Genomic DNA, 72,089 nt, shown 5'->3' on the forward strand with positions numbered 1-72,089 from the left:
CTGGGCCATGTGACATTTTGTCCGATGCTTTGGAAACTAAAGAGCCCCCTAGCCAAGCAAGGGGTATAGGTGTTAATGTCCCGCACAAGAGGGCTTTCACACTCAGCAAATGAGAGAGGCTCAGCATGGAAAAAGCAAGGAGTGAAATGAAGCGGAATGAATTGTATGAAAGGTTGAGGAAGGACATGTATCTGGTTGTTTGAAAGGATATTGAGGAGTCAATGATGATGCAAAAGACTATAACACTCACAGATAGCTAGCAGATGGGAGGGGAGGCGGGCATGGAGGATGCTGCTTATTGCGCGACAACATCGCACATGAGTAGTTGTGCATCAGCTAACCCCAGCAACACTGAGACTGCAGCTGCTCATGATGATGCTATATCTGATCTATATCGAATGAAAGACGGACTGAAGGGCGTGCTTACACATTATGAAGGTGCATTAAAATGTGCAACAGCCTGGGTTTGCCCACCCTTCTTGGAAGAGGGCCTCTTGTTGGACAATGTGCCATTGAAGCCGGGCTGTGCGAAGTGCTACGTGACTGAAGTAAAGCCTGGATTCAATGAATTTACCCTAAAGAATGTCGTGGTGACTTTGATGAGCAAATGACCTTAGGATAAAACCTGTTACATCACATCCAGTGGCCACGAAAGGAAATAGAGTTCACCGATGAGATCCCTGAAGCCCCACCAAGAGCAACCAGTGATGCTCTCCTTGCCACAGCAGCTCTCGCGTGCTTCCCCCAAAGAACCTAATACTCGTAAGCCGACAACTGATGTATCAACATGTGATCAGCCGGCCCGACTTTGTGCCATACAGGCCTTCTCCGCCCTAGAGCAGCCAGTGGCAAGGCTGAAAGTGCTAGTTATCGACTAGAGGGGGGGTGAATAGGCGATTGTTATGACAGTCTTCAAAACATGGGAGTTTCAAAGACAAACAGGAGAAACAACACTATTCGTATGCAGCGGAAGGTAGACTACACTAGACAAGCCATAGTCAAGTATTCAATGAAGTGAAAGCACGAAGACTATTAGCAGCTAGGTAGTAAGGATCAGGGTGGAAGATAGTATGAAGCCAATCAGGACAAGTAGTCAAACTGTGAAGTCAAATAGATTATGCAATCAGGCAAAGACTTCATGAAGACAAACGATAAGTAAAGAGAAGTGAGAGATAGAACCAGTAGCTTCAGGGAGACAGTGGTTTGTTCAACCAGTTCCAGTTGCTGTGACAACTGTACGTCTGGTTAGGGAGGCTGAGATTCAACTCAGAAGACCGCGTCTTCACCTTATTCCCCTTGAGCTAAGGACACCTAGTCCCTGCCCAATCACTCAGATAAGTCCTTAAGGTAGACTTTCAAACCTTCACAGACTTTGTTCATCGGCAATCCACAATGACTCTTGGATGCACAGAACATGACGCCTGACCGGCTGGAGTATTCATGGTCCTCAAGTGTAATAAGTCTTCAGATCACACGGATAGAAAGACTTCAGTGATGCCAAACACACTCTGGGTTGTGGGTGGTTTGGGCTTTATCCTCGCAAGGATTCTCTCTCAAAATCTTCGGAGGTGGGTTGCTCTCAAACGACAAAAGCTGTATCTAACTCTGAGCAGCCACCAATTTATGGTGTAGGGGGTGGGCTATTTATATCCACAGGGCAACCCGACCTGATTTGTCAGAAATGACCCTGGGTCACTAAGGAACTGACACGTGTCGCAACGGTCAGATTTCAAATACACGCGACAGCTTGACTTGGGCTACAAGTAAAGCTGACTTATCTGACTCTGGATAAAGTTTTCTCTCATTGTCTTTGTTCGAAGACATAGGATTTGTTTGAGCATCACTTTAGTCACTCTGACTTTGTTCACTGGGACCCCACTTAACAGTGCGGTGGTTCCTATGACTCAACAAAGAAGAAAATGAAACAATGAAAGAACTAAGTCTTCGCGTTCCATAGTCTTCACTCAATGTCTTCTCATGTCATAGTCTTCAATGTGAATATCTTCACAGACCACCATTGTATTCAATGTCTTCACATTTTTAGGGGTCATCTCCGGTAGGTAAACCAAATCAATGAGTGACTACTACCTGTGTTATCCTGCAATTCTCACAAACACATTAGTCCCTCAACCAGGTTTGTCGTCAATACTCCAAAACCAACTAGGGGTGGCACTAGATGCACTTACAATCTCCCCCTTTTTGGTGATTGATGACAAACTGGTTGAAGTTTTCAACGGGGATAAAAGTATGTGAAATTGTAGGGGATTAAGGCATTGTCTTCATATATGGCAAGAGGCTCCCCCTGAAGATGTGCATATAAATGTTTTGCGTTGGAATGCAAATGCACATGGCAGGTTGTACTTGTGGAGATCCATCTCACCATATGAAGACAATGCATCATGCATGAGAAGATATACAAGGATAATGACATGCATAATGAAAGATGGATGTCTGCGACATGACTTCATGCGGGATTTATCATCGCATATGCGAAATTTATCGTTGCATCACAGAATAGTAGCAAAAAGTAGCAGACAATCATCGAGTTTAGGTGTTACAACTCAAAGAACCAAATGTATCAAAAACGAGAGTTGTAAACACCAGGCAAAAGTATAGCAACCACCCATATGGACCCGCTTGAAGACTATCAACATATGCTTCTCCCCCTTTTGTCAGTAAGGACCAAAATGGTTTGAAGACATAGTCGCTACTCATTCCCATGAGGAGTAGGTGAAGTAGTAGGGTCGTCGTTGAGGTTAGGTGGTGCAGAAGTACTTGGTGCAGTGTCGACACACGCTGAGGTTGGAGGTGGTGAGGTAGCATCATCAGCTTCATCAATAACTCTAGCGTGAAAAGTGGCAGCGGAGGAAGAGCATTCTGAGTCTTCAAGAGATGGGGTTCAACATAGCATAGCATTCTGTGGAGGAGTGGAGTCGAACTTGAATCTCTCAGTGAAGCCATCATCTTGAAGATCAGCTTCAGCACTTAGTAATGTCAGACTCTTCCAGGACCTCCGACAGGTTTCATGAGTGACAAAAGCATTCTTGGTAGCAAGATTGTGAATGCCATTAACATCCACCAAGAGGCTTTGCATCTGTCGTTTCAGCCAGAAGTGATGCTTGTCTTGTTTCTAATGCATGGCCACAAGAAGCTCACGGTCATTGAGTACACGGGAGCACTTGCGAGACCTTGGCGCAATGGTGCTTTCAGTGGCTTCTGTACGTGCACGGCGAGTGTTGCCGGCCAATGGATAGACACGCGAAATAGCTTGAACACCTTCAACATCCTGAGTGAAACTCTGACGATCTGCATTGTGAAGATATAGCGCTTCCTTGGCAGGCTCTGGGTAAATGGCTTCGACTGACATATCAACCTCTGGCAGGAAGATAATATGGTTGCGTGCAGAGGGCTGATAGTCAATGGCAGAGTGGATCTTGATCAGACGCATAATCCAAGGAGCATAGAATTTCAGACCAAAAATGTCAGACCCAGATGCAGCAAACTGTCTTATGAAGAAGTCCTGAGCATTGAAGCTTTTGCCATTCAGAATGAAGAAGACCAATGTCTTCATTGCACCTTCAAGCTTCACTGAGGAGGAATGCCCTTTGATGGGCCATAGAGTTTGCCTAATAATGTGATAGATAGTGCGGGGCATATACTCTAGGTCTTCAACAAGAAATTCCTTGGGGTACTCAGCATCCTGGGGCAGTGGCTTCATCATACTAAGCATCTGGCTCATGTTGGGCTCTGCCTTCTGAAAAATGCTTTCCAACGCATCGCGATGAAGCTGACAACCAGGTTCATACAGTTCACCTGGAGTGGAGAGGCCAGTAAGCTCAATGAGATCAAGGGCTTTGGCTTCATGATGAACGTTGCCCGTCATCCACTCAAGGACCCATGTAGTTGTATCCCTGTTGTAGCTGCGAATGTGGAGGGTTGCATAAAATTGCAGGAGAAGCTCTTCATTCCAATGTTCCTTGTCGGTGACAAACTGCAGAAGGCCAGCATCACGAAAGCAGTCTAGGGCTTCTTCAAGGCAGGGCAGACTAGCAATGGCTTCAGTGTCTAGACGCATATGAGGAAATATGCGCTCCTGATTGTATAGAATGCAGGAGTAGTAGTTGCGCTGCTGGTAGCTCCAGAACCGATCTGATGAGATTCTTGGCTTTGAATATGGGTTCTTGCCAGAATCGAAGAAGGTGTTGTGTGCAATGAAGCCGTTGACATTGAAGGAGCCCGGTGCAGATGCAGAACCTGGGAATCTAGGCAGTCTTAGTTTTGGCTTCTGAACCTGAGGCCTATGCTCCACATGGTAGTCAAATTGTGGTCCAGGAGCAGGTGGAGGAACCAGAATTGGACATCGTACAGGAACAAGCTCGCCTTGATAGAATGCATGCTCAATTGTGTGTGGCCTTGGAGGTGGAACAGGAGCAGTGGCATCTGCATTAGCTTCAGGCTGCACATTGGATGCAGGTGCAGCATTTGCTTCATTCACTGTATTCACTTGAGGCGCCACATTGGCTTCAGTGGCGTTGTTGGTGGTCTCCTCAGTATTCTCAACCTCCACTTGTGTAGCTGGAGGGTCGGGCACAGATACGTTCTCCTCGAGAACAACTTCTTGATTTGTGGGGTGTGTGGCAACAGGTTCTTCTTGTCTGTCATCGGCTGCCGTAGCCGGAATCTCTTCAGAAGCATTAGCTTCAGGCACAGGAACCATCACAGAAGGATTGTCTTCAGGAAATACTTGACGTGCCATTGAGTTGGATTGGTGTGAATCCTCTTCCGTGATAGTCGTCATGGAGACCGAAGGCCTCAGGCCTTTGCGAAGCCATTGAAACATGGGCGACATCTTCGGTGATGGTGTGGTCTCCATGTAATTTTCATCATTGACAATTGGACTGGTACCTTGTGTTGGGGTAGGATGCGGTGTACTTGGGGAGTCTTGAACTGGGGTATCTGGTTGGGGGCGATCAGCCCATAAAGCATCATGTGTGATTGGCGTCAAAGGACGACCAGTACTGATGAGTTCGTTGTTCGTGAGAACAGGCGATGATACTGTGGGGTTCTGAATTTGAGGAAGGACTTCATCATCTTCTACATTGTCTTGGGGACTAATGTCTTCAGTCGCAATAGGATCGACGACTGGAACTTCTTGTTCTTCAGGAGCCTCTGTGGAAGCAGGCTCATGAACAATCAACTGACGCTCTTGATTGTCGGATGGAGGGGGAGCACAAGCAATGGGTTCAACAACTAGGGGCTCTCTGGAAGTAGCCCGATCTTTCTTCTTGGTCTTTCTCTTCTTTGGGGGTGGTGCATCATCAGTAGTGCGCTTGATTTTGCACTTTCTGGCTTCGGCTTCAGCGTCCTTGGTCTTCTGCTGATCTCAAGCCACTGTGGAGACCTTAGGCTTCGAGCCTGTCATGCTGGCAGGGAAGACAATGCGAGGTTCTTCCCGCCTTGGAGTTTCAGTGGGGGCCATAGTGGACTTCTTCTTTTCCTTGGCAGCCATCTTGGGGTCAATACCAGGACGCCTGAGTGCCTTGCGCTTTTCAGCTTTGTTGTAAGCATGAACACATTTCGCAGCAAGAATCTTCATGCGTTCTCTTGAGCCTTTGGCTTCTTCACGCTTCTTGCGAAAGGCTTCTTTAAGGTCATTCAACATCACCTTGAACTTTTGAACATTAGCCACACTCAGCTTGGCCACATGCTTCTTGAACTGTTCCTTCTCGAAATCAATCTTGTGTTTCAGTTAAACAATTCGCTGGGCCAGAGCCAGCTCAGGAGCAATTGCGCCTTGGAAGGCGACGCTGATGCCAATGGGGAGTTGAAGATCATCAAAGCTGAGATTTTGATTGTCGAACCATTCATCAATGAAATTGTGCAAGATGTTCACATCAAAGAGGGGAAGATCATTGAAGATCTCCGCCTCTTGCTTGCTCTTGATCAGCTACTCCAGAGCATCCTCACCAAATTCTTCATCTGAAGACAAATTAATGGCATCAGATTCGTTCCTCAGAATGGCAGCTGGTGTCAGTGCTGGACTGAGTCTCTGAACAAGTTTCTTCTGTGGCTTCTCACGCTTCTTGGAGACGCGAGAGAGATCTTCAGAGGCATTGTTTGGAGCAGGAGGGGCAGTTGCGAACAGCTTCACTCGAGAAGCCTTTGGTACAGCAGAGGGGTTTGAAGCTTTAGCCTTCTTTTGCTTCTGCGGCTTTGGAGTAGGAGCAGGAGCTACATCTATGTCAGCATCATCATCAGAATAATCCACCTTGGCACCTTGTACAACTATGTGAGCGAGGAGGCCTTCAAAGTTGTAGAAGGGACCGATCCTATTCTCATTGGCTTCGCGGGTGCCATCATCCCGAGGTGAGGAAGGACCAGGGTTGAAGTCGAGCCCTAGAGCCTTCTTGTTCTTCGCAGCTGAGTCTTTGGCGAACTGGTAATTGTGCTTAAAGAGATGGTCTTCGCGACACCATAGCAGAGAAGAAGGGTCAGCATTCTCTGGCTCTGGTCCGTGAACCATGCAAGGATAGAATTCTCATTGGATGGCTTCGGAAAGAGACTGGGGTTGAAGATTTTTGTACACAATATCTCCCCAGGGTGCCTTGATGGCATTTTTCTCTGTATATTCTTCAGTGACGAAGCGATATTTGAACCATTCTTCAGCCCAATATCTTCGAATCCATTGGATTCGATTCTTGCGGCCGGTATAGGTTTCCTCAGGATCAGTTTTGTACAGCTCATGCAGATCAGGAGGCAAATCCTTTGAAGTGTTACCACGGCGCTATCTGCCTCCCTTTTGTGTTGACTTTTCAGTTGTCATGAAGTTTAAGCTGAAGGGTTTCAGAACGTGCAATGGCTTCTTGCGGCTAGTCAGACAATAACTTGCTTCAGGTGAATTGATGTGACTCTGCAGGAATTCTGCAAATGAATGCAGACTATGAGAACCAAGGGATTCTCCCACAGACATGTACCTGTGACAGCATTAGAGATGTGAGGGAAGGGGAAGAGGTCATATGCATTCTCAGATGATTCTGAAGATAAATCAGTTTGAAGACATTGACCTCATAACGTGAAGATATTCACTTAGTTGATGTGAGTTGGTTCCAGAGTTCTACAAATCCAGAAATAAGTACAAGTGAGGAATCTAACTTGTAATGAAGCATAAGTGAACATTCTAGGCACATTATGAGATGCAGAGTGTGATAGATTCAACTTTGGAGTTGTAGAAACTACTTTTGGTAAGGAAGGATGAATCTATCGGATCAAAAAGACAGTAAAAAGAGAGTTTTAGTTACCATAGGAAGAACTGCTAGACGGAGGGAAAGTTGAGGCCGAGCAGTTCAATCTCTCGTGCTCTAACTTGGCGACGAGAGACAGCTACAGCAGCGGCGGAGAAGATGAGGTCCCCAGCCGGCGTGAGGACAGCGTCGGAGAAGTCGCGGCAGCTAAGCGCTTCGTCGCCGGCGTCGTCGAGTGCTAGCGGTGATGCTAGGGTTTTCGGGAGGTGGTGAGGTGGAAGAAAAATTTTGACCGCGATGGGATGTGCATTTATAAGGAAAGGGACAGCACAGCGTAATTACGCGGGTGCCCCTGGCGATTCGCATTTGAATGACACGTGGCGTGCATGCAACTCCTAGGTAGTTGTTCCATGTTCCCATGCACGCCTGGATTGTCGGGGCGGTTTTCTGAATTCTTTGGATTGCCGGTAATAAAGATAGCACATTTAAAACAAACATGAATGTTTGTCAGATTGGCTTCAGCTGACAAGGTTCAATGAAGACAATCGACAGTTTTCAATAGAATGCATATGATTTGGACAGATGGAGTTGAGGTAGAAGCATAGTTAGGTTAGGGTCCGATCACATTCACTTAGATCAAAAGATTCAACACGAAGTTATAACTATAAATGAATGCTGTGGAGGACAGAACACAAATACTCCCTCCAGTCTAGAATATAAGGTGTATTAGTTTCCATGCAAGTCAACCATTCTAAAGTTTGACCAAGATTATAGAATAAAATAGCAACATTTGCAATACCTAATAGATAAAATATGAAACTACTTCTCATTATGGATCAAATGATATAGATTTTGTGTTGTGGATATTGATATATTTTTCTAAAAACTCGGTCAAACATGCACTCGTTTGACTTTTGAAAAAACAAATACACCTTATATAAAGGAACGGAGGGAGTAGTATGCAACTAGTTTAAGGCCAAATCAATCATATGAAGATAAATTCGAATATAAGTCAGAAATAAAGACAACTCAGTTATGAAAACTATGCAAACATAACGCCAAGAGAAACACCTCAAACAAAAGTTTGGTGGTGGCGTTACCCACCGTATAGGAAGTATTAGACCCAGACACGGCGCACAATTATCGTGGCACTCCGAAGTCAAATTCCGCATTAATGTATTCACACTTGGAGTGTATGTCTTCATTGATTGAAGATATACGTTACTTCGTGTGTTGCACATCTAAGTCATCAAAATGCATAAGTGTTAGGATGTGTGTCCCATTCACAGGACATTTGAGGATTCCAAGATATTTAGCTCACACCGCAACTTGCAAAACCTTTTCTCATCCAAGGGCTTTGTGAAGATATCAGCCAGTTGCTCCTCAGGGTTGACATGGATGATATCAATGTCTTCCTTCATAACATGATCTCTGAGGAAGTGATGACGAATCTCAATATGCTTTGTCTTCGAGTGTTGAACTGGATTGTTGGCAACCTTGATGGCACTCTCATTGTCACAGTAAAGAGGCACATTCTTCAGGTGTATACCATAGTCCTTGAGAGTTTGCTTCATCGAGAGAAGCTAAGCACAGTAAGATCCAGCAGCAATGTATTCAGATTCAGCAGTGGAGAGAGATACACAGTTCTGCTTCTTTGAAGACCAACAGACAAGAGATCGTCCCATAAAGTGACATGTGCCTCATGTGGACTTGCGATCAACCTTGTCACCAGCATAATCAGCATCTGAGAATCCAACTAGATCAAACTCTAAGCCCTTTGGATACCATAATCCTAGTGTTGGGGTGTAAGCCAAACATCGAAGTATTCGCTTCACAGCTAAGTGATGCGATTCCTTTGGTACCGCTTGGAATCGGGCACACATGCAAACACTAAGCATTATATCTGGCCTAGATGCACATAAATAAAGCAAAGAACCAATCATGGAGCGGTATACCTTTTGGTCGAATTCTTTACCATTGTCGTCGGGACCCAGATGACTTTTGGTTGGCATTGGCGTCGTGTATCCTTTGCAGTCTTGCATTCCAAACTTCTTCAGGCAATCTTTGAGATATTTTTCTTGACAAATGAAGATGTCGTTGTGTTGCTGACGGATTTGGAGACCCAGAAAGAACTCTAGTTCACCCATCATGGACATCCGATATTGCTCTTGCATCATATGACCAAACTCATCACTGTATTTCTTGTTGGTGCAGCCGAAGATAATGTCACCCACATATATTTGGCACACAAACAGTTCACTGTCATAAGTCTTCGTGAAGAGGGTAGGATCGAGTGAACCAGGTTTGAAGCCTTTGCTCTTCAGGAAGTATTTGAGCATATCATACCAAGCACGAGGGGCTTGTTTGAGGCCATACAGTGCCTTGTTGAGCTTGTACACCATATCAGGATGTTTTGGATCTTCAAAGCCAGGAGGTTGTGCAACATATACTTCTTCTTCTATCTTTCCATTGAGAAAAGCACTCTGCACATCCATTTGATAAAGGAGAATGTTGTGATGATTTGCATAGGCTAGCAGTATGCGAATGGCTTCAAGCCTTGCCACAGGAGCAAAAGTTTCATCAAAGTCAATCCCTTCCACTTGAGTGTAGCCTTGAGCAACTAGACGAGCTTTGTTTCTGACCACTTGACCATGTTCATCTTGCTTGTTGCGATATATCCATTTGGTGCCAATGATATTGTGCTTCCGAGGATCAGGACGCTCGACCAGTTCCCACACATTGTTCAACTCAAACTGTTGAAGCTCTTCTTTCATTGCTTGAATCCATTCAGGTTCCATAAAGGCTTCGATGACTTTCTTGGGTTCTGAGATTGAGATCAATGCAAAGTGTCCACAGAAATTGGTGAATTGTGTTGCTCTTTGTGTGGCTCTTGAACGAGTGAGTGGACCAGGTGCATTGAGGCTATCGATCATCTTCTCAATTTGTACTTCATTTGCAACATGAGGGTGAGCAGGACGAAGATTCTGTTCATTCTGATCAATGTCATCATTTGGAGGATTATCTTCAGACTGAGCATTGTCTTCAGGTTGATCAGGTGCAGAAATGATCAGTTCTTCTTCTTCAGCCTGATTCTCAGAGGGTATGATTTTGCCAGTTCCCATTTTCTTGATTGACCCGCTAGGGGATAACTCATCTAGCACATTTGGCAGGTGCTCTCTTTGCGAGCCGTTAGTCTCATCGAACCACACATCCACAGTTTCAACCACTTTATAGTGAAAGAGGTTGAAGACTCTGTAGGAGTGTGAATCCTTTCCGTAACCAAGCATAAAACCTTCATGTGCTTTCGGTGCAAATTTTGAAGTGTGATGAGGATCCTTGATCCAGCACCTAGCACCAAATACTCTGAAGTAGATTACATTGGGTTTCTTACCAGTTAGGAGCTCATAGGATGTTTTCTTCAAAAGCTTGTGAAGATAAACGCGGTTGATGGTGTGACAAGCAGTATCAATGGCTTCAGGCCATAACTTCCGTGGAGTCTTGTACTCTTCAAGCATCGTTCGGGCCATCTCAATAAGAGTTCTGTTCTTGCGCTCGGCGATGCCATTCTGCTGAGGTGTGTATGGAGCAGAGAACTCATGAGTGATACCCATGGTATCCAGGTAGAGGTCGAGGCTAATGTTCTTGAACTCAGTGTCATTGTCGCTTCTGATGTGCTTGATCTTGACACCGTAGTTCGTCATGGCACGGTTGGCAAAGCGTTAGAAGACATCCTGCACTTCAGTCTTGTAGAGGATTATATGCACCCAAGTGTATCGAGAGTAATCATCAATAATGACGAAGCCATAGAGGCAATCAGTAGCATTGAGAGTGGAATAGTGAGTAGGGCCAAATAAGTCCATGTGCAGCAGCTCGAAGGGTTGAGACGTGGTCATGATTGTCTTCGAGGGATGCTTGGCTCTTGTCATCTTCCCGGCTTCGCAAGCGCCACACAAATGATCCTTCTTGAACTTGACACCTTCGATGCCCGCAACATGCTTCTTCTTCGCGAGAGTGTGCAAGTTCCTCATGCCAGCATGTCCTAGCCTTCGATGCCAAAGCCAGCATTCTGAAGCTTTTGCTAGAAGACATACGGCCATCTGTGGACCTGCTGAGAAATCTACCATATACAGATCACCTTTTCGATATCCTTCAAAGACTAGAGACTTGTTAGATTCCATTAGTACAAGGCAACGATATTTTCCAAATAGCACAATCATGTTTAAGTCACAAAGCATTGAGACAGACATTAAGTTGAAACCAAGGGATTCAACAAGCATCACTTTATCCATGTGCTGATCCCTTGATATAGCAACTCTACCTAGACCCAATACCTTGCTTTTACCAGTGTCAGCAAATGTGATGTGGCTTTTGTCTGATGGACACAGCGTTGAATTCATCAAAAGACTTCGATCGCCAGTCATGTGATTAGTGCATCCACTGTCCATAATCCATTCTGAAGCACGAGGTGTCATAGCCTTGGCACCACGTGCCATGAAGCAGTAGGTGGGAGTCGAGTCGTTCTCGTCATTAGTGTTGGTGACGGAGTCATTGTATTCAGTGTTGAAGATGGACTTGGCGATGTAGGCTGTAGCTAGAGCCATACTTCCTCCTCAGAAGCAGACTCCTCCTCTGAATCCATTTTCTTGCCAACAAAAGCACGTGCTTTTCCTGAAGAGCTCTTCTTGTGTGATGAAGACTTAGAGGAAGATTTGGAAGAAGACTTTGAGGATTTCTTCTTCTTCTTGTCATCAGAATCATATTCTTTGCTCTTCTATTTCTTCTTCTCATTGTCCCAATGTGGACATTCAGAGATGTAGTGGCCATGTTTCTTGCACTTGTGACATGTTCTTTTCTTGTTATCATAGGTGGAAGCTTCATCATCCCTTGAGCTGGATCGTGAAGACTTTCTGAAGTTCTTCTTCCTTGTGAATCTCTGGAACTTCTTCACAAGCATAGCAAGCTCCTTTCCAATGTCTTCAGGATCATCAGAATTGCAGTCAGATTCTTCTCCACACGAGGAAACCGCAGCCTTTGCCTTCAAGGCACGAGTTCGGCCGTAGTTGGGGCCATAGATATCTCGTTTCTCAGATAGCTGGTACTCATGTGTGTTGAGCCTCTCGAGTCTGTCAGACGGATCGAGTGTCTTGAAATCAGGGCGTTCTTGTATCATCAGGGCTAAGGTGTCAAATGAGCTGTCAAGAGATCTCAGCAGTGTCTTCACAATTTCATGCTTCGTAATGTTAGTTGCACCGAGTGCACGGAGCTCATTGGTAATATCGGTGAGGCGATCAGACGTGAGCTGGACGTTCTCGTTGTCGTGTCTTTTGAAGCGGTTGAAGAGGTTGCGAAGGGTACTGATTCGTTGATCACATTGTGTTGAGACGCCTTCATTGACCTTGGAGAGCCAGTCCCAGACTAGATTCAACATTTCCAGAGCGCTCACACGGCCATATTGCCCTTTGGTCAGATGACCACAGATGATGTTCTTGGCGGTAGAGTCCAGTTGAATGAACTTCTTCACATCAGTGGGGGTGACACCTTCACCAGTCTTGGGAATGCCATTCTTGACAACATACCACAGATCGACATAAATGGCTTCAAGATGCGTGCGCATCCTATTCTTCCAGTAGGGATATTCAGTGCCATCAAAGATGGGACACGCAGCGGAGACCTTGATTATCCCTACAGTCAAAATAGCTAAAACTCTAGGTGGTTAAACCGAATCACACAGAACAAGGGAGTACCTTGCTCTGATACCAATTGAAAGTGCTAGTTATCGACTAGAGGGGGTGAATAGGCGATTTTCATGACAATCTTCAAAACATGGGAGTTTCGAAGACAAACAGGAGAAACAACACTATTCGTATGCAGCAGAAGGTAGACTACACTAGACAAGCCATAGTCAAGTATTCAATGAAGTGAAAGCACGAAGACTATTAGTAGCTAGGTAGTAAGGATCAGGGTGGAAGATAGTATGAAGCCAATCAGGACAAGTAGTCAAACTGTGAAGTCAAACAGATTATGCAATCAGGCAAAGACTGCACGAAGAAAAACGATAAGTAAAGAGAAGTGAGAGATAGAACCAGTAGCTTCAGGGAGACAGTGGTTTGTTCAACCAGTTCCAGTTGCTGTGACAACTGTACGTCTGGTTAGGGAGGCCGAGATTCAACTCAGAAGACCGCGTCTTCACCTTATTCCCCTTGAGCTAAGGACAACTAGTCCCCGCCCAATCACTCAGGTAAGTCTTCAAGGTAGACTTCCAAACCTTCACAGACTTCGTTCACCGGCAATCCACAATGACTCTTGGATACACAGAACGTGACGCCTAACCGGCTGGAGGATTCACAGTCCTCAAGTATAACAAGTCTTCAAATCACGTGGACAGAAAGACTTCAGTGATGCCAAACACACTCTGGGCTCTGGGTGGTTTGAGCTTTATCCTCGCAAGGATTCTCTCTCAAAAGCTTTGGAGGTGGGTTGCTCTCAAACGACAAAAGCCATATCTAACTCTGAGCAGCCACCAATTTATGGTGTAGGGGGTGGAATATTTATAGCCACACGGCAACCTGGCCTGATTTGTCTGAAATGACCCTGGGTCACTAAGGAACTGACACGTGTCGCAACGGTCAGATTTCAAACACACGCGACAGCTTGACTTGGGCTACAAGTAAAGCTAACTTATCCGACTCTGGATAAGATTTGCTCTCATTGTCTTTGCTCGAAGACATAGGATTTGTTTGAGCATCACTTTAGTCACTCTGACTTTGTTCACTGGGCCCCCACTTAACAGTGCGGTTGTTCCTATGACTCAACAAAGAAGAAAAGGAAACAACGAAACAACTAAGTCTTCGCGTTCCATAGTCTTCACTCAATGTCTTCTCATGTCATAGTCTTCAATGTGAATATCTTCACAGACCACCATTGTCTTCAATGTCTTCACACATTTTTAGGGGTCATCTCCGGTAGGTAAACTGAATCAATGAGGGACAACTACCTGTGTTATCCTGCAATTCTCACAAACACATTAGTCCCTCAACTAGGTTTGTTGTCAATACTCCAAAACCAACTAGGGGTGGCACTAGATGCACTTGCAAAGGCCTACAACTGCTGAACACGCACCACCGGTTTAGATGACGGCTGCTGAAGCAACGGGGGGAGACCCAGCTGCAGCACATGCTAAGCAGACCAACCTGGTGGAATGAACTGCTAAGCAGACTGATGCTTAGGAACCGTCTGCTAAGTAGGCTGTAGGTCCAGAACCAACTGCTCATAAGTCCGTCGGTCCACAGTTGCGTGATTAGCATACCAATGCATCAACAATTTCTGCTCAGCAAACCAACGCGTTGGCACGACTTCCTCAGCACACCAACAAGTTGGCACCACATGCGCAGAAACCCGACATAGCTTCAACGCATGGCCAGCAGTCCGATGCCTCTGATCCTACAACCCAGCAGTCTATCACAGCAGCACCGCCAGCTCAGCGGTCCAGCATAGATAAACCATCTGTTAAGCAGTCCGGCGAAGCTTCACCGTGTGCTTAGCAGTCTACCTTGCAGCCAACCAGATGTTCTATTAGAAATGCTTCAAGTACCAAGAAGGAAGCAGGCAAAACGGCTGCACCCTCGAGGAAGCGCGGCGGGAGACCGAAGAGGAAAGAGAACAATTGCCTCTTACTTAAATCACTCATCTCCTAGAACCAAATTAACAGCAGGTTGTTCGAATCGGGGAGTAATATTATTTCTGACGGCATGGATGATGAAGAAGTAGATTTGTAGCTTGCTAAAAGTAAAGCAGACGTACTTGAAGCACACAATTACGTCCATGGCCAGCCATTTCTTGTTGGTGAATACTTTAATGAGTGCAGTTCCAGTTGCTGCAAGTTACACGAATATTGCATGGATCAAATGTCAGCAGGTCATCATGGTTTGGTAGTCCACTACAACAGAGATCATTTCCAACACGATGCTGGTTCCATCAATGTGAGTTTCGAGGACTTACATCTCTTCTTCAACTTCAACGAGCTCGATGCCACTCTTGTTAGATGCCTGATTTTGTAAGTACTTAACAAACTCTGATCAACTTCTCCAAACGAGGTTGTAAATGATAAACAGCTAACTGCATTTTATTCCACTCAGGGGATTGAATGCACAGAGAAGAAAAAGGGAGAGTGTGTATTTCATAGATCCTACATTAGCAAATGGCACAACATTAGATGGTAAGGACCTACGGGACTGGGCCATTAACACGGTCGTCCGTCTCTTCGAAAACATGTCCCATGCAGAATCATTTCTCTAGCCATATCATGAACGTAAGTCAAGCAAACAACCGTGCATACACTGATTGTCTTTGAGATTTCGACATAACTCGTAAGTTCATGGCTTTCTTAATATGTAGCTATCACTGGATATTGGTATACATTGTTCCAAACAAGAAAGCAGTTTACTACATGGATTCTCTCAAAGAGTTCACAAACACTCAGGATCTGACGCATCTTCAGCAATTCATGGATAGGTATTGAATTCTATGATTTTGAAATTAATTTGCATTCATAATTGGTTCAATAATTGATGTTGTCAAAATTCATCTTCATTTGCAGTGTGCTTGCATTATGGAAAACAAAACCCGGGAACCTGTTCAAGAGGGAACTACCTCTACAGCACGAGATCGTTTCTTTGGTAACACACCAAAATCCGTTATTTTTGGAAAATTTAACCAATAGTCTGCAAATACCTTTTCTTACGCTAGTCAAATGTTCAAGCTTCTAAATAAACCTCTTTCTATTTTTGTCCAAAGAAAAAATAATACATCTAACACCGGTTAGGTTGTTCCTACCAGGACAGATACATGACTAATTCCATACAAAAAAATTATGTGTCCTCAGCAACAAGCAGGGACCAACCTTTGTGGATACCATCTGCAAATCTGCTGATAGTTGTGACGATCCTCACGAATTAGTACTAGTAAGTCTATCTTAATTAATATCTTCTACTCCACTCACACGGCACATTCTGATCTTAAAAATATTGCAGCTCATCTTAGAACCAAGGACCCCTGAATTGCTCCCGGCTGGTGAATTGCTGATGTTTCAGAGATTTATCAGCAACTTCTTCCTGAATCACTACATCAATCCCACTGGTGATAATAAAGATTTCAGTATGCATTCTCCTGAAACATTGAGTAAGAGTTAGCCGCTAAACATATACGCATGGATCCATTGTTTTCCATCTGATGAGGTCTTCGTATTTCTTACACTATGATTAATTTTGGAATGCATATATGTGTGGACAAGACGTTGGAATTTAGCTACCATGTGTTCAATTGCAATTGTTGTGAAATCTGATGAATGTTCTTCATGTGGACAGTATTTGTTCAACTGAATATTGTGGCAAATTTTCTTTTTGCATTGCGATTCAAAATGGGATATTTTTGTTATAACTTGGCAATTGCTCCGCACACGGTTCAACTAAATGAGTGTGTGCGATCCACATCGGAAAGCATACGTCAATCATAGCGGAACCGTCGGTGATACACAGCAGATCGCAAATGATTTGCAGCGCTACTATGTGTGCATAGGGTCTCCTGAACCATTTGTGATATCATGTTATCGCACACGAGAGCTCAAAGTAAACTATGCCCAATGTAAAATACAATCCCATTCGTAATTTGTTCAGGAAACGTGTGGGATCCCAAACAAAAGCACACGTCACTCTTGCCGCAACCGTCAGTGATACACAACAAATCACAAACGGTCTGCAACACTTGTATGTGTGCAAAGGGGCTCATGATCCATTTGTGATAAAAAATTATCGCACACGGTAATTGTTGGGAAACGTGTGCGATGGAGTCTTGCATGGCAGACGGTTCCGCAGAAAACTCGTGTGCAATCGGGCACATATCGCACATAGTTCATATGTTGGCCCGTGTGCCTTACATACTGTTTCCCAAACGGTTCATTACGACACATCATTTGGTTTCACTGCGTCATTAGAAATGTTTAATCATCGATCCCTCATGTGCGAAAGAATTTAATTTAGTGTGTGCTGCATCGCACATGATTACATTTTGCAACGCCTCTATATCATGGCTCCATATCCCCGACGGTTTCCGGGTCGTGTGGGAAGGACCCCCCTATCACCCACACTCACTTGGTGACGGTTCCAAATGTCGTCGCGTAAAGGGGTTAAAACCGTGTGTATAGCACTGATGTGTACCAGTGCATTACCAGGCCGAAAGAAACACCGGGCTGAAATGGGCCCATGTCTACACCAGGCCTCTAATAGGCTGAAATCTCACTGGGTCGTAATTGGGCCCAAAGACTCGGTGAATAATTAATGGTCCAGATATGGAGGTGGCCTTGAATGGGCCATGTTTAAGCACGCTGTTAGTGGGCCAGCCCACCAGTACCTTAGTAAGTCAGACAGGCATTTGACTGAGTCGGCCTTTTTAACCTATATGAGTCTTTGTTTGGCCCTGCCACGTGTCGACGTATCATAGGCACGTCTCCTCCATTGGACGGATGACATCTGGCCCATCGTGGAGCCGACACATGTTTCTTCCGGCCTATGAGAATTTTACACGTGGAAATTCGCCATTGGTTGTTGTTGGTCACGGGTTATTGGATCCAAAACTGGACCCAATAACTTAACGACGACCCATTGATGTCACTAGAAACTGCATCGGTATTTCCCCAAAGAGGAAGGCATGATGCATCACAGCTACGATATGTATTTCCCTCGGTTATGAAACCAATGTATCAATTTAGTAGGAGGACCAAGCCAGTCTATGTAAATAGTACCTGCACACAAAGAACAAATACTTGCAACCCGACACGTAAGAGGGGTTGTCAATCCCTCTTGGGTAAAAGATTGGTAAATAGATAGATTGGTAGATGCAAATAGAATAATGGGAAATAAAATTCAGCGAGGTATTTTTGGGGTTTTGATAATATAGATCTGAAAATAAAAGATGCAAATAAAGAAAAGGGCAAATAGCAATGTAGATCTGAAAGTATATGATGGGAAAATAGACTCAGGGCGCTGGAGAAAAGCTTGGAGCGCGACTGACTCGAGGTGATGGAGCGTCAGGTGGCCTCGGACGAGGAGGCCCTTGCTTCCCGGGAGGCGAAGGTCCAGCTTGAGGTTTACCAAAGGGTGGAAGGGATTCGCGAGTCCCTTGTCACAGAGTATCGTCGGAAGTTGGGGCATCAGGAGGCCCGCTTCAAGCAACAGCAGGCCGAGCTGCAAGGCAAAGCCAATGCTCTCCAAGCCCAGCTCGCCACGACAGAGAAGCATGGGAAGGTCGTTGAGGAAGCCCGAGCCGTTTTATCTTCAGCATCAGGTTGCTGGCGTCTCGTCCCACGTGGAGAGGGCGTCAGCCGATGCAGACCACCGCCGAACGCTACAGCGAGAGCGCTCCAAGATGCTCGGAGACCTCAAGACGAGGGCCAACCGCACCTTGGACACCATCTGTGAAGGGAACATCGCCCATCCATTGAGTCTGACGATGTCGGCTACCTGCACTTCTTCACCCAAATTGTGACCTGCCTCGAAAGTAGGGCCACGAAGGCTGTCCAGCTCATCGAGGAGAAGAGTCGGGATATCCTTGGGCGCGCATTCTCGCGCTTCTTTAGCTACCTCCTTAACCGGGACCCGAATTTTGACTTCGACACCGCGATAGCCCCCTGCCCCGAGTCGTCCAGGGCGACCTTGCGAGCTGGGTGAACAATCACGTGGATGACCTGATCGTGGAGTTTGCTGACGACGCGGCCGTGCCTGCGGCAGGGGAGGACAAAGCTGATGACGACGACAATGATGACACAGGCAATGGGGCATCCAACTAGGCATGTACTTCTGTGTTCTTCCTGTAAAAGATTTTTGGATGTGCCCCCATGGGGAGTGAGAGCATTTTTCCTTAAGGGGAGGAAGATCTCCTTATGGTGCATGGAATGATGATATATTTCCTAGGTTAATTTCAGAATGCGTTGTCGCGAGCCAAAGAGCTCTCGACTTAGAGTAGCTGGTATGATTTACCTGTCATGCTCGTGGCCTTAGGTTGGTACTTGCACCGTGGAGACGCCCTTTGCCCCAGCGAGCCCTCCGGGGGTTCTCGCGGGAGGGGCTTCTTGATATGGTTGTTGGCCCGATCGCGGGCGTTGCGCGAGGAGCCAACGCCAAAACCCTTGGCAAGGTGTGCGCGCAGGCAGGCACGCGGCGATGGCATCCTTGGCCCCGAGGGGGCCTTGGCCTGCCTAGGTGTGCACGCCACACCTAGCCCCCGCTCGTGGGGCGCTCGCCGGGAGGGGTAGCAAGCTGTCACTAAACTTTCCAAGCGAAGTACCGAAGAGCAAAAACACCGCAAGTCGAAAAAATCCCCCCTTTTCTTTTAATAAGAACAAGAAACTCCAAATTCAGTCAAAGGCAACAAATTGGGTTACAGTGAAAGGGCAAAGAGAACAGCCACGTCCGGCACCTATGCTAGTCTTCTCAGCATTACAGAGCTACATGCTTCCACTGGGCGTGGGCATAGTCATTGGGGGACAGTGTCGACGGCCAGCGCAGAGCATGGTGCTTCCACTAGGACGCGGGTGGGAGCCCCCTGAGGCCCAGCGGCAGCACTCAAGAGACTCCGGGGCGTGTACATCCCCACTCATTATTACGTGAGAGTGTCATGGGCGGAGATCTTTGCGTGCGCTCTTCGCTCTTCGTGGTGACCCCGCCAAACGCATCCTGATACCACCGTTGGGGAGTCCGGAAACTAGGACGAGACCAAGGGGCAAGGGGGTACGCCGGCGGTGGTCGGGTGATTGTAGGCCCCCACCGGGGGAAGGGCTCGCCATCGCCTTCTGATACGTCTCCAATGTATATATAATTTTTTATCGTTCCATGTTGTTAGATTATCATTCTTGAATGTTTTACAATCATTTTATAGTCATTTTATATCATTTTTTGGTACTAACCTATTGACATAGTGCCCAGTGCCAGTTGAGGGAGTCCTGGATTGGGGGGTATCCTGAGAGCCGGACTATATACATTGCCCGGACTATTGAAGCGTGAAGATACAAGACACAAGACTCCGGCCCGTGTCCGGATGGGACTCTCCTTTGCTTGGAAGACAAGCTTGGCGATCCGGATGTTATGTTTCCTTCCTCGTAACCGACTCCATGTAAACCCTAGCCCTCTCCAATGTCTATATAAACCGGAGAGGATGGTCCTTAGAAGGCCGATCACAATTACAATCATACCATCATAGGATAGCTCTTAGAGTTTAGCCTCTACGATCTCGTGGTAGATCTACTCTTATACTACTCATATCTTCAATATTAATCAAGCAGGAAGTAGGGTTTTACCTTCATCGAGAGGGCCTGAACCTGGGTAAACATTGTGTCCCTTGCTTCCTGTTACCATCAGCCTAAGACGCACAGATCGGGACCCCCTACCCGAGATCCGCCGGTTTTGACACCGACATTAGTGCTTTCATTGAGAGTTCCTCTGTGTCGTCGCTACAAGGCTTGATGGCTCGTCTCGTTGTCAAGGACGACATCATCTCTGGAGGAACGCTGGCTGTAAGCCAGACCCTCCGACTTGGCGGCTTCATTATGGCCGCCCCATTGGCTGTCGCGCCAACGATGGCCTCTCGGGTCATCACGCATAACCTTGGCATCAATTCGGAGCTTGCCGAACAGATGGATCCGATAGAGCTCTCCTCTCTTAATGAGCTCTTGGATCGCATCGCCGCTTTGGGAGTCACTACGGACTATCACCGGATTGGGCTTAAACCCGACCAGAGGGACATTAGATCCCTGTCGGCCACCCATGAGATAGCGATAGTGGAGGAACCACACACGGGTCACCCCTCAACTTTGAGGATGAATTATGTCCGGATCACCGAACTCAGTAAGCCGAACACCTACTCAAAGGAAGACATAACCCGAGTCCCGGACTTAGAGTCGGGCATCGGGCCGAAGAGATCGGGTGATACTCCGGACCCCGAATTGTCGGGCTCGGAACCTTCTGTGCCCCCGGCTGTCAGATCGGATCAAAATCCGGATTCAGCCAACGACACTCGCTCGGACTTAAACCATCTCTCCCGCATCAGGCAAGAGCCCCTAGAGACGGTACACCGTTACTGGGCCAGATTCCTCCTTGCGCTTAACAAGGTCGAGGACTGCCACGAGGAGGATGTAGTCTCACTTTTCTGCAAAAACTGCACGAACAAAGGACTCCTTAATGCTATAAGTCGTCGTGACATAGTACACCTTGCGGACTTAGCGACCATAGTACAGAAGTATTGTGCGATGGAAAGCGCCTGGAAGACCCAAACAGAATTTTGGGATAGTACGGCCCTCACCAGAACCCTGGTCCGAACTAAACGGCCGAACTCTCGTAAGTCGACCAATTTAATTCCCAAGAAACCAAAAACCGCCCCAGGGCGCGGAACCGTGTTGGAAGGGTGGCTCAATGGGCCATGTAAGCTTCACAGTACGCCGGATGCAACACCAACCCATAGCCTTAGGGCATGTTGGATACTCCGGCATGTAGCTAAAAGTGGTGAGGATCTCCTCGAGAGCCATAAAAGCCGAACAACATCCCGCCAAGGAACACAATACGGTACTGACAGTCTTCGAGACTTTCGCCTCAAACAATAGGCGCAAGCGAGCTCATCGAAGCTCTGCTGAAATCTACCATGTGGCAAAAGTAAATCCGTGGAACGACCCTGCTATAACTTTCAATGCTAGTGATGAACCCCAATTCCAGACCGTCCGGGCACTAGCCGCTTTGGTCCTTAGCCCAATAGTGGATGGCTTTCGGCTCACTAAAGTGCTCATGAACGGCGGAAGCGGATTAAACCTGATCTACGAAGAAACACTCAGGAAGATGGAAATTGATAAAGGCCGCATTGAGCAAAGCGGCACAACCTTCAGGAGAATTATCCCTAGTCAGGAGGCACGGTGTGCGGGGGAAATCACACTCGATGTGGTATTCGGCACCCCAGAGAATTACAGGTCCGAAGAAATCATATTCCAAGTGGCCCCTTTCAGCAGCGGATACCACGCCCTTCTAGGGCGGGACGCGTTTGCAAGCTTTCAAGCTATACCCCATTACGGGTACATGAAGCTTAAAATGCCCGGACCCAATGGAATCATCACTCTAGCTAGTGATCCGGACGTCGCACTCCGCGCCGAAAACAAAACCGCAGCACTAGCCTAGGAAACACTGTCCGAAACCCTAGCAGCAGAAGAATTAACAACGTTGCGCGCCATCATGGACAGGGACGACGTGATACTCGCCAAATTACCCAAGTCCACCTCATTTAAACCCGCAGATGAGATAGTCAAATTCCAAGTCCACCCTACGGACCCCACGAAGACAGCCTCCACCGGGACACAGTTAAGCCCCACTATAGACGCTGCACTGCGAGACTTCTTACGCGAGAATTGGGACATTTTCGCCTGGCGCCCATCGGACATGCCGGGCATCCCGTGCGAATTGGCCGAACACAGCCTTAACATACTAAAGGGATACAAACCCGTCAAATAGACCCTAAGGCGATTTTCAGAGCCCAAATGGCAAGCCATGGGGGAGGAGCTAGCCAAGCTACTTGAGGTCGGATTCATCAGAGACATCAAACATCCGGATTGGCTGGCGAACTTGGTAATGGTACCAAAGAAGGACAAATCATGGCGCCTGTGCGTCGACTTCAAAGACCTTAACAAGGCTTTCCCCAAGGATCCCTTTCCCCTCCCTCGCATCGATCAAATCATGGATGCCACAGTAGGACACGACTTGCTGTGTTTCCTCGACGCATACTCTGGATACCATCAAATAAAGATGGCAGAGTCCGACCAAGCTGCAACATCTTTCATAACGCTATATGGCCCTTTCTGCTTCAACACTATGCCTTTCGGGCTCAAGAATGCCGGAGCAACCTTCCAACGCATGATTCAAACATGCCTAGAAAAGCTAATCAGCAAAATAGTGGAGGCATATGTGGACGACGTAGCATAAAAACAAGACATGTCGAAACCCTAATAGATGACTTGAGGCTTATGTTCGACAACCTACGAACATAAGACATCAAGATGAATCCAGAGAAATGCGATTTCGACGTCCCCTCTGGAAAACTTCTGGGCTTCATCGTTTCCAATAGAGGAATTGAAACTAATCCGGCAAAAATCCGAGCTTTGTCGCAGTTGGCTATACCAACAGACCTCAAACACATCCAGAAACTAGCTGGATGCGTGGCTGCTTTGAGCCGCTTTATCTCTAGGTTAGGAGAAAAGGCATTGCCTCTTTACCGCCTTCTTCGGCGCACCGAACACTTCGTGTGGACGGATGCAGCCGCGGCCGGACTCGATGAAATAAAGACCTTATGGGCCAATAATCCAGTCCTAACAGCACCAAATATCGGCGAACCTATGCTGCTGTACATAGCTGCAACACATCAAATTGTAAGCGCAGTACTCGTCGTCGAACGAGAGGTTGATGGATACAAATTCCCGCTACAGAAGCCGGTTTATTACGTATCCATGGTCCTCACCCCATGCAAATCCCGATACCGACACTATCAAAAAATAGCATACGCGGTCTTCATGGCATCCCAAAAGCTACGACACTACTTTAAAGAGTGTTCGATTACGGTGGCCTTCGAAGTACCATTAAACGATATAATAAATAACCACGATGCCACGGGCTGGATCGCCAAATGGGCCATTGAGCTCCTTCTGTTTGACATAATATACAAGCCTCGGCGGGCCATCAAGTCGCAAGTATTAGCTGACTTTGTCGCCGAATGGACGGAAGCCGAACTCCCTAAAGAGTGCGACGCATACTCTAACTGGATCATGCACTTCGGTGGCTCTAAAATGCTGGCCGGATTGGGAGTGGGTGTAGTCTTGACGTCTCCCACCGGAGACATGGTCCAATACGTCCTCCAAATATTATACATAGACTCCAACAACGCAGCTGAATATGACGCTCTGTTGCACGGTCTTCGGATGGCAGTCTCTATGGGCATTCAACGCCTAGAGGTGCGCGGGGATTCAAACCTCGCAATATCACAAATAAATGGAGACTTTGATGCCAAGGATCCGAAAATGGCGGCCTACCGTAATGTCGTCCTTAAAATGTCAGCTCGGTTCGAGGGGCTCGAATTTCACCATGTGGCTCTAGAAAACAATCAAGTGGCAGATGTCCTTGCCCGCATCGGCGCTAAACGCGACCCTGTCCCACCTAACATATTCCTGGAAAGGTTGTTCAAGCCATCCGTGATATGGGAAGGGGAGTCCGGCAATACCAGCACGGATCTGAATACATCCCCAGATTCTGAACTATCAGACATAATCGGAGGCTCTACCACCGAAATTACATCGTCAGCCCACGAAATAATGGTTGTCATTGCCCCGTGGACTGAGCCTTTCTCGGCCTACCTAAATAGGCAGGAGCTCCCCGAAGACCAAAATGAAGCATGCTGCATCATCCAATGTTCTAAAGCTTACAAAGTCCATGAGGGGGAACTCTATAAGAGAAGTGCACCCAGAGTGCTCCAAAGGTGCATCTCCGAAGAGGAAGGGCGGCAGCTCTTGGCTGAAATCCATGTCGGACTGGGCGGGCACCACGCCGCGGCTCGAGCACTAGTCAGCAAGGCCTTTCGTACAAGTTTCTATTGGCCGATGGCCCGAGTAGACGCACAGGACCTTGTCCAGCACTGCGTCGGTTGCCAGCTCTTTGCCAATCAGAGTCATATGCCCCCTACCGCTCTCCAAACAATCCCCATAACTTGGCCCTTAAAGGGGGAAGCCACAAGAAAAAATACTTATTGGTCATGGTAGACAAGTTCACCAAATGGATAGAAGCCAAACCAGTGAAAACGGCCAAATCCGGACCAGTAATAGACTTTATATCCGGGGTCGTACACCGATACGGTGTCCCCCACAGCATCATCACCGATAATGGCTCAAATTTCACGGCCGATGAGGTAAAAGCTTGGTGCGGCAAAATGGGCATTAAGCTCGACTATGCTTTCGTCTACCATCCTCAAACAAATGGCCAGGTTGAACGGGCAAACGGTCTCATCATGAGCGACATTAAACCCAGACTAGTGCGATCCCTGACAGAGTCGGATACTCATTGGGTCAAGGAGCTCGACTCCGTGCTCTGGGGGCTGCGGACCACACCGAATCGCACCACCGGATACACACCATTCTTTATGGTGTACGGTGCGGAAGCAGTACTACCTTGCGACATAATACATGATTCGCCACGCGTACGTATGTACGAAGAGAAGGAAGCCAAGTTAGATCGGCAGGATAACTTGGATGCCATGGAGGAGGAGCGCGATGTCGCTAAAGCCCGTTCCGCATTCTATCAGCAATAGGCTCGACGATACCAAAGCAGAGAAGTGCGGGCCAAAACTTATAATATTGGCGAGCTCGTTCTACGCTTACCGGAGAAGAAGAAGGACCAGCTCAAACCCAAGTGGGAAGGCCCCTTCGTCATCGACAAAGTTCTCGCCGGAGGAGCATACCGCTTACGTAATGCGTCCGACAACAGACTCGAGCCAAACCCATGGAACGTGGCCAGACTTCGGAGATTCTACGCCTAGCGCCGAACTCAGTGTTCGTCTCCTTACCCCCTCCTTTTAATTATGCTCCCTCCCTCTTCCTTTCATAATCTTTTTTCTGCCACACACAGTATTTAATACAGTACGGACTCCCGGACTACTCCGGCCGCACTATGTGTGTAAGCTTTACCTGGGGGCTTCCTATACGGAAGCTAAATATAAATTACTCTCAGGGCTTTTTGCCCATCACACATGCGTTTCTTTTTCCATGTGTGCCTTTTCTTCACCATTATATGCATCGATATGACTTAAGATGTGGCCAAGCTGGGTTGCCTGGCTCCTGTGTTTATGCCCTACGTTCCCGTTAATTCAGCTAGGGCATAAGGGGGGCACCTCTGTGATTGTTACTGCCAGTTGAGCCGGATGTGTACCTCAGACTGGGTGAAGCCGAAAGCTAGTTTCCTTAAGAGAATATTCGGTCGGTGAACAAAAGATGTCTTCGTTTCTTATAACATAAATCCCCATAAGTTTTGTATCCTGTGCCTTTGTTCGTAGTCCGGACATGTGCTTTGCCGCATGCATTCCTAGGGAAAGGAACCCCTAACGGAACTATTCTCCCTAGAAGATGTTTCTTACTATCCATGTAATATAACATAACTAGTTGGGTACTTGTCTGTTCAAGAACTTATGACCCCTACACTTGGTCTCCACGCATACCCCAGTTTTGTATAACTGAGCGGGTATTCGGACACACCCCGGACTATAGGATCCGGGGGCTGAAGCGAAAAGGTCCGCCATGACAAATGATTTTAATCCGACTAGGGGCTACTTATGCCCATTAAATTACACAGTCACTTGGACTGACTATATTCCTCCTCTATGCCATCCAACATGCTATCTAATTTACAATCCTGTTGAGAATACTTCGCGGCTAACACTACCTGGTCATATACCAGACTTACGGGAATTTCTTGCCCATCTGGCCCCGCCGGTCCTACTTCGGCCATATGGTTCGGGTCCAGCCTTGTGTAGCACGTCTTTACCATTGCCCAAGCTTCTCTTGCACCTTGCCGGCATGCTGATATCTTCCACAGATGGAAGCGCCGCCGGGCTCCTTGGAGCAGGTCCACAAGCTCCCCCATGCCATTTGGCAGGGGGCTTGATGGCCACAAGGCCTGAGCAACGAAGTGCATCACCCGCCGAGCTCGCTCGTGCAACTGTGAAAGTTCTTGCAGTACATCACCGGTAGATGAGGGCATCTCCTCCTCGGGGCGACCTGTTAACATTTCTACAAGCAAAATTCTTTCAATACACTTCCACGCCGAACTATCATACAGTTCTTCTAGGCACTCACCATAAATGCCGCGTCGAAGCCTTTTATTCTCCTTTACGGAGTCTGCCAGCTGGGCACGGACGTCTTTTAACTCTACGTCCAGCCGGACATTGGCATCTTGAAGATTGTTCTTCTCCTGCCGAACCTGCGTGAGAATGCGCTCGCCAGCCTTTAGTTGCCGCTGGAGATGTGACTCGTCATCTCTCCCACCCTCCAGATTTACTTCGGGGTTATCTGCAGAATTTTCTGTTAAAACTTGTCGTACCAGCCAGTTGCTAACTGGCACATTTTCGTACAATCGAGATAAATGTTACCAGCTGAAGCCTTTTGGGACTCTTCTAGCTTGGCAACCGTGGCCCTCAGTTGGGTCTTGCACTTCTCTAGCTCCCGAGACAATTGCTCATTCTTATCTACAAGAACTTGTGCATAAATTGATCCTTAAAACAGTTGTTCCAACCACTTCAAGTCTCAGGGGCTACTGCTATACATACTTATCAAAATTTCTTACCCGTATATCTTTGGTATACTGGTTCGTCACTTGGGCAAGCCCGCCTTGAGCAGCTCGGACGTACGCATCTGCCGAATTGAAGGCATTAAAGGCCTCTTCAGAAAAGATGTTGTTCCGAAGCACGGTCCTCCGGCGCCGGTGATTCATGGCGCTGTCCACTTCGGAGTTTGTGGCCGAAAACATATCTACATCCTCTCTCGGAGGACTATGCGGCATTGGCCCTACGTCCGCCTCCTCTCTCGAAGTCGGTTCTGGAGCCCGACTGGTGGAGGCATGGTTGGCAGGATCCCCGGATATAGTCCGGATACCCCTCTTCCTGCCAGGATGTAAAGGGCGCTGTTACACTTCAAGTAACAATAATTACATGACATGTTGTTTCCTTACCTCTGTAGAGGCGTGTCAGCCCTAACCGCCTTCCTCTTGAGCCTACCCAATCCGGACGCCTGTGGCTGACGGGTCCCTAGGGGCTCGGCCCTGCGCTCCGAACGTCGCTTCTGCAAAAACACGATGCATCAGGGATAAGGTGTGACATCAGGAAAGAGTCCTCTTTGGAGGATCAAGTCTTTGGCTTGGCTTACACGCGACGAAGGTAGCAGTTCGGGATAATCAGTAGTAATAGCCACTGAGGTGCCGTCACGGCTCGCCTGATAAAATATCCCGTCGACAAGCTCCACGGCCGCATCTGGGTCTTCTTCGAGTCCTGGATCCAGGGCCCTTTCAGGGTCCTCTGGCTGCGAGGAAGTGCTGGAGATTCCTTCTATGGCCCTCCTCAGTTCTTGCTCAAAAATATCGATGCAGGTAACTTTAGCAAAGAACTCCACAATAAGTGAAGCAAGAAAATAAATGACGACTTACCCAGTTTGGGGGATTATACATGGAGAATCCCTCTCACGGTTTTATATGGAGGAAGTCTTCCTCTTCTCCTTTGTATAGGTCGGACAGTATCCTTGCCAGAGCGGTGGGGGAGTCCGGACCCTTAGGGCCACAGCGGGTGGCACCATCTGTCCCATTGAAGTGCCACATGGGATTGCCCCGATATTGAAGCGGTTACGCTCCCCGCATTATGCATATTGCCATGACCTCGACTATCATCAGTCCGGATTTGGCCAGTAACTTTATCCTGCTCATCAGGAAATGTATTTCCCTGGAAACCTCTTCTTGGGGGCCTCGGGGGCGCTAGCTTAGATGTGCCCTTGGCGGGGTGTTACTGAACTTGGGGAGTCCTATCCGGACTGGATCCGGAAGGGGAGAATCGTCAATATAAAACCACTCTGATGCCCAGTTATCTGGTGCCTTCTTGGGAGTGCCGGATAGGTATCCGGTCTCAGCGATACGCCATACTTCGGCCCCGCCCACTTGACATAGGGATTCTCCCTGGTTGCGGGGGACGAGGCAAAACAGCTTCTTCCACAATCCGAAATGAGCCTCGTAGCCTAGAAATAGCTCACAAAGGGCGACATACCCTGCTATATGTAGTACGGAGGCTGGGGTAAAGTTGTGCAACTGGAGGCCGTAGAACTCCAGGAGCCTGCGAAGGAATGGATGAATAGGAAACCCGACGCCCCTTAACAGATGCGGAATGAGGCATATTCGCTCCTCTGGAGACGGATTGGGAGATCTCTCCGCTTGTTCTCCGCCGTTATAGGTGGCCACTCCGGCTCGGACAGGGACCATGAACGCTGGTGGGAGGAGCCCTTGGGTTTGTAACTTTACCAAATGGCTATGAGAAACTGAACACTCTCCCCAGTCCCCCGGCTTGGGGCAAGGGGAGCGAGCAGAAGAGCTGTGACGACCGGCCAGGTTGGAATGGTTTTTTCTGGCCGCTCTGTTGGATGCTTGCTCGAGGAGGGAGAGTGAGGTTTGGATCTGGGAATCCCCATCTCTTCAAATAGACGGTTAGCCCGAAGGACCAAGGGTGGCAAATGCAAAAATGCCTCGACTCCTTGCATTCGCTCAACACGTGGACATGGTCATTATTGAAGCACTGAATCCGAGGAGTACAACATTGATGATATGCCGGACATTGTTCGTCGTGATGGGTACATCGGAGTATTCGAAGAGGGAACCCGCCTTGCAATGCCGAAAACAAGACTGTGTGTCGGACTCATCGTCATTAAAGCCTGGTTCAGGGGCTACTGAGGGAGTCCTGGATTAAGGGTATCCGGAGAGCCAGACTATATACATCGTCCAAACTATTGAAGCGTGAAGATACAAAACACAAGACTCTGGCCTGTGTCCGGATGGGACTCTCCTTTGCGTGGAAGACAAGCTTGGCGTTCCGGATATTATGTTTCCTTCCTTGTAACCGACTCCATGTAAACCCTAGCCCTCTCCGGTGTCTATATAAACAGGAGAGGATGGTCCTTAGGAGGCTGATCACAATTACAATCATACCATCATAGGCTAGCTCTTAGGGTTTAGCCTCTACGATCTCGTGGTACATCTACTCTTGTACTACTCATATCTTCAATATTAATCAAGCAGGAAGTAGGGTTTTACCTCCATCGACAAGGCCCGAACCTGGGTAAATATTGTGTACCTTGCTTCCTATTACCATCAGCCTAAGATGCACAGATCGGGACCCCCTACCTGAGATCCGCCGGTTTTGACACCGACACCAGTTGTTGTTTTCTGCATGTTTTTTTACATCGCAGAAATCAATATCAAACGGATTCCGAACGCTGTGAAACTTTTTGTGGATTTTTTGGGGCCAGAAGACATCCAGTGGGCCAGGAACGCACCTGAGGGGAGCTCTGAGGGGAGAAAAAACCACCAGGGCGCGCCTGGGGGCCCAGGCACACCCCGGTGGGTTGTGCCCTCCTCGTTAGCCTCCTGCACCACCTCTTTGCTCTATAAATACCCCAATATTCCAAAAACCCTAGGGGAGTTGACGAAAATCAATTCCAGCCACCGCAGAGTCCAGAAACACCAGATCCAATCTAGACACCATCTCTGAGGGGTTCATCATGTCCATTGGAGCCTCTCCGATGATGCGTGAGCAGTTCTTTGTAGACCTACGGGTCCGTATTTAGTATCTAGATGGCTTCCTCTCTCTCTCTCTCTTGATTATCAATACAATGGTCTCTTGGAGATCCATATGATGTAAGTATTTTTGTGGTGTGTTTGTTGGGATCCGATGAACTTTGGGTTTATGATCAGATCTATGTTTTTATCCATGAAAGTTATTCGAGTCTTCTTTGATCTCTTATATGCATGATTGATTATAGCCTCGTATTTCTTCTCCGATATTTGGGTTTTGTTTGGCCAACTTGATCTATTTATCTTGCAATGGGAAGAGGTGCTTTGTGATGGGTTCGATCTTATGGTGCTTGATCCCAGTGACAGAAAGGGAAACGACACGTATGTATCGTTGCTATTAAGGATAACAAGATGGGGTCTATTTCTACATAAATAGATCTTGTCTACATCATGTCATCATTCTTATTGCATTACTCCATTTTTCCATGAACTTAATACACTAGATGCATGCTGGATAGCGGTCGATGTGTGGAGTAATAGTAGTAGATGCAGGCAGGAGTCGATGTACTAATCTTGGATGTGATGCCTATATAATGATCATTGCCTGGATACCTTCATGATTATTTGAAGTTCTATCAATTGCCCAACAGTAATTGTTTTCCCACTGTTTGCTATTTTTCTCGAGAGACGCCACTAGTGAAACCTACGGCCCCCGGGTCTCTTTTCATCATATTTGCCTTGGCGATCTATTTTCCTTTGCTTTTATTTTCAGATCTATTAAACCAAAAATACAAAAATACCTTGCTGCAATTTATTTGTTCCGCGATATATTTATCCTAACTACCACAATTATCTCACGTTATCTTGCCCACTTGAGGCACCATACCCAAAAGGGATTGACAAGCCCTTTAACACGTCGGGTTGCGAGTATTTGTTATTTGTGTGCAGGTTTGTTTACGTGGTGTTAGGAGGTTCTCCTACTGGTTCGATAACCTTGGTCTCATCATTGAGGGAAATACCTACCACCGCTATATTGCATCATCCCTTCCTCTTTGGGGAAATACCGACGTAGTTCTAGCAGACATCACCTTCCCCGGCAGAGGACCTACCTCCGGACGGCGTGCGCCACCGCCGGGGTGGCACCCAATGCCGTGAAGCGCGGAGGGAGCTCCGGCACCGCCCCCCCCCCACACACACACACGACTCCCATGGCACTCCTCCTGCCCTGGGCAGGTCCAGCGTCTCGAGATATGCCGTCGTGGCGAGTTCACCTGCGATACATGGTTAGCGTAATTGCGCCTGAAATAGGTTGGTTGTGACTGGTGGTTATTAGCGTCGAAGATGCAGGCAGAGCGCTGGGTCAACTCGCCAGGAGCCCCCATCTTCGGCGACCTTGGTGACCCTGATGCTGGAGCTAGTGCCGGAAGCATGAACGGGCTTCTCCCTTGCTCGAGAAGCATGTCGGCCATGGGTGGCGCCCGACCCTCAGGGGCTATTGGCCTGAGACTAGCCCCTAAGTCCCGCAATGAGTCCCTCGCCATGCTTGGGGCCATGAATCACCGGCCCGAGAGCGATTCCTCGCTGCCGTTGAGGTCGGAGCCGCCTGCTTCGACCGCCCCCTGGGAACGGACGATCTCATATGTCGAGCTGCCTCCACGAGGCCCCTCGGGCTCCTCCCGAAGGGGCGAGTGGGCACGACTGGTGTGAGGGTGAGAGTCTTGAGGCGTCCGTGCAGCTGGCATGACGTAGAAGGGTGTCGTGCCTTCGTAGGAGGGGTCGAGTAGCTCGGCAATGCGGGAGAGCAGGGCGTCACGGCCGCCCTCGGCTAGCCTGCAGCGCAGCAACTCACGGGCCACGACGAGCGAGGCTCGCACGTTCACCTACTCCCAGCGAGTGCGTAGGAACATCGCCGCGGCATAGCTGGGGGATCTTGCTGCCGCTCGGTTGCGGCGCTGAGTGGGAGGGTATGAAAGCGGCCCACGATGCCGGAGGCTGCTGTCATCGGCGCCCATCCCTGCTTCGGCAAGTGGAAGGTGGCGATGAACTTCGTTGTTGGGCAGGGTCGCCTGGGTGACACGGGCAGCCCATTGCTCGCTGCCAGCTCGTGGAAATTTCGCCATAGACGCGGAGCGGGGCCGATGCGACCGACAGAAGAGAAGCTTCGACACACCCCCTAGCTGGCGCGCCAAATGTCAGATTTCGGGCTCCGCAGACCCAAGAAAGGTTCGAACTCAGGGGTGTGTGTGAAGAACTCAACCTCTCAAGCCACCCGATCCGCAGCTCTCATGACCTAGCTCAATGAACACAACAGAGAAAGACATAACCGTTTACCCAGGTTCTGGCCACCTTGTGGTGTAATACCCTACTCCTTCTTTGTGGTGGATTGGCCTCGCGATGGGCTGAGGATGAACTAGTACAGGTGGACAACCTTAGGAGGCGTGTTCTTGTGATGAGCTCTTGGTGGTTCTACGAGCTGATCACCTGGTGAGTTCATCCATCGATCTCCCTCTCTACGGTGGTGGATAGGCCCTATTTATAGTGGCCTTGGTCCTCTTCCTCCAAAACTTAGGTGGGAAGGGATCCCACAACGACAAATTTGAAGGGGAACAAGAAGTACATCTAATCCCGGGAAAGGTAGTCTTCGCCTGCAAAGCCTCTAAGCATGACGTCATGGTGGGCTCGGCGATGACATCCATCCTGTCGTTCTGGCGGTCTTGGTCTCGTTGCACACAAATGGCAACCTTTGGCTGATTCCTTTGGACTCCACACCCGCGCTTGCTCCTTTGCACCAAAGAGGAAACCTGTTGTACTGCGCCCACCGGCGCGCTTGGCCTTGGTCGTCATGGCTGATGTCATTTCAGCCTCATGAGGCTGGGTCTTGCATAGAAATCTCCGCTCCGGTCAGGAGGCAGCCTAAGGAGGCCGCTCCCTCGGGAGGTCTTGATGTTGCCCGCCTCGTGAGGCTTGGCCCCTCGCAAGGGACTTGTCTTGCCGTAGTCGAAGCTGGGGTGTACCAAGTCGTTGATGAAGCCACGTCATGGGCCATAGGCAGGCAGGGTTGGGTACCCCGGTTCCCAGAACGCCGACAGCATCCCCAAGCTTAGTTGCTTGGTTCTCCTTGAATATTAACTTGGAGTGCCATGGGTATACCCAAGCTTAGGCTCTTTTCACTTCCTATTCCTTCATCCATCATGATCCCACCCAAAACTTGAAAACTTCAATTGCACAAAACTTAGCAAAACCTTCGTGAGATTGGTTAGTATAATAAAGAAAATCAGTACTCTAAGTACTGTTGCAAACCCATTCATATTTTAGTATTGCATTATATCTACTGTATTCTAACTTTACCATGGCTTATACCCCCCGATGCAATCCATAGATTCATCAAAATAAGCACCCAATGCAACGAAAACAGAATCTGTCAAAAACATAACAGTCTGTAGTAATCTGAATTCTAGCCATACTTATGTAACTCCAAAAATTCTGAAAAATAAGGATAGCATGGTCAATTTGTATATCAATAAAAAAATTCAGAGCAAAAGCACATTTCTCTGATTTTTTACTGGTACTGGGTGCAAAAGTTTCTATTTTTCAACAAGATCAAATCAACTATTATCGAACATGATCCTAATTAAAACATAAAAACAGAACCATAAGAGTGGAATAATTGTGCAAACACTCAAGAATAGAAAGAAAAAAGGAAAAACAAATTTTATTCATTGGGTTGCCTCCCAACAAGCGCTATCGTTCTATGCCCCTAGCTAGGCATATTTCATAGATTCAAGTATTGTCATCTTTCTTCTTATCTTCCATACATGTGTTTTTGTTAGGAGGTTTCTCAAATATAACTTGAAACACATTGTCCACAAAAATTTTAGCGTTATCAAGTTGTCCATCTTTATATCCTCTTTTATTCCCGGCCATGATCCAAGAATATTGTTGATTAACATCACTGAAAAGTTGTTGGATTACATCTAAAATGGGGATTTCCTTTTTAAGGTTCTCATAATTTTTTTGATTATTTCCAAGCAAGTGTCTCAACATATAGTCACTATTGTAAAGGATCTCATCTATTACCAGTTTTTCATGGCTCATACCATAAAAATCAAAAAATTCCCTAGCTTCTCGTCCTATGTGATCAAATTCATTTATAAAAACACAGATAGCTAACTTTTTAGCTTTAGGGTCCTTTATAACGGGTAGCTCCTAAAACAGTTTTTGCAAGGTAGGATGGGTACGGATAAATCTATTTTCAAGTTTTAGAACTAGTGCTGAAATAACTTCCGCATAATATTAAGTTCTTAAGTATAGGAGCATCATCAAGAGTCAAATTTCCAACATAATTGAAGAATTCCTGGATAGTTTTTTTTGCTATGATGTTCCCTTTCCCCAAAACAAAAGTTTTAGAATACAGATTGCCAGGTCGTCCAATTTTTGGAGTCAGGCCATCATTTGTTTTTGTCATACCAAAGTCATTCACGATGATGAGCTCAGGCAAATAAGAGATCTGACGAGAAAAAGGCGAGAAAAAAGAAAAGGTAAATAAAATGGCAAATTTTGTGAAGTGGGTGAGATGAAAATGAGAGGCAAATGGCAAATAATGTAAATTGCAAGGAGATGAGATTTGTGATTAGGAACATAATAGATGATGTCTCCCCGGTGCCAGTGATTGGCACGAGAAACTCCTTTGACTTGAACCTCCTCGGCAACAGTGCCAGAAATTCCTTTTGATGTCGCTACAAACTGCGTCGGTATTTCCCCAAAGAGGAAGGGATGATGCAGCACAGCTACGGTAGGTATTTTCCTCAGTTACGAAACCAAGGTATCAATCCAGTAGGAGGACCAAGCCAAGCTATGTAAATGATACATGCACACAAAGAACAAATACTTGCAACCCGACGTGTAAGAGGGGTTGTCAATCCCTCATGGGTAAAAGATTGGTAGATGCAAATATAATAACAACAAATAAAATTCAGCGAGGTATTTTTGGGTTTTTGCTAATATAGATCTAAAAATAAAAGATGCAAATAAATAAAAAGGCAAGTAGCAACGTAGATCTGAAAGTATATGATGGGAAAATAGACCCGGGGGCCATAGATTTCACTAGTGGCTTCTCTCAAGAAAATAGCACATGGTGGAAAAAAATTACTATTGGGCAATTGATAGAAGATCGAATAATTATGATGATATCCAAGGCAATGATCAATATATAGGCATCATGTCCAAGATTAGTAGACCGAAACAATTCTGCATCTACTACTATTACTCCACACATCGACTGCTATCCAGCATGCATCTAGTGTATTAAGTTCATGGAGAAACGGGGTAATGCAATAAGAATGATGACATGATGTAGATGAGATCTATTCATGTAGGAATAGCCCCCATCTTGTTATCCTTAATAGCAACGATACATGCGTGCCTTGATTCCCCTACTGTTACTGGGAAAGAACACCGCAAGATCGAATCCATCACAAAGCACCTCTTCCCATGGCAAGAAAAATTGATCTAGTTGGCCTAACTAAACCAAAGATTCAAAGAAGGAATACGAGAATATAAATATTCATATGAGAGATCAAAGAAGACTCAAATAATATTCATGGATATAGATATGATCATAAACTCAAAGTTCATCAGATACCAACAAGCACACAACAAAAAGTCATTGCATCAAATAGATCTCCAAGAGACCATTGTATTGAGAATGAAAAAGAGAGAGAGAGGAAGCCATCAAGCTACTTCCTGCGGACCCGTAGGTCTATGGTGGTATACTCACGTATCATCGAAGAGGCACCAATGAGATAATGAACCCCTCCGTGATGGTGTAGATTGGATCTCATGGTTCTGGAACTTGCGGCGGCTGGAATTGTATTTCGTCGACTCCCCTAGGGTTTCTGGAATATTTTGGTATTTATAGAGCAAAGAGGTGGAGGAGGAGACCCACATGGGCCCCACAAACCCCCTTGGCGTGCCTGGGCTCCTGGGCGCGTCCTGGTGGGTTGTGGTCCCCACGGTCCTCCGCCCAGGTGCTTTTTTGGTCCCCAAGGTGTCTTCTGGTCCAAAAAAGTCTCCAAAAAGTTTTGTTGTGTTTGGACTCTATTTGATATGGATATTCTGCAAAGTAAAAAACAAGCAAAAAGCAGCAACTAGCACTAGGCAGTATGTCAATAGGTTAGTCCCAAAAAATGATATAAAGTTGCTATAAAACGAATATAAAACATCCAAGAATGATAATATAACAGCATGGAACAAGCAAAAAATATTGATACGTTGGAGACGTATCACCCATTACGGTGGATGCCACGTGTCGGTTACCCTTGACGAAAGCACTTCCATGAAGCGTCATTTATTGTCATGGAACTGAACAGTTCCATGATGATTATTTGAGTATTGTCATGGAAAACTTCTACGACAGCACAAGTATGACTACCTTGATTCTGTCATAAAATCTTCATGGATGTACATGCATGGCAGAAAATGTGACCTACTGTGACAAACATTTATCTTCACGGAAGTGTTTTGTTTTTGTAGTTTTAGTGGCAACAATTCTTGCAAGCCTTTTCTATTTCATGTCACTATGCTAGATTACATGCAAGACTTGAACATATCTAATGCACACCACTTCCACTATTGGCTACCGATCTAAACTGGTCAAGCAAATACATGCAACCAGTAGAAAATGCATCTATATATCAAAACGAATCATCAACAAATCTGAACATATAGAGTTAATCCATCACATGATCTTTATCACCATCACCAACTCATTTGATAAACTACAACATGTAGGGTAGCTCATGTAGATATGGTATTGAACATCAAAACTACATCTAGGAGGAGAGATTACAAACCTCAATCGTCCCTTCCGAGTCCCACCCGAATCGCCCCCACAGGCGAAGGGAGGGAACCCTAGATGCCTCCCAGCGCCCCTCCTCCCGCTCCCCACCTCCCCTACCGCCACTAGAGGGCGTAACCGAGCAAAGACCGGCCAGCGCCGGCGGCGGCAAGGCTCCTTCGCCCCGTCTCACACGTGGATTTGATGCGGAATAGATCTGACGGGCAAGGGCGCCGGGATGCGAAGGGTCGCAGCAGCATGATCCGACTTCCTAGTGGCTACATTGGGAGGAGGGTGACGCGGATGTGGCCTTCAATGGTGGGGCGTGCTGGGTCTTGGCGGCGGTGGCGATCTGGCCCTGATACGTTGTCCCAAGCACCAGGTGGCGCGGGCTGTGGCCTGCCATGGCGACCGACTGATGCTCACCTCTAGGCAGCAGTGGCTAACAACAATGGTGGATCGAGGTCGTGGTGTCGGTCCTCGGGTTCCAACGACTGCGTGCGCCTACTTGGCAAGGGACCGCGTGGTTCCAGTCAGCTACTAGGACGCGACTATCGGTGAAAATCGTGTCGACTTGGTCTTGACAGATGATGGCGATGTAATTGATGTTGTTTCTTGAGGCATCGTCGTTGAAGGCAACGTCATCTCCCTTAGGCTGCTCCCGGGAAAACATAGACCTAGATCTTCCTGGATCGGATGATGATGGCATCTTGGATGTTGTTCTTCCTCCTGGGGGTATCGTTTTGGAGCAGGTGCTGACTGGAAAGGCCTAGAGGCAGAGCGGGGATTCATCTTCCGCATCGATGGCGGCGGATATCGGCGACATGTCGCAATGGAGTCTTAGTGTAGGACCTTGAGAAGAGGTGTCTAGAGGGGGGCTGATTAGACACTAAGTACCAAAGTTGCAGTTTTTAGCAATTTTATAAGTTTAAGTGGAGTTTAGGCACAAGTTTAACATTCACAACACATAGCAAGCAAGCATGCAAAGAGTATATGAGCAGCGGAAAATAAAGCATGCAACTTGCAAGAATGTAAAGGGAAGGGTTTTGGAGGATTCAAACGCAGTTGGAGACACGGATGTTTTTGGCGTGGTTCCGATAGGTGGTGCTATCGTACATCCGCGTTGATGGAGACTTAAACCCATGAAGGGTAACGGTTGCGCGAGTCCACGGAGGGCTCCACCCAAGAAGGGTCCACGAAGAAGCAACCTTGTCTATCCCACCATGGCCGTCGCCCATGAAGGACTTGCCTCACTAGCGGTAGATCTTCACGAAGTAGGCGATCTCCTTGCCCTTACAAACTCCTTGGTTCAACTCCACAATCTTTGTCGGAGGCTCCCAAGTGATACCTAGCCAATCTAGGAGACACCACTCTCCAAGAAGTAACAAATGGTGCGTTGATGATGAACTCCTTGCTCTTGTGCTTCAAATGATAGTCTCCGCAACACTCAACTCTCTCTCATAGGATTTGGATCTGGTGGAAAGAAGAGTTGAGTGGAAAGCAACTTGGGGAAGGCTAGAGATCAAGATTCATATGGTAGGAATGGAATATCTTGGCCTCAACACATGAGTAGGTAGTTCTCTCTCAGAACTGGTAAGTTGGAAGTGTAGGTTTGTTCTCATGGCTCTCTCCACGAATGAAGAGGAGGTGGAGGGGTATATATAGCCTCCACACAAAATCTAACCGTTACACACAATTACCAATCTCGGTGGGACCGAATTAACAAACTCGGTCAGACTGATTTAGTAAATCTAGTGACTGTTAGGATTTTCGGTGGGACCGAAATGCAACTCGGTAGGACCGATATGGTTAGGGTTAGGGCATAACGTAATCTTGGTGAGACCTATTACACAAACTCGATAAGACCGATTTTGGTAATTAGCTAACCACAGAGTTGGTCAGACAAACTTGGTGGGACTGATTACTCAAACTTGGTGGGACCAATTTTGGTAATAAGTTAACCAGAGAGTTTGCATTGTAATCTCGGTAGGACCAATTGCTCAAACTCGGTAAGACCGATTTTGATAATGGACATACACAGAGAGATTACAATCCCATCTCGGTGAGACCGAGATCCCTATCGATGAGACTGATTTGCCTAGGGTTTGTGGCAGTGGCTATGACATCTGAACTCGGTGGCGCCGGATAGAAAGAATCAGTGTGACTGATTTTGTCTTTAGGTTTAGGTCATATGTGGATGTGAGAAAGTAGTTGAGGGTTTTGGAGCATATCACTAAGCACATGAAGCAAGAGGCTCATTAAGCAACACCTCATCCCTCCTTGATAGTATTGGCTTTTCCTATAGACTCAATGTGATCTTGGATCACTAAAATGTAAAATGAAGAGTCTTGAGCTTGAAGCTTTAGCCACTCCCTAGTCCTTAGCATCTTGAAGGAGTTCCACATCCTTTAGTCCATGCCACTTCATTGTTGAACTTGTCTGAAACATCCTAGATAAAAGTGTTAGTCCAACAAGAGATATGTTGACATTAATTACCAAAACCACCTAGGGAGCACTTGTGCTTTCAATCTCCCCCTTTTGGTAATTGATGACAACATACATCAAAGCTTTAGATAAGGATATAAAGAATAGCATGTAAAGCTTTGGAAAGACATGTAACAAGCATAGGCTCCCCCTACATGTATGCAATCATGTGAAATATAGAATATAGAAGCATGTGAGAGCATAACCATGGCAGAGTAAGCAATGTGTTACATGTATCTTCGCCATATGCATCAGAGCAAAGAATATTAAAGAAAATACCTTCATGCTCATGAGTCCTTCCTGCAAACAGTTTGTACATCAGCAAGAATTCCTCATACACATGATTATGATGCATATACTTACCTTGTAGTCTTGAGTTGGCTTAGGATGGAATGAACCTGCACAAATAGGGTTAGATAACACAGGTACATCCACTAACCAGGGCAAACAGAAGAAACCACAAGAATACCAAGACTGGGATGACATGTAGAGAGTGAGTACTAAGTACCACATTGGATTATACATGTCCCCAAGAGTAAAGATATGCAATTAATTTAAATGATTTCTTTCCCTTAGATGTCTTGCTCCCCCTGAATCTAGCATGGGATACTGGGAGAAGATGGGGAATAGAAAATCAGAGCTGAAGAATATGAATGAACAGAGCTAGTGCAAACTAATGCAAGTAAGCACATATGAACATGTCTTTCCCCCAAAAAGACATGTGGCATCTCTCCTCTTGAACACCAAGCATCTGGGATCCTTGAGAAATACTTTCTACTTGAGTATTTTCTCCCCCTGGAGATCTCTCTCTCCCCCTGTGGAAGTGATATTCTCTGATGTGATCTCTCTCTAAATGATAAGCTTTGATGTGATCTCTCTCTCCCCCTTTGCCAAGAAGGGCTTCTGGAATTTGTCGTGAATGGGTTTGATCCTTGAGTCACAGCACAAAGCATTTGTAAAAATGTGATGCTTGTAGAGGACAAGATTCATTGAGTGGAGCTGGAATAGACGAAACACAGAATAAGTGGCAAACTGTTTTTCCTGTGATGAAATCGGTGGCACCGAGTTGTATGCTTCGGTTGTACCGAAAGAATTCGGTTGGACCAAAAATAACTAATCGGTGGAACCAAGTTCATCGCAGAGAAAACACTTATCACCTCATCTCACTAGACTAATAAGATCTCACAAAGATTTGCAAGGAATTAACTAAATGATATGCAATGAATTGGATGCATAAAATGCAGAGCAAACAAGAAGAAAGAAAGAAATCTAGATGAAGTTTTTTTTTGAAAGGGGAAACAAATATGCATGAGACAAATGCAAAAACACAGAGACGAACACAAGAGAACTTCATCTACAGATGTTCGGCGACAAAGTCACCTATGTTAGAGTATATTGACTTAGGAGTCAAGTGAGATCACTTGATCATAGGTCATACTCATCGTTTAAGCTCAAAATGGGGTTACCATTTTTTGTTCAAGCATCTTGATGTATTCACATCTTGTCGAGTTGCTTTAGCTCATGTCTTGGAGTAAAGCTTCTCTAAGATGGAATAACATACCTTGGTTGGTGGTGTTGATCATGTAGTTGAACTTATGTGGGTTGCTCAAGGTTGATGTGGCTCATCAAGAGTTGGGAGCACCACTTGGAATTTGAGTCCATCTACCTACATGGGTTAGTTCTTGCAAGGAAGAGCACTTGTGTATCCAAAAATGACAATCATGAAGCTCAACATGTCAAAGGATATGTTTGAATGGTTCCGTGCTTCCTTGTCTTCAACCACCTTTGTATAGAGACTTGGTGATGTAGAGATTGCTCAAGATGTGAGTAGGTTACAATCTCATGGAATTTGATTCAACCAAGTACCTACATGGGTTAGATAACATGCAAGATGCAAATATGTCCAAGATATAAGATTTTCATCATAAGAGAAATATCAAGGATTAGTCATAAGCTCATGTCTTGCATGTATCCAATGGAGTTTCTACTCCAAGTTTGAAGCATCAATGATGTTCAATTATCCTCTCAACCTGCAAAACACTTTCTCATCAAGAGGTTTAGTGAATATATCCGCTAATTGCTTTTCGGTGCGAACATGCTTAAGATCAATGTCACCCTTAGCAACATGATCTCGAATGAGATGATGACAAACTTCAATATGCTTAGTTCGAGAATGTTGCACAGGATTATGTCCAATTTTGATAGCACTTTCATTGTCACAAAGCAATGGAACATGTTTCACATATATCCCATAATCTTTAAGAGTTTGGGTCATCCAAAGTAATTGAGCACAACATGAACCAGCAGCAATGTATTCCGCTTCAGCGGTGGATAAGGATACCGAGTTTTGTTTCTTGGAGGACCAAGACACAAGAGATCTACCAAGAAATTGACAAGTACCCGAAGTGGACTTTCTATCAACCTTGTCTCCGGCATAGTCCGAGTCGGAGTAGCCAACAAGATCGAAAGAGGCCCTCTTAGGATACCAAATGCCAAAATTTGGTGTATGAATTAAGTATCTCACTATCCTTTTCAAAGCCTTAAGATGACATTCTTTAGGAGCAGCTTGATATCTTGCACACATGCACACACTTAGCATAATATCGGGACGTGAAGCACATAGGTATAACAATGAACCAATCATAGAGCGATAGACCTTTTGATCAACCGATTCACCATCTTTGGTCAAATCAAGATGTCCAGTAGTAGGCATGGGTGTAGACATACCTTTGCATTCTTGCATATTGAACTTCTTGAATAAGTCCTTAGTGTACTTTGTTTGAGAGACAAAAGTACCTTCCTTAGTTTGCTTGATTTGCAACCCAAGAAAGAATTTGAGTTCACTCATCATTGACATCTCAAACTTCTCCGACATTAGCTTTCCAAACTTCTCACTAAAATGAGGGTTAGTTGATCCAAATATGATATCATCAACATAAATTTGGCATACAAATAATTCTCCATTAACCCTTTTAGTAAAAAGAGTAGAATCAAGTTTCCCAATTTAAAATCCCTTTCCAAGAAGAAACTTAGTCAAGCATTTGTACCAAGCTCTAGGAGCTTGTTTAAGACCATAAAGAGCTTTGCGAAGTTTATAGACATGATTGGGTTTCTTAGGATTGACAAAGCCGAGAGGTTGTTAACATAAACTTCCTCCTCTATTTCACCATTTAGAAAAGCACTTTTAATGTCCATTTGGTACAATGTGATATCATGGTGATTAGCATAGGCAAGTAAGATGCGAATAGACTCAAGTCTAGCAATGGGAGCATAAGTCTCACTATAGTCCATAACTTCGACTTGTGTGTAGCCTTGGGCGACGAGACGTGCTTTGTTGCGAACTACTTGTCCATCTTCATCTTGCTTGTTACAAAACACCCATTTGGTACCGATGATGTTGTGGTTGTTGTCGGGCTTCTCAACCAATGTCCAAACTTGGTTTCTCTCAAAGTTGTATAGCTCTTCATGCATAGCGTTTATCCAATCCGGATCTTCCAATGGTTCTTTGACCTTCATAGGTTCAATGGAAGAGATGAAAGAATAGTTTTCGCAAAAGTTAGCTAAACGAGTTTTAGAGCGAGTGATTCTCCTGGTTTGAACATCATTGTAGATTTGCTCGACGGGATGGTCTTTAGAAATCCTTGCTCGAACTCGTGAAAGCTTTTGCTTGGGTCTTGGTTGAACATCTTCTTCATCTTCTTCTTCTTCTTCTTCTTCTTCTTCTTCTTCTTGATCTTCTTCATTGTTGGCGTTGTTGTTCTCTTGTCGTGGTGGAGAAGGAGGTTGTTGACATTCGTGATGCACTTCCTTGTTTTCTTCATCTTGGTGTGTCCCACTTGTGGATGCTTCCGTATCAACTCTTGGTTCACCTTGTCATGAAGTAGAAGCTTCCACTTGGACAGATGAGGTACTCTCCTTCACCTCCGTGGACGAACCTTGCCAATAGACAAGTCTTGGATTGCTTCCGAAGGATCCTTGTCTCCTACATCAATTGGCAATTGCTCTACTTGCGAGCCGTTAGATTCATCAAACTTCACATCTACCATCTCTTCAACCTTTCGGGTGAAATTGTTGTAGACACGGCATGTGTGAGAGTTTGAGCCATAACCTAGTAGGAAACCTTCATGAGACTTAGAAGCAAATTTAGAACGACGATTATCAAGAATGTAGCACTTTGAGCCGAATACTCGAAAGTATCCAACTTGGGGTTTGTTACCGGTGAGGAGCTCGTATGCCGTCTTGCCGAGTAGCTTGTGAAGATACAAGCGATTTGTTGCATGACAAGCTGTCTCAATCGCTTCTGCCCAAAAGTGCTTCGGTGTCTTGTACTCATCAAGCATCATTCTCGCCATTTTGATGAGCGTCCGGTTCTTCCTCTCAACAACTCCATTTTGTTGAGGTGTGTACGTAGCCGAGAACTCGTGTGAAATCCCTTCTTCGTCAAGAAAGGTGTCCACATTTGCGTTCTTGAACTCCGTTCCGTTGCCGCTGCGAACCTTCTTGATCTTCACTTCAAACTGATTTTGGGCCTTCCTAGCGAAGTTTTTGAAGATCTTTTGGACCTGCGATTTATCATCGAGAAAGAACACCCACATAAATCTTAAAAAATCATCAACTATAACTAGACCAAAAGAATTTCCACCGAGACTCTTGTAAGAGTTGGGACCAAAAAGATCCATGTGAAGTAGCTCAAGTGGCCTCCTTGTGGTCATGATGTTCTTCACGGGATGCCTTCCTCCAACCTGTTTACCTGCTTGACAAGCACTGCAAAGTCTATCCTTATCAAATATGACATCGTTAACACCAAGGATATGATTCCCTTTAATAAGGTTGTCAAGGTTTCTCATGCCAACGTGACCTAGTCGTCTATGCCATAACCAACCTTTTGAGGATTTAGCAATGAAGCAAGTTTTAGGTTGAGCCTTTTTAGTGAAATCAACAATGTATAGATTACCTCTACGTATGCCGATAAAGACCATTTTATGATTGTCTCGACGAAACACTTGGCAATCTACTTCAGTAAATAGGACATTGAAACCGAAATCAGCAAGTCTAGATACTGAAAGTAAGTTGTAGCCAAGAGATTCAACGAGCATAACATTCAGAATGGAGCTGTCATGTGATATGGCCACCTTACCGAGGCCAACCACCTTACCCTTTGAGTTGTCAGCGAAAGTGACATACTTTCGAGGACTATCATTTTTAGCAAGCTCACGAAACATGTCTTTATCTCCGGTCATGTGATCGGTACATCCACTGTCAAGGACCCATTCCTTTCCTCCTGCCATATATCCCCGAAGGTTTGCCATAAGATCAAAATGTCTCATTACATCATCAAGATCAAAGTCATCATCATCATCCTCATCATAGTATCCATGTTCAACATCGTCATGTGGTGGATCAATTCCTAGTGAGAGTGATCCATTAGTATGAGTTTGACAATAATCTTGCTTATGAATTCTAGTGGCTTCGGAAATAATATCGCTAATAATTCCAAAATTTCCTTTGGCACGCATAAGATTTGTAAGTTCAAATAGACGATCACCAAACATAGGATCATTGGAATTCATCTTACTCAAGGCAATATACTTATGAAGAATTTCATCAAGATTTTTCAAAGAATAATCAGGAAATCGTTCCTCAAGAAATTTCCATATAGTGTAAGCACACTCAAGAGTAGGAGTTTTCCAACCAAGTTTCTAGGCAAGCCTCTAGTGATAAGATTAACAGTTCTAACATTCCTAATCATGTCAATAGACTCATCAAGGGTAGGATGCATAGGATCAACATAAGGTGCACAAGGACTAGCAATGTACTTGTTCAAATGATATTGATTGAAAATTACAAGCATCTCATTTTTCCACTCATGAAAGTACTCTCTATCAAGAATAGGTACTGTATAAGACTCCCCAAAGTAGACTCATCCGTCTTCCTCCAATGGTGATTAAACCAAAGCAATGGAGACCAATGCTCTGATACCACTTGTAGGACCTTGAGAAGAGGTGTCTAGAGGGGGGGGGTGATTAGACACTAAGTACCAAAGTTGCAGTTTTTAGCAATTTTATAAGTTTAAGTGGAGTTTAGGCACAAGTTTAACATTCACAACACATAGCAAGCAAGCATGCAAAGAGTATATGAGCAGCGGAAAATAAAGCATGCAACTTGCAAGAATGTAAAGGGAAGGGTTTTGGAGGATTCAAACGCGGTTGGAGACACGGATGTTTTTGGCGTGGTTCCGATAGGTGGTGCTATCGTACATCCACGTTGATGGAGACTTCAACCCACGAAGGGTAACGGTTGCGTGAGTCCACGGAGGGCTCCACCCAAGAAGGGTCCACTAAAAAGCAACCTTGTCTATCCCACCATGGTCGTCGCCCACGAAGGACTTGCCTCACTAGCGGTAGATCTTCACGAAGTAGGCGATCTCCTTGCCCTTACAAACTCCTTGGTTCAACTCCACAATCTTTGTTGGAGGATCCCAAGTGACACCTAGCCAATCTAGGAGACACCACTCTCCAAGAAGTAACAAATGGTGCGTTGATGATGAACTCCTTGCTCTTGTGCTTCAAATGATAGTCTCCCCAACACTCGAATCTCTCTCATAGGATTTGGATCTGGTGGAAAGAAGATTTGAGTGGAAAGCAACTTGGGGAAGGCTAGAGATCAAGATTCATATGGTAGGAATGGAATATCTTGGCCTCAACACATGAGTAGGTAGTTCTCTCTCAGAACTAGTAAGTTGGAAGTGTAGGTTTGTTCTGATGGCTCTCTCCACGAATGAAGAGGAGGTGGAGGGGTATATATAGACTCCACACAAAATCTAACCGTTACACACAATTTACCAATCTCGGTGGGACCGAATTAACTAACTCGGTCAGACCGATTTAGTAAATCTAGTGACCGTTAGGATTTTCGGTGGGACCGAAATGCAACTCGGTAGGACCGATATGGTTAGGGTTAGGGCATAACGTAATCTCGGTGAGACCTATTACACAAACTCGGTAAGACCGATTTTGGTAATTAGCTAACCAGAGAGTTGGTCAGGCAAACTCGGTGGGACCGATTACTCAAACTCGGTGGGACCGATTTTGGTAATAAATTAACCAGAGAGTTTGCATTGTAATCTCGGTAGGACCGATTGCTCTAACTCGGTAAGACCGATTTTGATAATGGACATACACAGAGAGATTACAATCCCATCTCGGTGAGACCGAGATCCCTATCGGTGAGACCGATTTTCCTAGGGTTTGTGGCAGTGGCTATGACATCTGAACTCGGTGGCGCCGGATAGAAAGAATCGGTGTGACCGATTTTGGCTTTAGGTTTAGGTCATATGTGGATGTGAGAAAGTAGTTGAGGGTTTTGGAGCATATCACTAAGCACATGAAGCAAGAGGCTCATTAAGCAACACCTCATCCCTCCTTGATAGTATTGGCTTTTCCTATAGACTCAATGTGATCTTGGATCACTAAAATGTAAAATGAAGAGTCTTGAGCTTGAAGCTTTAGCCACTCCCTAGTCCTTAGCATCTTGAAGGAGTTCCACATCCTTTAGTCCATGCCACTTCATTGTTGAACCTGTCTGAAACATGCTAGATAAAAGTGTTAGTCCAACAAGAGATATGTTGACATTAATTACCAAAACCACCTAGGGAGCACTTGTGCTTTCACTTAGCGGCCGATGCGAGTTGACGGACTCGCGCAAGAGGACGACTCTGTCTGGCATCATGGTGACGTCAATGGCAGGCCTGACAAGGTTGATACGTCAGGTCCTGTTTCAAAGATGTATAGGTGGAAGACAGCAGCGGTCGCCTCTGAGAGTGCATCGGACCAGTGTGTGCCCCAGACCCGACATTGTGTCTTGGTTGGGTCCTCCGTCTTTAGATGTTAGGCTTTGGTGCGAAGTCTGTTTGGTATTCGGCTCAGATTTTTGGCAACCCTTCATCAAGTGGATAGGAGTAGCGATAGATGTCGCTGAGATGGGGGCTTCAGACTTACTAATGCATTACTTTGTAAGGCCTTTGTGAATAATTAATAAAGTGGTTGCATGCATCGCCTAGATGTAGAGGCCGGGGTCATCCTCCTTTTCTAAAAGAAGAGGAGAGATTAGAACATTGGCTACTGCCATGAAGCTGTAGTTCAGGGGGTGGACTACTCACAACCCATCTAGGATCACAATGATCGAGATTGGTGACGATGGACATGAATTCCCCCTCTTGCAGAGGTCCGAACGAGGGTTCAAAACAAAGATCGCCTCGGGAACGTGATGTGGTGGCGACAGAAAATTGCTCGATAATTCACTAGTAGAGAAACGGCTAGCCACAGTTTTAGTTGGTGGAGGCCCATTTCCAAGCAACACCACCACTATTTTTTTCAAATAGTGGTGCATTGGCATATTAGGTACACCAACTTTATAAAGTTAGTGCTCGACTTGCTTTTTTTAACACGCCACAAATGGGTGGGCCCAGCTGGACTAGTTACCTACAACACGTATAGAAATCCAACGTCGCCAGTGTCATGTGACTAGTCAGTACAGCTGGGCCCACCCATTTGTGGAGTGTTAAGAAAAGCAACACCAACACTAACCTTATAAAGCTGGCATACCATATATGCCAATGCCACCACTATTTGGAAATCGTAGTGGTGGCATTGATTGGAAATGACGCACCACCAACTAAAGTTGTGGCTAGCCATTCCTCTACTAGTGCCAGTTACCACTCTGCAGCTCATTGACGACATGCTCAGCTGCCTCCTGCCATCAAAACCACCACCAACCTCCTCACCTTGGTCTCCTATATCCATGTCAACCATGCCCTCCTCCTACGACGTCGTTCGCCATCACTGATGAGTTTTGTAGAAAAGGTTATGCCTTCCTTGTTATGACTGCAAGGAGCTACGCATGGGGTATAACTTCTCCAAGAACATCATTGGGTCGTCATGCAAGTTCTTCCTGGAGGAGGTGTTCTCAAAACAGGCACTTCGCCCGCTTTACAGTTCATAATAAAGCACAAACCAAAGTACATGGACGAATGATACAAAGCACAGAGGAAGCCCTCGCGCAGCAGATCCCAAGATAACCGAACAACCTAATCGCATGCGACTACGTTGCCGAAGATAGCACATGCAGGCCTCAATGCAACACCAGGACACGTTCTTGGACACCTAAGCTCCACGACGTCACCCTCATGAGGGGAAATGGTGCTATACATCACCGCTACTAAGTTCTAGGCGGACAAAGGTCTTCACCTGGAGCCGTGGCACTGAGAGAATAACCAAAACGGCGTCCTCAGGAGGAGGGTGGCATCAGAGGTGTTACCATCATCGACATCAGAGCGTGGAGCTTTTGCTCGGCAGCTCGCCCGTGCCACCCTGATGCACCTAGAGCAGCCGTGACGAGCACAAGACACCATATTCAGATTTGGGCGTCCCTAATGCCCACGATAGGGCGCGGACCTGAGCCACCCACCTCTACACCACTCCCTGCCTAGAAGACCAAGAGGCATAGCCACCACGCAGAATTGGATTTGGCCAACTCCTTGTCCAGATGACCAAGAGACATAGCCACCACACATATTCCGATCTGGTCAGATCTGACATGCACGTAGACCGCCATGGGCAATCAATGCAGCCAAATACCACGCAACCAGACACACACCACCACCCTCCAGGGCTGCCGGTCGATCCTACGGTGTCACCAACCATCACCATCGACTAGATGTCTACAAGAGGCCCCATATCCTCCACCAACGCACCCCAGCCCGTGCCCAGGTGGACAGCGGCGAGCCGTCACGCAACGGGAGCAAGGTCGCGCGGTCATGCCACCATAACGGCGGAGCTAGGATCTAGAAGGAGGACGGGAGTGTCATCCTACACTACTGACAAGCGAGCTAGCTCCACGCTGCACCGCATCTGTTAAGAAGGGAAACCGCCCCACAGCCACCCATGTCGTGAGTGATTTGCACCGGTGGCATCCGCTGACGGCGATGAGGGGAGGATGTGTAGGAGGTGGGGTTCCTGGCCGGCGGCGGGAGAGCTCTCTCGAGCCGCCTATGGGGGGGGGGGGGCGACACACGAATCATTTGGGTGCAAAGAGGACTAACTGCATCCCAAGGAAGGTGTTGGTAGCCACACACGACTTTTGGTGCGTGTACAGCTTAGGCTCACCACGAGCACGAAATGGCGCACCCATGGCCATCATTTGAGTTCTAAATGATTTATTTGCAAAAGATAACCTCCCATAAAACCCTCATAAAAGGCCCTCGTTTTTTTTTACCAAAATGTATCACTAAAATGAGGTTGTGGATCAACGTATGCGATTTTTTGAGTTGGAGTACAATCAAGGACGACATTTTGGTGTTGGGGATCATATGCTCCTGGTGATGAAATTAAAATCTAAAGAAATAGCAGAAAAATAAAAAGAAATTGGCATGAAAGATGCACAAGATTTCTGGCAGTATGCAAAAATTCGTGGCGATATGGCATCATAGGAGCTTTGGACAACAACAAAAAAACAGAGTTTTGAGAAAGGTTTAGAAATTTTGATTATGTAGCACTTATTTTGTTTTTTCTGTTCCGAGCTCCTCCTATGCCACATTGCCATAAAGATTGCACCCATACTGAAAACTTGTTTATCTTTGATGTGTAAAAATCCAGTTTCTTTTTTGTTTTTGCTATTTTATTTGAATTTACTATTCATCCAGGGTCAGATGTGCTCGTGTCCAGCTATGAATTTTCGAAGTAAAGTGTCTATCTTCTATTGCACTCAAAATTTGCAAAGTAGTCTCTCCATCTCATAATATAAGATGGTTTTTTTGCTATTTTTATTTGTTCATCCGAGATCAGATGTGCTATTTTTATTATTTATTTTGCTATGGATTTTTTCGGAGTAAAGTTACTATCTTCTACTTTCACCCAAAATTTGCAAAGTACTCTATAGTACCGGTCCCTGGAGGTGTACGAGTAGCAACAGGGAACTATAGGGAGCCAATGGATGGTGGAAACGTGGGGCTCTGTGGGGACTGAACGGCCAAATGAACGGCACAGCGGCGGCCCTATATGTCAAAGTACACGCGGTGTTGAGTGCGGAATCTTCCCAGGGCTCGCCGGAATCCCTACCCACCCAGCCGCGACTGTCGCCATTGGCTAAAAGCTTCTTCATGGGGCGGTGGCCCCACAAACGCTTGCGGCACCTGCAATCTTGCAGCTGAATACTGTGCCTGTCTGGCTGATACAACATGGACACCGACTTGAGTAGTGGTACAACCTTGAACTTAATTTCTTGCACGTCGTGGTTACTGTAACCACTTTCTGTTAATTTATTTATTACTTTCAGCACACTTTTTTTTTTTTGCGGGGGACTTTCAGCACACTTCAGATAATCTGATTGTGCAAAACATTCGTAACGTTTACTTTTCAAAAGAAAGAAGAGACCGGCTTGTTGAATTTTCATCTCTTTGGAATATCTCAATTTATTAACTCTATTTGTTAGAACCAGTCTTCCTTTTAAACTTGAGGTTCGATGGGATTTTGGAACGTGATCAGCCTGTCCGCATTGAACCACGCTCGTGCAGGAACCAATGAATAGAACCGGGAGAAAGCAGGCACGCTCGTAAATACGTGCATGCATGAGAGAGCAGGCCATGCACGAGCCACCGCCTTTTTGACCCGTCTGCTCAGCTGCGCCTCTGGCCGCCATTAACTCCCGGCTCTTTTACTCGCGGCAGAAGGGCTATCATCACTTGATCAGGCCTGGTTATTACACGCGCAGCCACGACGCAGAAGAGAGTGAAGTAGTATTTCAACTTCACGAACGTACAGCGGCAAAGGCGCAAAAGCAGTTGAGAGCTCTGACAGGCGAAGTGTGGGCACGCACTTCTTCCGCCCCGATTGCTTCGCCGTCTCATCACGTGCGTACGCATGCACCGGAGGGGTACCGGTTTAACTGCACGCTGCAGTACGTATTCACTCGAGTAGTACTGCCGTAGTAGTACTTGGAAACAGCAGCCAAGTTTTATTTTTGTTACCGTGCCACGATCGCGTATGCCGTAGTACTAAGTAGTAGAGAGTTTGAACGTACGGTTGGTTCCTACACCGTCGCGAGAGATTCGTTTGACGCTTCTTCACGGGGCAAAGATGGGCTGGTACGTCCTGTGAGCACTACTACTTGTCCGTACACCGTACTTAGGGCATCTTCGACACCGACCCACAAATTCTTTGGGTATATGTCTATTTTTGTGTCCGGACATGCGGACATGATACAGGAGGAAGTCATGCAACGTTAATTACAAAGTATCTGGTTGAGAGAAGAGAGAAGAGGGGGTCATGCATGTGCGGTTGGGAGGAGAGACAGAAGAGAGGGACATGCATGTGATTGGTCAAATGCATGTCCGGACTCCACCAAAACTCCCCACGTTTATCTCCAAAATACCGAAATTTGGACATCCGGGCAGCTTTGTGGACTGATACAGGTCCCCATTGGATTGTAAAAATAAAAAAAGTTATCCACACACCACATGCGGGAGTTCTGCGGATCTCCATTTGTCAGCGCCCCTGACAAAGGGACCCCGCCTACCAGCAACGGGCCTAGCTCGCCAGCGCCTCCAAGACTGGCGCAGCCTCGCAAGCCCAACACAAGGGTCACTGGGTTAGAGTGGGTGTAGGCAAGCCCAGCCCTGTAGCCACTCCTACTTATATCAGAGAGGCAAAGGGCATCCAGTGGATCAACGGCGGCGGCATCGACTATCCCTCTCCCTGTTTCCACTTCTCTCTGTATGAACCCTAGCTCGATTGAGATCGTTGTAATCGCCACAACTTGTACTCTGAGCGATCGTTGCTAGTTAAATACATAGATCCTATCCTTGCTCCTAACATCTGGTATCATAGACCTGCACCACCTCTTCCCTCACGCGATCTGGTGCAATTCATCAAGACCGGCCGTCTTCACCAAGCCCGTGTTCAGATCGAGGCCATGGATCCGACCATGAAGGAGTACATGGAGAAGATCACGACCTCCATGGACGAGTTTCGCCTGGAGTTGTGTAGCAACACGGCGGCGGTGCACGCGCACACTGCCAAACTGGATGATTTGGCCACCTGGCGTCCGGATCTGGAGCGCCGCGTCAACCACTCTCCGACGCAGTCGCTCATTTGCAGAAAAGGCGTCTGCCTGCGGCGGCGACGTCTGGCATGGCGGCCCAAGAGACTTCCGCGCCCAGCTCCAACCTGGGAGTGTCCGGCGTTCTGTTCGGCGTGGGAAACTCAGCCATTCCGCAGCCACACGGGTCAAGTGACCACGACGACGCATTCCTACGCCGGGAGAAGGCACTGGCAACACCGCTGGCGCCGCTCCCGGGCGCTGGCCAGTACAATCTCCAGTCGCCCACCCCATCTCTTTCCCCTTTTGCTCACGCGTGTCAATTGCTCGCAGGGTTGGGTCAAGCCCATCCCTTAGTCACTTTTTCTCAATTTGTCGGGGAGAATCCAAAACTATGGAAAACACTTTGTGAGCAGTACTTTTCTATGTTTGGGATCCACCCTTCCTTTTGGGTACCCATGGCTGCGCTTAATTTCTCCGGAGCGGCTTCTGTCTGGTTACAATCCATTCACAATCGCCTCTCTAAATTTGATTGGGAAGCGTTTGCGGCTCTACTCTGCACTCATTTTGGTCGTGATAAACGCCAACTCCTGATCCATCTGTTTTACACTGTTCGTCAAACGTCTACTGTTGCTGAATACATTGAGCGATTTGAATTAATTGTTAATAATTTTGCTCCATATTCGGACACCATTCATCCTTACTTTTACGTGACTCGTTTTGTCGAGGGTTTGAGGGCGGACATTCGCTCGGTGGTGTTGATCCAGCGACCGCCTGATTTGGATACATCATGCTCATTGGCTCCCCTTCAAGAAGAGGTCGTCGACTCAACGCATTAGACACAACCACCATGGGCCACGCTGCGCAGTACTGATGCTCTTCCGCGACCCGGCTCACCACTGCCATTACCTCTTCCACCACGCCCACCACCGGCATCTACCTCAACACCTGCAACAAATCGCCGAGGGGTAGAAGGCGCGCGCGCTGAGAACTCCAAGGTCAAGGCGCTCCGCGAGTATCATCGCGCTCGCGGGCTCTGCTTCAAGTGCGGTGAACGGTGGGGGCACAATCACACGTGCCCCACCACAGTGCAACTCCACGTGGTGGAGGAGCTCTTGGAGCTCTTCGGCATCGACACTGTCCTCGATGATGGACATCCGGAAGTCGCAATGGCCATTTCCAAGCATGCACTCACTGGAGACAAGTCACCCAAGGCGTTTCAGTTGCACGCGTGGCTCCAAGGCCACGAGATTCTCATACTGGTGGACTCAGGCAGCTCCACAACATTCGTTGACGCCAACCTAGCCACCCAATTGACAGGAGTTGTTCCTCTGGCTTGTGTCGGCCGTGTCAAAGTTGCAAGCGGTGGTGAATTGCAATGTCAGGCATCCATTCCAAAATGAAAATGGGCGTCGCAAGGCCATGAGTTCACCACAGACTTCAAGGTGTTATCGCTGGGCATGTACGATGCAATTCTAGGGGTGGATTGGCTTGAGGAGCATAGTCCTATGACGGTGGATTGGAAAGGGAAACATATTGCAATTCCAGGTGCAGCCGGGACAGTTCACCTCCATGGGCATCCATCAACTGCTTCATGTGAGGTTATTAACAACATGCAACTCAGCAGCCTGTGTTGCCAAGGCGCTGTCTCACATATGGTGCAGCTGTATCATGTCACTCTGGGCTCTGGCGAGAAGCAAGAAGCCACACCTGAATGTGTTCAAGCTGTCCCGAACCAGTACCCTAAAGTTTTTGAAGAACCCACTGGTCTGCCACCCAAATGTAGCTGTGATCACCGCATACCTCTGATTCCAGGAGCGCAACCACTCAATATCCGACCATATCGTCACAAACCAGAGTGCAAGACTGAAATTGAAGAAAGGGTGGCCGAACTACTCAAACAAGGCGTCATCAGACAAAGCACAAGTCCATTTGCATCTCCAGTTATCCTAGTAAAAAAGAAGGATGGAATGTGGCGTTTGTGTATAGACTACCGTCACCTGAATGCCATGGCTTCTATCGCCAAATTTCTGATCCCTGTGATTGAAGAGCTGCTCGATGAACTCCACGGAGATGTGTGGTTTTCAAAGCTCGATCTCCAAGCTGGCTACCACCAACTTCGCATTGCTGAAGGAGATGAGTTTAAGATAGCGTTTCAGACACATTCTGGGCATTTTGAGTTTTTGGTGCTCTCCTGTGGCCTAGCGGGTGGACCAACCACATTCAATGGAGCGGTGACGGGTACTCTCCACCCCCTCCTGTGCAAGTGTGTCCTGCTATTCTTCGACGACATCCTTGTCTTCATTCGTACTCTCTAAGACCACACAGCACATCTCACTCAAGTTCTCCAACTGCTGAAAAGGGATCAGTGGAGGGTTAAAGCATCGAAATGTTGTTTTGGTTAGAAGAAGCTGTCATATTTAGGCCATGTTATTAGTGTTGACGGAGTAGCTATAGAACCCAGCAAGATCCAAGTTGTCTCTGACTGGCCTACACCAATGGACACTAAGGAGGTGTGTCGCTTCCTCGGGCTTGCAGGCTACTATCGTTGATTTGTGCGTCATTTTGGAATCATGGCTTGACCTCTGTTCAACCTGCTGAAAAACGGGACCCCGTTCGTTTGGACACAAACAACGGAAGAATCATTTCAACTACTCAAGAAGGGACCGATCACAGCACCTGTGCTAGCTCTTCCAGATTTCTCTCGGCCATTCGTGGTTGAAACAGATGCCTGTGACGCGGGTGTCGGAGCAATTCTCCAATAACAAGGTCATCCCATTGCATACATGAGCAAGGCACTTTTCCCTCGGTTCAGAGGATTGTAGACCTATGAAAAAGGAGTACCTCGCTGTCGTAGTAGCTGTTGATCAGTTGCGTCCCTACCTCCAACATAGTGAGTTTGTGATTCAAACAGACCACAAAAGCCTCGTGCACCTTGAGGAACAATGGCTCACTACCCCATGGCAACAGAAGGCATTTGCTAAGCTGTTGGGGCTTCGTTATACAATCAGGTATAAAAAGGGATAGAAAATGGCGCAGTGGATGCCCTCTCTCGAGCCACTCACTCTGATCAACTACATACCCTCTCGACATGTACCTAGCTGGATGGAATATGTGATTAACAGCTACAACTCTAATCCCCAAGCGCAAAAGCTGCTGGAGCAATTGGCCATCCAAGCTGACCCCAAAGGCCGTTTCACTTTGGAACAGGGCATTCTACGATCCAGAGGAAGAATCTGGCTCGGAGGATCTACATCGATGCAACATCAAGTGATTGCTGCCTTTCATGACACACCTATCGGCGGTCACTCTGGGTTCCCAGTCACCTGGCGACGCGTGTGCAGGCTGTTTGCATGGCCTAAAATGAAGACACATATTCAGCAATATGTCAAGTGTTGTCCCACCTGCCAACAAGCAAAACCTGATCGCGCAGCTTATTCAGGGTTGCTAGAGCCTCTTCTAGTCCCAAAAGAGTCATGGGAAATGATTAGTATGGACTTCATCGACGGACTGCCTCAATCAGGAAGTGTCAATTGCATCTTGGTCATAGTGGATAAACTGACAAAATTTGCTCACTTCCTACCCCTGGCGCATCCCTATACAGCTTCAAAGGTGGCATTGCTATACATGAACCATGTCTACCGACTCCATGAATCCTCAGGTGCAATCATCTTCGACTGTGACCCAGTTTTTACTAGCCATTTCTGGCAGGAGTTGTTCAAGTACGCAGGTACGGGACTTTGCATGAGCTCAGTCAACCACCCACAAATGGACGGTCAAACCGAGCACGTCAACCAGTGTCTAGAAACCTTTCTTTGTTGCTTCACACATGCCTGTCCTCGGCATTGGAGCTTTTGGATCCCGTTAGCCCAATTTTGGTACAATTCTTCGTACCACTCAGCTATTGGCATGTCACCTTTCAGAGCTATGTATGGACATGAAGCACGGCAATGGGGCATCACTGCAACCAACACCTGCTCGGTTCCGGCTCTGCGCTCGTGGCTTGACGAACGTGCAGTGGTTAAGGAATTACTGCAACAACACCTCCACCGCGCTCGACAGTGCATGAAACATCAAGCTGACAAAGAAGAGGTCAGTCCGAACCTTTGCTGTGGGAGATCATATTTACCTGAAGCGGCAACCCTATGTGCAAACATCAGTGGCTACTCAAGCAAGTCACAAGTTGTCCTTCAGATTCTTCGGGCCTTTCAAGATCATTAGCTGTATCAATCCTGTAGCCTATAAACTGTAGTTGCCGGAGCACTCGCAAGTGCACCCAGTCTTCCATGTCTCCCAATTGCGCAAGGCTCTTCTTCCAGGTACGACGGCATCACCGGACCTTCCTACTCACCCTGACGTTCTTGCAGTCCCTGCAGCAATAGTGGACCAACGCTGGCGCAAGCATCATGGCAACATGGTGGAGCAGGTCCTGGTTCGCTGGTCCAACCCTGCAGCAGTTGCCAATTCATGGGTAGATCGTGTGGCGCTCCAAGCTCGCTTTCTGTCGGCAGAGGCTTGGGGTCAAGCCTCGGCTCAAGAAAGGGGGATGTCAGCGCCCCTGACAAAGGGACCCCGCCTGCCAGCAACGGGCCTAGCTCGCCAGCGCCTCCAAGACTGGCACGGCCTCACAAGCCCAACACAAGGGTCACGGGGCCAGAGTGGGTGTAAGCAAGCCCAGCCCTGTAGCCACTCCTACTTATATTAAAGAGGCAGAAGGAAAGGGCATCTAGTGGATCAACGGCGGTGGCATCGGCTATCCCTCTGCCGGTTTCCCCTTCTCTCTGTATGAACCCTAGCTCGACTGAGATCGTTGTAATCGCCACCACTTGTACTCTGAGCGATTGTTGCGAGTTAAATACATAGATCCTATCCTTGCTCCTAACATCGTTGGAGATGCCATATAAGTTATAACCATTACTAACATGACGTGAATAATGCCATGCTTTGTTTAGAGCACCTACAACCCAGGTACACAAAGGGCGTGTTTGGTTGACATCTCCATTTTAAAGCATTTTGCATAATTATCCCAATTAGGCTTGTTTGAACTAATGCAAGGTAAAAACCAATATTTTGCGTGTAGTTTGATTGCCTTCATTAGGCTCCCTGCATCGAGGAAGCATTTTCAACCATGTTGTTTGGTTGCCTGCGACGTTGTTGTTAGACAAAGACATATTGTTTGGTTGTAAACAACATAAGATGTGATCATCACTACTCACTAGTGGTGACCTTGTAAGTGCATCTAGTACCCCCTTAGTGGTTTTTCAGTATTGAAGACAAATAGGTTAAGGGACTAATGTTTTTGTCAGTGTATGCAAGAGTTATAGTCCCTGAAGATTTGGTTTAACCAACGAAAGATGACCCCTAAAATGTATTTCTTCAAGTGAAGAATTTGGTGCCTCCTTTGAAGAAATTGATGTGAAGAATTGGAAGCTTGAAGACTTTGTTTTCGTAGTTTCTTTCTTATTATTTTGAGTCATATTAAACACTGTACTATTAAAGGAGGTCTAGGTGATATGTAGACCTATTTATGAAGTGATGCACAAAATTTACAACTACCTATTTCTTCGAGTTGAAGACTTTGGAAATCTCTTAGGGCATCTACAGCCTTGGCAAAAAAAACGCCTGCAGACACATCGGGCGCGTCCGTGGGTGCTGACCTGGCACCCCTTAAATGTTGCGCCACACATCCATGATGTCTACTATGCAACCTTCTCCTTGTAGACGTTGTTGGGCCTCCAAGTGCAGAGGTTTGTAGGACAGTAGCAAATTTCCCTCAAGTGGATGACCTAAGGTTTATCAATCCATGGGAGGCGTAGGATGAAGATGGTCTCTCTCAAACAACCCTGCAACCAAATAACAAAGAGTCTCTTGTGTCCCCAACACACCCAATACAATGGTAAATTGTATAGGTGCACTAGTTCGGCGAAGAGATGGTGATACAAGTGCAATATGGATGGTAGATATAGGTTTTTGTAATCTGAAATTATAAAAACAGTAAGGTAACTAATGATAAAAGTGAGCACAAACGGTATTGCAATGCGTTGAAACAAGGCCTAGGGTTCATACTTTCACTAGTGCAAGTTCTCTCAACAATAATAACATAACTGGATCACATAACTATCCCTCAACATGCAACAAAGAGTCACTCCAAAGTCACTAATAGCGGAGAACAAATGAAGAGATTATGGTAGGGTACGAAACCACCTCAAAGTTATCCTTTCTGATCGATCTATTCAAGAGTCCGTAGTAAAATAACACGAAGCTATTCTTTCCGTTCGATCTATCATAGAGTTCGTACTAGAATAACACCTTAAGACACAAATCAACCAAAACCCTAATGTCACCTAGATACTCCAATGTCACCTCAAGTATCCGTGGGTATGATTATATGATATGCATCACACAATCTCAGATTCATCTATTCAAACCAACACAAAGTACTTCAAAGAGTGCCCCAAAGTTTCTACCAAAGAGTTAAGACGAAAACGTGTGCCAACCCCTATGCAAAAGTTCATTGAACCCGCAAGTTGATCACCAAAACATACATCAAGTAGATCACGTGAATATCCCATTGTCACCACAAATAAGCACATGCAAGACATACATCAAGTGTTCTCAAATCCTTAAAGACTCAATCCGACAAGACAACTTCAAGGGGAAAACTCAATTCATCACAAGAGAGTAGAGGGGGAGAAACATCATAAGATCCAACTATAATAGCAAAGCTCGCGATACATCAAGATCGTATCACCTCAAGAACACGAGAGAGAGAGAGAGATCAAACACATAGCTACTGGTACATACCCTCAGCCCCGAGGGTGAACTACTCCCTCCTCATCATGGAGAGCACCGAGATGATGAAGATGGCCACCGGTGAGGGATGCCCCCTTTGGCAGGGTGCCAAAATGGGCTACCGAGAGGTTTTTGGTGGCTACAGAGGCTTGCGGCGGCGAAACTCCTGATCTATTGTGATCCCCGACGTTTTTAGGGTATATGGACATATATAGGAGAAAGAAGTCGGTCAGGGGAGGACCGCCTCTGCCCCGTAAACCATGAAGAAAGGTGTGTAACCCATTGATCTATTGGGGGTGGTGTTGATGCTCCATAACACAGAAGGTAACTCTTCCACCCAACAACCCGGCGTCCGCTTTAAAGGAACCATGAGCCGGGGCTTGATAGCCTTCAAGATTTCTTGATTAGCTCTCTCAGCTTGACCATTGGACTAGGGGTGAGCCACCGATGCTATATCAAGCCGGATATGCTCTCTGTGACAGAAGTCCTCCATCTCACCTTTAGAAAGGTTTGTGCCATTATCCGTGATGATGCTGTGTGGAAAGCCAAAGCGGAAGATAATCCTCTTGAGAAACTGAACCGCCATAGCTGCATCACACTTGCTTATGGGCTCCGCTTCAACCCATTTAGTGAACTTGTCAACCGCCACCAATAGGTGGGTCTTCTTATCCTTGGAACGCTTAAAAGGTCCTACCATATCAAGCCCCCAAGTAGCAAATGGCCAAGTGATAGGAATCATCCGTAGCTCTTGAGCCAGAACATGAGCTCGGCGTGAAAATTTCTGACAAGCATCACACCGCTTTACCAGATCCTCCGCATCAACATGAGCTGTCAACCAATAAAATCCATGACGAAAAGCTTTGGCCACCAGGGACTTTGAACCAGCATGGTGACCACAATCCCCTTCATGGATCTCACGTAGAATCTCTTGGCCTTCCTCAGGAGAGACACAACGCTAGAATACGCCTGAAACACTACAATGGTGTAACTCGCCATTGTGAATAACCATAGACTTGGATCGCCGGACTATCTGTCTGGCTAGAACCTCATCATCTGGTAGCTCTCCCCGGTTCATATACGCCAGATGGAACCGTCCAATCCGGGATTACATGTAAAGCGGCTACCAATTGGGCCTCCGTATCAGGAATAGCTAAATCCTCTTCCGTAGGCAACTCAACAAACGGGTTATGCAAGATATCTAAAAAGGTATTGGGTGGTACCGGTTTACGTTGAGATCCCAGCCGGCTCAAAGCATCTGCTGCTTCGTTTTTGCGCCGGTCAATGTGCTCAACCTGATAACCTTTAAAGTGACCCGCCACAATATCCACCTCGCGTCTGTAAGCCGTCGTGAGTGGATCCTTAGAATCCCAAGTGCCAGAAACTTGCTGGGCCACCAGATCAGAATCTCCAAAGCATCGTACTCAGCTTAAATTCATTTCCTTGGCCACACGGAGACCGTGGAGTAACGCTTCGTACTCAGCTGCACTGTTAGTACAAGGAAACATTAAGTGGAGACCATAACGAATTTTATCACCTCGAGGGGAAGTAAGGACAACTCCAGCCCCCGAGCCCTCCAATTGCCTGGATCCATCAAAGTGAATAGTCCAGTATGTGTTATCCGGTTTGTCCTCTGGTGCCTGTAACTCGGTCCAATCATCGATGAAGTCAACAAGCGCCTGCGATTTGATGGTCGTTCGAGGCATATACTTCAACCCATGTGGACCAAGCTCAATTTCCCACTTTGCAACCCGGCCAGTTGCCTCCCTGTTCTGAATTATATCACCCAAAGGAGTAGAACTAACCACTGTGATGGGATGGCCTAGAAAGTATTGCTTGAGCTTCCGACTTGCCATAAAAATCCATATACCAGCTTCTGCCAATGCGGATATCTTTTCTTTGACTCGATAAGCACTTCGCTGATATAGTAAACCGGCCGTTGAACCGGATATTCCTTCCCAGCCTCCTTGCGCTCAACCACAATCACCACACTGACAGCACGGGCATTAGCAGCTACGTACAATAACAAGGACTCCTTGTCAACTGGAGCAGCAAGGACCGGCGGTTCAGCCAATTGCCGCTTCAAGTCTTCAAACGCCGCATCAGCCGCATCACTCTAGACAAAAGTGTCTATTTTCTTCAACATCTGATATAGAGGGGTCGCCTTCTCTCCTAAGCGGCTATTAAACCGGCTTAGGGCTGCAATTCGACATGCCAGATGCTGAACATCATTAATACATGCTGGTTTAGCCAAAGATGAAATCACCTTGATCTTTTCCGGGTTAGCTTCGATGCCTCTATTGGGCACCAGAAAGCCTAAGAGCTTGCCTGCCGGAACACCGAAGACACACTTGTCCGGATTAAGCATCATCTTGTAAACCCGAAGATTGTCAAAGGTCTCCTTGTCAAAGGAGTAGAACTGACCACTGTGATGGGATGGCCTAGAAAGTATTGCTTGAGCTTCCGACTTGCCATAAAAATCCATATACCAGCTTCTGCCAATGCGGATATCTTTGCTTTCACTCGATAAGCACTTCGCTGATATAGTAAACCGGCCGTTGAACCAGATATTCCTTCCCAGCCTCCTTGTGCTCAACCACAATTGCCACACTGAAAGCACGGGCATTAGCAGCTACGTACAATAACAAGGGCTCCTTGTCAACCGGAGCAGCAAGGACCGGCGGTTCAGCCAATTGCCGCTTCAAGTCTTCAAACGCCGCATCAGCCGCATCACTCTAGACAAAAGTGTCTGTTTTCTTCAACATCTGATATAGAGGGATCGCCTTCTCTCCTAAGCGGCTAATAAACCGGCTTAGGGCTGCAATTCGACATGCCAGATGCTGAACATCATTAATACATGCTGGTTTAGCCAAAGATGTAATCGCCTTGATCTTTTCCGGGTTAGCTTCGATGCCTCTATTGGACACCAGAAAGCCTAAGAGCTTGCCTACCGGAACACCGAAGACACACTTGTCCGGATTAGGCATCATCTTGTAAACCCGAAGATTGTCAAAGGTCTCCTTGAGATCTTCTATCAATGTCTCCTTCTTCTTGAATTTTACTACAATGTCATCCACATAGGCATGAACATTGCACCCAATCTGAGTGTGAAGACAATTCTGCACACAGCGCTGATAAGTTGCTTGGGCACTTTTGAGCCCCAAAGGCATAGAAACATAGCAGAAGGCTCCAAAGGGAGTGATGAAGGTTGTTTCTCCTGGTCCTTAACTGTCATTTTGATCTGATGATAACCTGAATAGGCATCCAAGAAACTCAGACGCTCACAACCCGCCATCGCATCAATGATCTGATCAATGCGCATGAGAGCAAAAGGATCTGCTGGACAAGCTTTGTTCAAATCTGTGTAGTCCACACACATACGCCAAGTGTCATTTTTCTTAAGGACTAGCATTGGATTAGCTAACCACTTAGGGTGAAACACTTCGACGATAAACCCCGCAGCCAACAGCCGGGCTACCTCCTCACCAATAGCCTTGCGTCTTTCCTCGTTAAAGCGACGAAGAAACTGCTTGACCGGTTTAAACTTGGGATCAATATTGAGAGTGTGCTCAGCGAGTTCCCTCGGTACACCTAGCATGTCAGAAGGCTTCCATGCAAAAATGTCCCGATTCTCACGGATGAACTCGATGAGCGCGCTTTCCTATTTCAGATCCAGATTGGTGCTGATGCGAAACTCCTTTGATGAATCGCCAGGAACAAAGTCAACAAGTTTAGTCTCATCAGCCAGTTTGAACTTCAAGGTCAGGTCATGCTCAGTGGTGGGCTTCTTCAAAGGGGTCATGTCTGCCGGATCAACGTTGTCCTTATAGAACTTCAGCTCCTCTGTAGCAGAAACCGACTCAGCATAAGCCGCATCACCCTCCTCGCAATCCAAAGCGATCTTACGACTTCCGTGAACTGTGATGGTCCCCTTATGACCCAGCATTTTGAGCTGTAAATAAATATAGCAGGGCCTCACCATGAACTTCGCATAAGCCGACCATCCAAACAGTGCATGATATGGGCTCTGGATTTTCACCACTTCAAAGGTCAATGTTTCAGACCTGGAATCATGTTCATCTCCAAACACAACCTCCAAAGAGATCTTGCCAACAGGATATGCCGATTTGCCTGGTACTACACCATGAAAAACAGTGTTTGACAGTTTAAGACTCTTGTCTGTCAACCCCATGCGACGGAAAGTCTCATAGTACAGGATGTTGATACTGCTCCCTCCATCCATCAGCACCTTGGTAAACTTATACCCTCCTACCTGAGGTGCCACCACCAAAGCCAGATGACCCAAATTATCAACCCAAGGCGGATGATCCTCTCTGCTCCACACAATGGGCTGCTCGTACCACCGCAAGTAACATGGCACTGCCGGTTCAATAGCATTAACTGCCCTCTTGTGAAGCTTTTGATCACGCTTGCACAAACTAGTAGTGAACACATGATACTGCCCATCATTCAACTGCTTTAGGTTACTCCGATAACCTGACTGCTGCTGATTCCCTTGATTATTCTGTTGGTTATTACCACCTTGGTTGTTCTGGTTGCCCTGATTATTCTGAAATCCAAAGTTTGAACCGCCGGCACCATGAAAACCTGGACCTGAACCGCCCGACGGACGCTGATCATATCGGAAGAGATCAGAGTTTTTGAACTCCTTCATAATGGAACAATCTTTCCAAAGATGTGTTGCTGGAACCTCCTTGGTCCCGTGCTTTGGGCAGGGCTGGTTTAACAAACGCTCCAGATTCATCCCTCCACCGCGTTGGGGCGGTTTACCCTTACGACGCTGCATATTAGTGTTAGCCACAAAATCTGAACTATCTGCTTTGCGCTTACCATTATTCCCATGGCTTCCTTGGTTGTGATGCTGTCCCTTTGCACCTCCGTTCTTTTTTCCCTTCTCCGGTTTCTCCTCATCAGAATCGGGATCCTTGGTATTATCAGAATCGACATATTTTACCAAGGCTGCCATAAGTGTTCCCATGTCATTGCAGTGGCGCTTGAGCCATCCCAACTTCATCTTCAGTGACTTAAACTGGCAATTACGCTCCAGTGTTATGATTGCTTGGCCAGCGTTAATGCGGTCTGCAAGACTTCCGAAACCCGGCGCACCCAATGAGTTGTTGACTCGTTCTCCCCTTGAACACAAGCATCCAGATCCACAATGGACATAGGCTATTTGCACGTATCCTTGAAATTGGCTATAAACCGGGCCTTCAACTGGTCCCATGACTCGATGGAGTTAGCTGGCAGGTTCTTCAACCAAGTACGGGCTGTTCCTTCCAACATCATCGTAAAGTATTTTGCACAGGCCGCTTGATCCACATCCAGCATCTCCATTGCCATATCATAACTTTCAACCCACGCCTCAGGTGGCTGATCAGCGGTGTAATTAGGCACCTTACGTGGACCCTTGAAATCCTTGGGCAGTCGCACATTACGGAGAGTCGGAATGAGGCACGAGACTCCCTAGGAACTGAAAGCAAGCCTGGTGCCGCGGTCTACTGACGCTGCTGGCTGAACCGGGGCGGGTTGATAATGACCCGCATATTGTGCTGCTAAAGCGGCCTCCCTTCGTGCTCTGCCATTATCCACCACATCCTGAGCATTTACCTCACCGCGTGCCGGATTAGGACCTTGAGGGGCATTATGGCGCCGCACACTGCTGGACACCTCTGGTTCATCTATCTGCCTGCTATAGCTTTTGCTCGGACATGGGGGTGGTGTGAATCCTGTCTCGGCTGTATGAGTAAGCCTGTTGCTGCACCATAGCAGTCTGAAGAAGATCCCTGGCCCGTCGTGTCTCAACCACCGCTGGCGATTCACCCTCCATTGGAATAGCTTCCAACAGGGATGCTGCTGCTATCATGTTATCCAGAGGGGTAGAGAAGTGACCCGACGGGGGTGTTGTGTACCGCGGCGGGTTGTCGGTTCGTCGGGGTGGACCCATCACTTGAGGTTGATCCGGCGCTCTGGTCCTTGGCACGACAGTCCGGTTTACCGCTGCCGGGTTGCTGGTTCCTGCCCTTGGCGTATTGAAGAGATTCATTGCATTGTAATCTGCCGGCAAGCGAGACTGATGTCTCCTCCTCAATACTTCATTCAAGGCGTTCTGATCCAGCAACAGTCGATAATTCTCGGCCTGAATCGTCTGCACCTGGGCATCTAAAGCGGCCCGTTCCTCTGCCATCCTGGTTTCCTCAGCTGCCAAGTCCTCCTTGGCCTGAGTTATCTGATCCCGTAGTTTAGTGACCTCTGTGTTATGCCGATCTTGAGTCTCCGGGGTAACTGCTGTGGCCAATAATGTCGTCCAAGCATCCAACAAACCGGACAGAACTTGAGCCGGTCGGTGCGCGGGGCCTCCTGCCCCAGCTGTTGGTCCAGAACCCAATGCTGCCGCAGTAGAATTTTGCAAGGTTGGCTGTGTACCGGCCATGAAGATTGCGACTCGGTTGGGCGGTTCAAGAAATTCCGGAATACTGGTGCCATTGGAATACCCTTCAAACACACCATCATGAACTTGGTACAGGGACTCGGTTTCACCGGTGTATGACTCGCCATCGGAATAAACGACCGTCTCACCTTCGGACACCAGTTCAGATCCGATCCCATGGACACATCCTACGAACGCACGCTTCACGGCAGGCTAAATCCGGGCGGGACTCGCATGCTGAGCCGTCTCAACGAGGTCGGAGCAGGTGTCCGTCTCAGGGCCCGGTTTGCCGATCTTGCCAATGAAAATGTGAATTCCGCCAAAGGGGGCCCGGTACCCGTACTCAATTGAGCCGGCCTCGGGACTCCATCCCGCGTCGTCGATGTAGAGCTTGCCGCGACGACTCTTGGTCATCCAGCCAACCGCATACCCTTTGAGTCCTTCAAAGCTGCCCTTCAAGAACTCGAAACCATCGTGTGATAGCCCCACGGTGGGCACCAACTGTCGTGGAAATATCACGTCAGATGTCCTCATGAAAGGACTTAGTCGTGGAGCCATCACGACGGGTTAGCTTGAAGGGGTTAAACCGGACAAAGGACACAAGAGTTTATACTAGTTCGGCCCCTTCGATAAAGGTAAAAGCCTACGTCTAGTTGTGATGGAATTGATTGGGTTTCGATGACCAGGGAGCGAAATATGCTTTGCCTGAGTCTCGAGTCGTTGTTTCTTGTCCCTGAACCGCCGCCGGGTCGTCCCTTTATATACACAGGTTGACGCCCGACTGGTTTACAGAGTTTCGAGGCCGGCTCATACAAGTGTCCGGCTCGGTCTCTGCCTCCCTAACTTACAATACAAGTTATACAACTATGGCGGTTTACAATTATGGGCCCGAATCCGCCTTTGGGCTTCAGGCCTCTAAGCTTCATTAGTAAAGCGCCATCTTCCTGGTCTTCATGGGCTTCAATATAGTTGAGGGTGAACCGGCCCCTCCTGGGTGGTTTACACTCAGTAATTGTATCCCCGACAGACTCCGTTTGATATTCCTTTTCTTCGAAACACTGAAATAGGTAAAAAAAAACAGCAATTCGGGCTGGGCCTCCGGTTAGTAGGTTAGTCCCAAAAATGATATAAAAGTGTAAAGTAAAGCCCATACACATCCAAAACGGGTAATATAATAGCATGGAACAATCAAAAATTGTAGATACGTTGGAGACGTATCAAGCATCCCCAAGCTTAATTCATGCTCGTCCTCGAGTAGGTAAATGATAAAAACAGAATTTTTGATGTGGAATCCTACCTAGCATAATTCTCAATGTAATTTTCTTTATTGTGGCACGAATGTTCAGATCCAAATGATTCAAAATAAAAGTTTATATTGACATAAGAAATAGTAATACTTCAAGCATACTAATCAAAGTAATCATGTCTTCTCGAAATAACATGGCTAAAGAAAGTTTATCCCTACAAAATCATATAGTTAGGCTATGTTTCATTTTCATCACACAAAATACACCCATCAAGAACAACCCCGGTTTCAGCCGAGCAATTGGTTCATACTTTTTAACACGCTTCAGCCTTTTTCAACTCTCACGCAATACATGAGCGTGAGCCATGGATATAGCACTATGGCTGGAATAGAATATGATGATGGAGGTTGTGTGGAGAAGACAAAAAAGAGAAAGTCTAACATTGACGAGGATAATCAATGGGCTATGGAGATGCCCATCAATTGATGTCAACATGAGGAGTAGGGATTGCCATGCAGTGGATGCACTAGAGCTATAAATGTATGAAAGCTCAACAAAAGAAACTAAGTGGGTGCGCATCCAACTTGCCTGCTCACGAAGACCTAGGGCATTTTGACGAACCCCATCATAGGAATATACAAGCCAAGTTCTATAATGAAAAATTCCCACTAGTATATGAAAGTGACAACATATGAGACTCTCTATATGAAGAACATGGTGCTAGTTTGAAGCACAAGTGTGGAAAAAGATAGTAACATTGCCCCTTTTTTATATATTTTTTCTTTTTTCTTTCTTTTGGCCTTTTTTTGGCCTTTTTTTCTTTGGCCTTTCCTTTTTTGGGCTTTATTTTTATTTTATTTTATTTGGGGACAATGATTAATAATGATGATCATCACACTTCTATTTATTTACAACTCATGAATTACAACTCAAAACTAGAACAAGATATGACTCTATATGAATGCCTTCGGCGGTGTACCGGGATGGGCAATGAATCAAGAGTGATATGTATGAAAATTTATGCAAGGTGGCTTTGCCAAAAATATGATGTCAACTACATGATCATGCAAGGCAATATGACAATGATGATGCGTGTCATAAAAAACGGAACAGAACGGTGGAAAGTTGCATGGCAATATATCTCGGAATGGCTATGGAAATGCCATGATAGGTAGGTATGGTGGCTGTTTTGAGGAAGATATAAGGAGGTTTATGTGTGATAGAGCGTATCGTATCACGGGGTTTGGATGCACCGACGAAGTTTGCACCAGCTCTCAAGGTGAGAAAGGGCAATGCACGGTACCGAAGAGGCTAGCAATGATGGAAAGGTAAAAGTGCGTATAATCCATGGACTCACATTAGTCATAAAGAACTCATATACTTATTGCAAAAGTTTTATTAGCCCTCGAAGCAAAGTACTACTATGCATGCTCCTAGGGGGGAGGTTGGTAGGAGTTAACCATTGCGCGCCCCCGACCTCCACTCAAGGGAAGGCAATCAAAAGAGCACCCTATGCAATAAATTTGTTACACAACTTTTACCATACGTGCATGCTACGGGACTTGCCAACTTCAACACAAGCATTCTTTAAATTCATAATCACCAACTAGCATGACTCTAATATCACTGCCTCCATATCTCAAAACAATTATCAAGTATCAAATTGATCATAGCATCCAATTCACTTCCTATGATAGTTTTTATTATACCCAACTTGGATGCTCATCATTCTAGGACCAATTTTATAACCATAGAAAATACCATGCTGTTCTAAGAGACTCTCAAAATAATATAAGTGAAGCATTAGAGACTCTACAAAATTAAGCCACCGCCGTGCTCTAAAAGATATAAGTGAAGTACTAGAGCAAAACTATCTAACTCAAAAGATATAAGTGAAGCACATAGAGTATTCTAATAAATTCCAATCAAGTGGGATTCTCCCAAAAGGTGTGTACAACAAGGATGATTGTGGTAAACTAAAAATCAAATACTAATATCATACAAGACGCTCCAAGCAAAATACATATCATGTGGCGAATAAAAATATAGCTCCAAGTAAAGTTACCGATAGACGAAGACGAAAGAGGGGATGCCTTCCGGGGCATCCCCAAGCTTAGGATTTTGGTTATCCTTGAATATCTTGGGGTGCCATGGGCATCCCCAAGCTTAGGCTTTTTCCACTCCTTATTCCATAGTCCATCTACCCAAAACTTGAAAACTTCACAACACAAAACTCAACAGGAAATCTCATAAGCTCCGTTAGTGCAAGAAAGAAAAACCACCACATAAGGTACTGTAATGAACTCATTATTTATTTATATTGGTGTTAGACCTAATGTATTCCAACTTCTATATGGTTCATACCCTTACATACTAGCCATAGATGCATCAAAATAAGCAAACAACACACGAAAAATAGAATCTGTCAAAAACAGAACAGTCTGTAGCAATTTGTAACTCTCGAATACTTCTGGAACTCTAAAAATCCTACCAAAATAGGAAGTCCTTGGAAAATGTATCAATGCAAAAGCACATTTCTGTGAATTAATAAAATTATTTTCGTGCGCGCAAACTTTCTGTTTTTCAGCAGAATCAAATTAACTATCACCATAGGTTATCCTATAGGTTCTACTTGGCACAAACACTAATTAAAACATAAAAACACATCTAAACAGAAGTTAGATGCAAAATTTATTACTAAACAGAAGCAAAAACAAAAAACAATGATAAATTTGGGTTGCCTCCCAACTAGCGCTATCGTTTAACGCCCCTAGCTAGGCATAAAAGCGAGGATAGATCTAAGTAGTGCCATATTTGGCACCTAATTCCTCAATAGAGCAATTATAATCTTTAGGGGTTTCTCCCTTTTTAGCAATGATTAATCCCTTAGGCAAGAATTCAAGAAATTCATTTGTAGCAAAAGGTTCCTTAATGATAGAGAGACAATTGGGATGATCACTTATTGATTTGAGATCCGCATTTCCCTTATTAGAAGATTCACCCCTATTTTTAGGAACATAAATAAATTTGGCAGATTTGGTAGGAGGATTTGGAGTGTTTTTCACGGATGAAAAGGCCGACCCTAAGTTGGTAATCATGTTCTCAAGTTTACCGATTCTCGTAGAATCTAGATCTATTCTTTCATTAACTATAGGTTCTTTCTCTTTAAAAAAAATTCAAAGTAACTCCAACCCTAGATCCATATTGGGTAATTTGGCTATGAATCTTTTTATCTTGATTTTCAACTAACTCAATAGTGGCAACTTTATTTTCAATAATTTCAAGCCTTTGCATCACATGTTCTAGAGTCAAAATAGTCCCATTTACCAAGAGAGGAGGAGGACCAAACAAATCTAACATAGCATTATAAGCATCAAAGGTATGGCTATCCAAAAAATTCCCTTCGGTAATGGTATCAAGAATGCATCTATTCCACGGAGTAATGCCTACATAAAAATTGCGAAGAAGAACGGAAGTAGAAAGCTTCCTAGTAGATCTATTTTGAGAATTGCAAATTCTATGCCAAGTATCTTTTAGATTTTCTCCCTCCCTTTGCTTAAAATTAAGAATTTCATGTTCGGGAGTAATAACGACGATAGGAGGACTAGCCACGACGACGAGCAAACAAAAGACAAGCGAAAGAGAGATGAGATTGGGAAAGAGAGGGCGAATAAAACAGCAAGGGTGAAGTGGGGGAGACGAAAACGAGAGGCAAATGGCAAATAATGTAAATGCGAGGGAGATGAGTTTGTGATGGGTACTTGGTATGTCTTGACTTGAGCGAAGACCTCCCCGACAACGGCGCCAGAAATCCTTCTTGCTACGTGAAAGTGCAACTATCCCTAGGTGGTTTTGGTAATTCATAACAACATATATCTCATTGAGTTAATGCTATTCCAAGACTATTATTTCAGGAAAGCTCAATGAATGGCATGGCATGGATGATGAAAGTGGATCCCTCAAAATATCAAGGACAAAGGATTGGCTCAAGCTCAAAAGCTCAAGACTCTTCATTTTACATTTTAGTGATCCAAGATCACATTGAGTCTATAGGAAAAGCCAATCCTATCAAGGAGGGATGAGGTGTTGCTTAATGAGCCTCTTGCTTCAAGTGCTTAGTGATATGCTCCAAATACCCTCAACTACTTTCTCACATCCACATATGACCTAAACCTAAAGTCAAAATCGATCACACCGATTCTTTCTATCCGGCGCCACCGAGTTCAAATGTCATAGCCACTGCCACAAACCCTAGGCAAATCAGTCTCACCGATAGGGATCTCGGTCTCACCGAGATGGGATTGTAATCTCTCTGTTTCTCTTTGTAACGTTTCGGTCTAACCGAAGTGAGCGATCGGTCCCACCGAGATTGCAATGTAAACTCTCTGTTTCCTTTTCGTAAGATTTCGATCTCACCGAAAAGAGCGAATCGGTCCCACCGAGTTCACCTGACTAACTCTCTGGTTAGCTAATTACCAAAATCGGTCTCACCGAGTTTGTGTAATCAGTCTCACCGAGATTACGTTATGACCTAACCCTAACCATATCGGTCCTACCAAGTTGCATGTTGGTCCC

The sequence above is a fragment of the Triticum dicoccoides genome, chromosome 6B (genome assembly GCF_002162155.2).
Source record: "Triticum dicoccoides isolate Atlit2015 ecotype Zavitan chromosome 6B, WEW_v2.0, whole genome shotgun sequence".
NCBI classification, from domain to species: Eukaryota; Viridiplantae; Streptophyta; class Magnoliopsida; order Poales; family Poaceae; genus Triticum; species Triticum dicoccoides.